The sequence below is a fragment of the Pan paniscus genome, chromosome 20 (genome assembly GCF_029289425.2).
Source record: "Pan paniscus chromosome 20, NHGRI_mPanPan1-v2.0_pri, whole genome shotgun sequence".
NCBI classification, from domain to species: Eukaryota; Metazoa; Chordata; class Mammalia; order Primates; family Hominidae; genus Pan; species Pan paniscus.
The window spans coordinates 17,389,339-17,449,302 of record NC_073269.2 but is presented as its reverse complement, the minus strand read 5'-3'; the positions used below and the strand labels follow the sequence as shown (position 1 = coordinate 17,449,302).

The 59,964-nt window shown below is 44.6% G+C and overlaps 1 protein-coding gene across 4 annotated transcripts; it reads left to right on the top strand.

Annotated features, from left to right (window-relative positions):
• Positions 1-5,925: 5,925 nt before the first annotated feature.
• On the top strand, positions 5,926-55,741 carry ZNF709 (zinc finger protein 709). Of its 4 annotated transcripts, XM_034945714.3 has the most exons (5): positions 24,801-34,760; positions 38,183-38,227; positions 51,454-51,580; positions 51,785-51,842; positions 52,571-55,741. In XM_034945714.3, exons 2-5 carry the CDS (start codon positions 38,210-38,212, stop codon positions 54,306-54,308), a joined length of 1,941 nt encoding a protein of 646 aa, XP_034801605.1. In that variant the 5' UTR covers positions 24,801-34,760; positions 38,183-38,209; the 3' UTR covers positions 54,309-55,741. The 4 variants fall into 4 exon arrangements, with proteins under 4 accessions (XP_034801603.1, XP_034801605.1, XP_008965900.2 ...); XM_034945712.3 differs by lacking the exons at positions 24,801-34,760; positions 38,183-38,227 and adding an exon at positions 5,926-6,282; XM_008967652.4 differs by lacking the exon at positions 38,183-38,227.
• Positions 55,742-59,964: the final 4,223 nt, after the last annotated feature.

Genomic DNA, 59,964 nt, shown 5'->3' with positions numbered 1-59,964 from the left:
CATTGTGTTGAGATATGTTCCTTCTATACCTAATTTGTTGTGAGTTTTTTTTGTTTTGTTTTGTTTTGCTTTGTTTTGTTTGAGACAGAGTCTCACTCTGTCGCCAGGCTGGAGTACAGTGGCATGATCTCAACTCACTGCATCCTCTGCTTTCTGGGTTCAAGTGATCCTCCTGCCTCAGCCTCCCGAGTTGCTGGGACTACAGGCATGTGCCACCATGCCCAGCTAATTTTTTGTATTTTTAGTAGAGATGGGGTTTCACCATGCTGGCCAGGATGGTCTCGATCTCTTGACCTCATGATCCCGCCTCGGCTTCCCACAGTGCTGGGATTACAGGCATAAGCCACTGCGCCCGGCCCTGTTGTGAGTTTTTATCATGAATATATGGAATGTTATCAAGTCATTTTCTGCATATATTGAAATGATATTTTTTTCTTGTTGATTCTGTTACTGTGATGTATCACGTTTATTGGTTTCCATATGTTGAACTATCCCTACACCCATGGGATACATCCCACTTGGTCAGGGTAGAATGGTCTGTTCAATGTGCTGTTGAATTCAGTTTGCATGTATTTTGTTGAGGATTTTTACATCTATATTAACCAGGGATGTTGGCCTGTACTTTTTAGTTGTGTTTGTTTGGTAGAATTCAGCAGTGAAGCCATCAGGTCCTGGGCTTTTCTTTGATGGGACACTTTTTATTACTGATTTAACCTCATTACTTCTTATTAGTCTGTTCAGATTTTCTATTTCTTCACGACTCAATTTTGATAGGTTGTACGTGCCCAGGAATTTATCTGTTTCTTCTAGGTTTTCCAATTCATTGGCGTGTAATTGTTCATAATAGTCTGTTTTATAATTCTTTGTATTTCTTTAGTATAAGTTGGAATGACCCTGTTTTTTTTTTGTTGTTGTTGTTGTTGTTTTGAGACAGTCTTGTTCTGTCGTCCAGGCTGGAGTGCAGTGGTGCGATCTCCGCTCACTGCAACCTCCCCATCCCGTGTTCAAGTGATTCTCCTGTCTCAGCTTCCTGAGTAGCTGGGATTACAGGCATGCGCCACCATGCCCAGCTAATTTTTTGTATTTTTAGTAGAGACGGGGTTTTACCATGTTGGCCAGGCTTGTCTCGAACTCCTGACCTCAAGTGATCCTCCTTCCTCAGCCTTCCAAAGTGCTGGGATTATAGGCGTGAGCCACCACACCCAGCCAACTCCTTTTTTTTCTTTTTCTTTTCTTTTTCTTTTTCTTTTTTTTTGAGATGAAGTCTCACTCTTGTCTCCCAGGCTGGAGCGCAATGGCACGATCTCAGCTCACTGTCACCTCTGCCTCCCCAGTTGAAGCGATTCTCCTGCCTCAGACTCCCGAGTAGCTGGGATTACAGGTGCCCGCCACCAAGCCTGGCTAATTTTTGTATTTTTAGTAGAGACGGGGTTCACCATGTTGGCCAGGCTGGTCTCGAACTCCTGACCTCAGGTGATCCACCCGCCTGGCCTCCCAAAGTGCTGGGATTATAGGTGTGAGCCACCATGCCCGGCCAACTCCTTTTTTTTCACATCTGAATTTCTTTTTGAATCTGCTATTTTTATCTAGTGAGTCAGGCTAGAGCTTTGTTGATTTTACCTTTTTAAAAAACTCTTCATTTTGTTGATCTTTCTTTTTTTTTTTTTTTTTTTTTTGAGACAGAGTCTCGCTCTGTCACCCAGGCGGGAGTGCAGTGGCGCGATCTCGGCTCACTGTAACCTCTGCCTCCCAGGTTGAAGTGACTCTCCTGCCTCAGCCTCCGGAGTAGCTGGGACTACAGGCACGTGCCACTATGCCTGGCTAATTTTTTTTTCATGTATTTTTAGTACAGATGGGATTTCAACGTGTTAGTCAAGATGGTCTCGATCTCCTGACCTCGTGATCCGCCTGCCTTGGCCTCCCAAAGTGCTGGGATTACAGGCGTGAGCCACCACGCCTGGCCTTGTGTTTTTTTTTCGTCTCTATTTCATTTATTACAGCAAATACTACTACCTCACCAGTGTGGTTGCCCAGATGATTTATGATGTTAATAAGCTATAGCAACTCAAAGATGACTTGTGCTAATCATGAGAATCACTCTGTATCCTCCCAACTATACCAATTGTAATAATTTAGGATCTTTAAAATGGAGAGCACCCTTTCAATGATTACGAGAGACATAAGATGGAAATAAGGATTTTATTACTTACAGGTCCTGGAGGATACACAGTATACACGGAGGCCACACACACAGAGGGACCACATGGAGAGAAAGGGAGAAATGGATGAACCCATGGGTCAGTACCTTTATTAGAGTCCAGGGTGTTACCGAAAGTTTCCCCTAGGGATACGGCCGGGCGAGGTGCCTCACGCATGTAATCCCAGCACTTTGGGAGGCCAAGGCCGGTGGATCACGAGGTCAGGAGATCAAGACCATCCTGGCTAACACGGTGAAACCCCGACTCTGTTAAAAATACAAAAAATTGGTCGGGCGTGGTGGCACGTGCTTATAGTCCCAGAGATTTGGGAGGCTGAGGTGAAGCTGGGAGGTGGAGGTTGCAGTGAGCCGAGAGCATGCCACTGCACTCCAGTCTGGGCGACAGAGCAAGACGCTGACTCAAAAACAAACCAAAAAAGACACAAAAGTTTCCCCTAGGGAATTTTAATTGATGGGTTTAAAGCAAGCAGGCACAAGTTCAAGGAGATCACAGTGTGACTGAGAGGTGGTTACTGTAGCACACCTACACAGTTCATATGAAGCGTGGGCGTCAGTGAGGCCAGTATGAACGTTATATCTAGCTGTCCTATAACGAGGTGGTCACTGGGTATCAGTTGTCTAAGGCAGATATATGGATTCACTACATTAAGGAACTGGGAGGAGGTGGAGAACTGGAAACAGTGTTAACAGTGAATAAACCCTGCTTCTCGTATGAGAAAGTTAAACTTGTATTTAAAATGGATGTCAAGGCAACATAAAATTATAAGAATTCACTACAAGTTTTGAGAATCAGTGAAATCCAACCATGGTTCACAGGGTTAATCGCTTTCTTAACAACCTATGAAAGTTAAATCAGCCAGGCACAGTGGCTCACGCCTGTAATCCCAGCACTTAGGGAGGCTGAATCAGGAGAACTGCTTGAGTTCAGGAGTTTGAGACCAGCCTGGGCAATATAGTGGGACCTCATCTCTACCAAAAATTTAAATATTAGCCAAACATGTTGGTGCACACCTGTAGTCCCAGCTACTCAAGAGGCTGGGGTGGGAGGATTGCTTGAGCCCAGGAGGTGGAGGTTGCAGTGAGCCAAGATTAAGCCACTGCACCCCAGCATGGGTGACAGACTAAGACCCTGTCTCAAAAACAAACAGAAATGGTAAATCATGTAAATAAAAGCAAACAACATGTTATTTTTATATCTATTAATTGCATATAGTCCTCCAGAAAACCGGTTTGAGTCATTTTCCAGAAAGGGAGTCAGTGGAGCTCCTTGTAGTGAGGGCACGTTAATATCTGTATACTCTCCCTGGGGTGTGGATGTTTTAGGGTTGTGCTGAGATCTCCAATGTTTACAGCAGGTTGGTGGTCAGCTTAAAATATTCTGTGTTGGCTGGGCGCGGTGGTTCACGCCTGTAATCCCAGCACATTGGGAGGCTGAGGCGGGTGGATCATTTGAGGTCAGGAGTTCGAGACCAGCCTGGCCAACATGGTGAAACCCTGTCTCTACTAAAAATGCAAAAAAATTAGCAAGGTTTGGTGAGGCATGCCTGTAATCTCAGCTACTCTGGAGGCTGACCAGGAGAATCGCTTGACGTGGGAGGTGGAGGTTGCAGTGAGCTGAGATCATGCCACTGCACTCCAGCCTGGGTGACTCCATCTCAAAAAAAAAGTGAGACTCCATCTCAAAAAAATAAATAAAATAAATATTCTGTGTCCTCAATGATCAGGTGGTGACACAGGTTTGGGGGAACAGAAGCAAATACAATGAATGAGGTTCCTACTCAAGATATCACAGTCTATCCTGGAAGACAAATGCAAATGATTATATCAGAGGATCTGAGAGAATCACAGGTGTATTCAACCTGAGTCCTCTTTGAAAGGGACAGTTATTTATACAATGCTTAATGTTTAGCTACAGAAATAATTGGGTGGGTCAATGGTGGTGGGGTGGGGTTGAGAGAGATTCAGATGGATAAACTGGACATGTACATCCCCAGCCACAGAGCACCTGGTGACAACCATGTACTGTGAAGGTCAGGTGGCCACTGAAACAGAGAGAAAAGGGAAGAGCTCACATTTGATTAGTTCTTTTCATAAGTGTTAATGTGAAAATAATAGTTCGCTAGCATCTTTGTTTTCTAAAAGGAATACTTATTTGCCAATTTTAAAATATATTTATTTAAATCTTTTTAGAGACAGAGTCTTATTCTGTTGCCCAGGCTGGAGTGCAGTGGCACAATCTTGGCTCGCTGCAGTGCTGACCTCTTAGGCTCAAGTGATCCTCCTGCCTCAGCCTCCTGAGTAGCTGGGACCATGGATGCGCATCACCATGCACTGCTAAGTTTTTAAATTTTTTTCTAGAGGTGAAAATCTATGCTGCCCAAGCTGGTCTTGAATTCCTGGGCTCAAGCGATCCTCCCACTGCAGCCTCCCAAAGTGCTGGGATTACAGGCACAAGCCATTACTTATGCCCACTCCAGTGTTTTAATCCATATAAAATATTTTAAGATTTTCTTCCTCTGATTTGTATGTAAACACAGGAGGAAACCTAGGACTTTGCTGGTTTCTTTTTCAAACAGTACGATTGAGAGTCTTTGTCTCATGTAGCTGATCAGTGCTGGTGAGAAGCAGGTGAAGAACCTGCAGTGGGCAGCAGCGCCTGCAGCCAGTGACTCCAACCTGAGGCCAGTCTGGAGCCTGCAAAGGGAGGGAAATGGAGCTCCTCATGTGGCTTTCTGGGCAGCCTGCTGTCTCCGTAGGTGGCCTCTGGTTGCTCAGAACAGCTACAGGAGTGCAGATTCTGAGAAGCAGAGCCCTGGAAAGCAAAAGATTCATGTGAAGACATGCTTGGGGTGTTCTGTCCTTTCTCAGGCTGTTAACTATTTTCTGGGCAATGTGTTTGTTTTGGCATACATAGGGTCATTGTGGTCCAACTGTAATTTGTATATATGAAGTAAATCTGGCATGGTCAGGCTCAGATAAAGACTCATTTTGGAGAAAGGATTTATGTAGCTGATAGTTTATGTAGGTTAGAATGTTAAACTGACTCCAGGTAAGAGTCTCCTGCAGGTGTAAATGAAGGTCTTGAAGGAGGCAGCTTTTCCACACTGTGTGGAGGGTACATAAGGGCATGTTGAGCTCCCAGAGTTAAATCCTTAGGTTTCCCTACCTCATCAGGAGGGTCTGATCAACCTGGGCATCCATTTCAGTAGTCAGAGTCTGACTCCCAAGATTAAGAATATGTTAAACCTGAATGCAGGTGTTCCTTGTGAACTGTGGGTGAAGCCTGCTTGCCTGAGCTAGTTCAAATGTTTGCTTTCCTTTTGATTCCTTTATGGAATAATGCTGCCATATAACTAGGCATTTAATAATTTTTCCATGCCTTTATTAATTTTATTCCCACGTTGGCATGGTTTTTGTTGTTGTTGTTGTTTTTTCTGGGCTGAAAATGAGTAGACTAAGAGATAAGGTGAGAAAATGGCTTGGCCATGGCACCAACTGCCCCATCCCAAATTCCTGATCTCTGGAGGACATCAGGCCCTCCCTGCTGTTCCAGTGTGGCCTGGTTTGGACTTGGCTTCCTTTTGCTTTGAGGGAAGGAGATGTCTCCATTGGACACTGAGTCTGGAATTCCTTCTGCTCATCTGTGACCTGAAAGAGGGAGAAAGGGCCCACCAAGTACAGGAAGAGGCCAGTAGTAGTAGCTCTGGAAAGCCTGTGGACAATTGTGTTGATGCCTCCAGCGGAGCCTGATTTGGTTGCCTGGAGGAAGCTGGGCCTGCTATTGGCTGCGGTTACAGCCTATCCCTGCAGCCACCTATTAGATGACTTCTATGACGCAGGGGGTGGAGCCCGAATCTACCCAATCAGGGGCGCTGGGGCGAGCTCTGAACAGTCCAATCGGGTGCGCCGCCAGGATGCCTGGGCAACGGTCAACAGGTAAGCGGGGCAGGTCCTTTCTGCAGAGGACGCCACAGGTGGCGCCGCTGCAGCCCCCGTCTGCTGTGACCAGCTCTGACCAAAGGAGGCGTAGGAAGGAAGCCAGGACACCTGGAAGCCGGGATACGGTGCGTGTACGGGGCTTGGAGTCCCTGGACTTGGAGGAGGGGCTGGTTGGAATCCAGCCGGATCCAGCTGTGGAGGGACCCGGGCCTCCCCGCGGCGACTTCGGGATCTGGGACTTGAGTCCTCCTGGCGCAGCTCGTCCCTCGGTCCTCTCTGCCGCGGGGTGGGTCTGGGCCGGCAGCCGGGACCCCGGGCGTCCTATCGCGTCCGCCCGTGGCGACCGCAGCCCCGCGTTTCTCCAGATTGTGCGGGGTCACGGGAGGGTCATGGGGGGAATCCCGCCTCGGTTGTGGGGTTAGTGTGGGAGGAGCTGTGGTCTGTGGGATCCTCAGTCCCTCATCTTTCCCGGGGATACTGGTTTCTCTACAGGTCTTCTAAATGTATGGGAAGCAGGGTCCCAAAGACACGACCTCGGCCCTCATACAGGGGCTGGGAATAAATTCCTCCCTGCATTTCCAAAGGCCAGCTTTCCTCCAGTTCACAACTTTATCAGGTTTTTGTCCGTCATTCTACATTTCCAGCAAACACAGTATTAGAATTGCTTGTTGGTTTTTCCCTACAAAGCAATGGATGTGGATGGCTTTTTTTTTTTTTTTTTTTTTTTTGAGACGGAGTCTCGCTCTGTCACCAGGCTGGAGTGCAGTGGTGCAATCTCAGCTCACTGCAACCTCCGCCTCCTGGGTTCAAGCGATTCTCCTGCCTCAGCTTCCCAAGCAGCTGGAATTACAGGCGCGCACCACCACGCCCAGCTAATTTTTTGTATTTTTAGTAGAGACGCGGTTTCATCATGTTGGCCGGGTTGGTGTCCATCTCTTCACCTCGTGATCTGCCCGCCTCGGCCTCACAAAGTGCTGGGATTACAGGCGTGAGCCACCACACCCAGCCAACTTTATCAGCTTTTTGTCCTTCATTCTACATTTCCAACAAACATAGTATTAGAATTGTTTATTCATTTTTCCCTACAAAGCAATGGATGGCTTTTTTTAAAGAGATTTGTTTTCTCTTTGTGGACTTTTCCTCTGAGAGGAAAGCAGAGAGTAAGCACCTGGCGCTCTACCATAAAAATACTTTGTGCCTCTCCTTTCATCTTCCCTAGGCACAGACACCTTATCAGAATGTCTTTGGGTTGAGGTTCCTTTTTGGAAACTTTACGCGGTGATGTGTCCTTAGCCCACCCTCTATCCTTCCCTGGTCTTAGATTTCAGAAGTGCCTGGGGCAGACCCAAGATGCCCTCAGCTGCCACGTGTCTTGCAGGATCTAGTGAATTATGAGCTCCTCGGTTATCTTCTCAGAGATAGGTTTGGGGCCTCTCAGGGGAGCAGCTGGATACCCTCGGCTGGAAAGAGTCTTCTGGTATCCCCCTCAAATAAATAGCCAACCCCTGGGGCACTCAGCTTTTCTTCGCCAACCACAGTTTCCATTCCTTTGGGGATACTGGGGGTCACCCAATCAGATGCTGGTATTGAGGGGTATTGATTCTTGCCTTCTGGATTCTCTCAGACTACAGAAGGGAGAAAAACTATACCGAAGGACAAGAAAAAACCCACGCAGTCATGGCAGTGCAAGAAAACTGAAAAGCGAAATGCCATTTTGGGTACACGGGGGTGTACAATGCATTGTCTTATCTTGGGATGGTGATCATTGAGCACTTCATTGAGGGTGAGGGGGTGTCCCATGTGACAGGATGACCTGACCTGACACTTGAGTCAGACATTTCTGTGTTCTAAGTCAGCACTACCTCTCCCTGGGTTCGTCACCTTGAAGAGGTTTGTTCAGCCAGCCGCGGTGGCTCACGCCTGTAATCCCAGCACTTTGGGAGGCTGAGGCGGGAGGATCACCTGAAGTCGGGAGTTTGAGACCAGCCTGACCAACATGGAGAAACCCCGTCTCTACTAAAAATAAAAAATTAGCCAGGTGTCCAGTGGCGCATGCCTGTAATCCCAGCTACTTGGGAGGCTGAGGCAGGAGAATCGCTTGAACCCAGGCAGTGGAGGTTGCAGTGAGCCAAGAACGCGCCATTGCACTCCAGCCTGGGCAACAAGAGTGAAACTCCATCTCAAAAAAAAAAAAAAAAAAAAAAGAATTAATCATTAGCTCACAGTCCCAGAGCTAATAAGTGGCAAATCCAGGATTTGATACCAGAATTTTTTGACTCTGGTAGAGATGGAGTTTCCTTCATGTTGGTCAGGCTGGTCTGGAACTCCCCATCCGCCTCGGCCTCTCAAAGTGCTGGGATTACAGGCGTGAGCCACTGCACCTGGCTGGGAGCTTATTAGTCTTTGTTCCCCAATACTTAGACTGGTACCTGGCACATAGTAGATACCCCCCAATAAAAGCTTGTCGAATAGAGAAAAAAAATGAGTACCCTTCAGTGGAGAGCAGAGGCCTTAGGCCAGTGACTCCAAGCTAAGGCCAATCTTGAGCCTGTAAGGGGAGGTCACCGAAGGCCCATTTAGTTCTTCCTGGCGAGACTATGCTGCAGGTTTCCTAGGGGATCCATAGGCAGATGCGGTTGGGGGTGGGATCTGTTGCCCTTTCTGTGGTTGTAGTTGTTATTGCCCTGGGGCTGTTTCTAGACACCCTCAAGTAAAATCCAGATTTAGGTAAGAAGTGACCTTATTTGAATGAATTAGTGTAGTGATAGGAGGAAAGCACCAAGTATAATATTTGAAAGCATCTCAAAGGTTAGGTAAAGTTTTCTTTCATAGGGAGGAGCAAGCTAGATTAGTAATAAAGTGAGAGAGAGAGAGAGGGCAGGATGGAGGGGAGCAAAATCAGATGCTAGATTAGAGAATATTTGATCCTGAGGTCAGCCTGTTCTTAGGAGGGGTCATAAAGGTGGGATTGGGTGCTTGCTCAGGCTACTGAAGGTGGGTCGAAGTTCAGGGGCCTGGAAGAAGGAAAGAGACTTAACCCAAGTGTGGGTTCACTGGTATTTTGTTTCAACTGATCAGTGAAGATAAAACTGTTCAGCTAATTGTTCATGAGGCAAAGAATGGGAATTTGGAGAGTGTGTGTCTGGCCTTAGACATAGGTAGACAGGGACATCATCTAAGTTGTAATGGGAAGGGTGTTATTTTGTAATAGCCTGCTTCTCTAGATCACAGAAGATGGTGGTAGTGGTGGGGTTTCCGTTACCTACAGAACTAAGGTAAAATTCAACATGGTCAGCAGTTTGGTTTTCCATCCGCAGAGTTGATTTAGTCAGAGTGTAATTTGTGCAAAATGAGAACATCTGTAAGAGTCAGACACCTTTGGGTTCTGTGTGCTAAAGAAAAGGTTTATGAATTTAAGAGTTTATTTGCGGCCGGGCGTGGTGGCTCATGCCTGTAATCCCAGCACTTTGGGAGGCCGAGGCAGGTGGATCACCTGAGGTCGGGAGTTTGAGACTAACCTGGCCAACATGATGAAACCCCATCTCTACTAAAAATACAAAAAATTAGCAGGGCATGGTGGCAGGCACCTGTAATCCCAGCTACTGGGGAGGCTGAGGCAGGAGAATCGCTTGAACCTGGGAGGCGGATGGAGGTTGCTGTGAGCCAAGATTGCACCATTGCAATCCAGCCTGGGCAACAATAGCAAAACTCTGTCTAAAAAAAAAAAAAAAAAGGCTGGGCGTGGTGGCTCACGCCTGTAATCCCAGCACTTTGGGAGGCTGAGGTGGGTGGATCACGAGGTCAGAGGTCAGGAGATCGAGACCATCCTGGCTAACATGGTGAAACCCAGTCTCTACTAAAAATACAAAAAATTAGCCAGTCGTGGTGGCGGGCGCCTGTGGTCGCAGCTACTAGGGAGGCTGAGGCAGGAGAATGGTGTGAACCTGGGAGGTGGAGCTTGCAGTGAGCCGAGATCGTGCCACTGCACTCCAGCCTGGGCAACAGAGCGAGACTCCATCTCAAAAAAAAAAAAAAAAAAAAAAAAGGTGGAAGCTGTAAGGAATGTGCACGCTCCTTGTAGGGAGTAAGCAAGAGATTGATCTTTGAGCTATAGTCTTTTTGGGGGCAAGGCATTACCCAATCAGGTATATCTCTTGGAGTTCTGAGCCACTTGGGCAGAGCAGCTTCACACTCATTTTCTTTACAGAATATTGCTGCCATAGAATTATAGTTTGCTGAAGCATTCAAGAATTTTATTCCATGATTTGAGTGTAAGAGTTTTATTGTCTTGGTTGACAATCTGGTTGGATTGAGTCATAAGGTCTGAAGAAGCAAAGAGAATTCTGGAAATAAAATACTTATGCTTAGTTTAAATAATAATATAGGCCAGGTGCAGTGGCTCACGCCTGTAGTCCCAGCACTTTGGGAGGCTGAGGCTGGTGGATCACGAGGTCAGGAGTTTGAGACCAGCCTGGCCAACATAGAGAAACCCCGTCTTTACTAAAAATACAGAAAATTAGCTGGGCGTGGTGGTGGGCACCTGTAATCCCAGCTACTCGGGAGTCTGAGACATGAGAATCGCTTGAACCTGGGAGGCGGAGGTTGCAGTGAGCTGAGATCGCACCACTGCACTCCAGCCTGGGTGACAGAGCAAGACTCCGTCTCAAAAAAAAAAAAAAGAAATTATAATATAAACACCCACGGACTCACCACCCAGCTAAATAGGCTGTTGGCAGCACTGGTATGTCACCCTGATCTCACCTCCCTTCTGCACCCAGAGGTGACCGTGATGGTGATTTTTTAATGTTGTTATTCTTTATAGATTTACTATCTATTTACCATAAAGTAGAGTTTTGGCTATTTTGAGTTTTCAGCAAGTTAATATTAGTATTACTATTACAATTAATGTTTTGCTGAAAGTTTTTTTTTGTGGTTTTTTTGCCTCAGTCTGTTGTACATACATTACTGTCTGAGGCTTCATTCTATTGCTTGTGGACTAATGTTGTTTCAAGTTTATTTTTTGATCCTGGTGACAATGTCATTCTTATTTATGTCTCCAAGTGCTAAATTATAAATTTTTTACATATTGGGAAAAAATTACTGAGTTGTATATTATGGATAAATTCATATTTAGTAGGAAATACTGATGGAGTATATCAATTAACCATTTGACCACTCATGCATGTGTGTTTATTCCTTGCAATTTGCCAATGCTTGGAATTATCTAACTTATTTATTTGTGCTCCTCGAGTGTTAAACACAGTCTCTGTGTAATTATATATTGCTTTTTACTGATTACCATTGCTGTCGAACATTTTTCCTATGTGGTCTTTTATCTTCCATGAAATGGTTTTCAGGCATTTTTTATGTTTAATTCATTTCCATGTTTATTGTATTCTTTCTTTACCTTTTTTTGTTATTTAGTTTTTATTTCATAATCATAAATTTAACTCTGCAATCCAGCTAGGCATGGAAGGGAATAAGGAAAACATGGAACCTAAAGGGAACTGTAGCAACAGCACAAAGATTCTAGGATACTGCAAGCAAATGGAGTGGAGGGGTTCTTTCCTGAGCTACCGAAGGAATGGTCTGGTGGGTGGTTAAGATAAAACACAAGCCAAACTTATTAGAGTTGTCCACAGTGAGCAATGGTGATCTTTTTGCTGGTCTTGCCATTCTTGGACCCAAAACACTCCACGGCCTCCACAATATTCATGCTTTTCACCTTGCCAAAGACCACATGCTTGCCATCCAACCACTAAGTCTGGGTAGTGGATGTTATTAGTGCTAAGAGAGCCCCTGTTAATGGCCAAGGGCTAGGATTTACTAGATGGTACGCATGGGTTTGCTGGGTCATTAAGTATTGTCTTGTAGATAGAGGCTCACTAGTAGTGTAAAAACATATGCTTGGATTAAAGCTATGACGAATTCAAAAATGGTTAATATAATCAAGATGTAAATCTGACTGAGGCTGTGGGTAGGTTGATTGATGTTAATACTGCGTGGCGCCTCCAATTAAATGAACAAGCAGAGGGCCAGCTGTAATACTGGCTGTTAGTCACACAGCTAAGGCTATTGGTTGAATGAAGAGGCTGGTGGTTTCTATAATTAGTAGTACGGGAATAAGTAAAATAGGTGTTTTCTGTGGTAGAAAATGGGCTAGGGATGCTTTTGTTTTGTGGTGCAAGCCAGTAATTACTGCTCCTGCTCATAGTGGAATAGCCATACCTAAGTTTATTGACAGTTGAGTAGTTGGTGTGAATGAGTGAGGTAAGAGCCCTAGTAAATTTGTTGAAACAAGAAGATCAGTGAAATTAGTATAAGGGAGCAGGTTCGGCTGGGCGTGGTGGCTTACACCTGTAATCCCAGCACTCTGGGAGGCTGAGGTGGGCAGATGCCTTGAGGTTGAGGCTGCAGTGAGCCATGGTGGTGCAACTGCACTCCAGCCTGGGTGACAGAGCAAGACTCTGTCTCAAAAAAAAAAAAAAAGGGGGGGGGTTGCCGGGCGCAGTGGCTCACACCTGTAATCCCAGCACTTTGGGTGGCTGAGGCAGGCGGATCACAAGGTCAGGAGTTTGAGACCAGCCTGACCAACATGGTGAAACCCTGTCTTTACTAAAAATACAAAAATTAGCCAGGTGTGGTGGTGCACACCTGTAATCCCAGGTACTCAGGAGGCTGAAGCAGGAGAACCTCTTGAACCCGGGAGGCAGAGGTTGCAATGAGCCAAGATCATGCCACTGCACTCCAGCCTGAGCGACAGAGTAAGACTCCATCTCAAAAAAACAAAAACAACAACAAAAAAGCAAGGGGATCAGGTTTGTCCTTTGATATTATGTATTATCATAATTTATTTTAGTATAAGTTGAATTATTAATAGTCACTAGTGTATAGAAATTAGCCAGTTTTTTTTTTCTTTTTTTTCTTTTTTTTTTTTGAGATGGAGTCTCACTCTGTCACCCAGGCTGGAATGCAGTGGCGCGATCTCGGCTCATTGCAACCTCCACCCCCCAGGTTCAAGCGATTCTCCTGCCTCAGCCTCCCGAGTAGCTGGGATTACAGGTACGCTGTAATTTTTGTATTTTTAGTAGAGATGGGGTTTCACCATCTTGGCCAGGCTGGTCTTGAACTCCTGACCTCATGATCCACCTGCCTCGGCCTCCCAAAGTGCTGGGATTACAGGCGTGAGCCACCGCGTCTGGGCAGAAATTAGCCAGTTGTTAATCAGATGGCTAGGTGATGGAAATATTTGGAAACAGGATAATTAGAATAACTGCAGGCAGGCTCGGCGTGGTGACTCATGCCTGTAATCCCAGCACTTTGGGAGGCCAAGGCAGGTGGATCACCTGAAGTCAGGAGTTCTAGACCAGCCTGGCCAACATGGTGAAATCCCGTCTTTACTAAAAAATACAGAAAATTAGCCGAGTGTGGTGGTGGGTGCCTGTAATCCCAGTTACTCGGGAGGCTGAGGCACCCGAAGGGCAGAGGTTGCAGTAAGCTGAGATTACGACATTGCACTCCAGCCTGGGCAACAAGAGCAAGACTCAGCCTCAAAAAAAAGAAAAAAAGAATAACTAGAGGCAATTCTACTATTGTTGGGGTAATGAAAGAGATGTTCATTTTATTTCTTAAGGGGTTTCATGTTTCTATATTTCAAAAGCTTTTAGTGTTGAGTTTGTTGTGTAGATGAATTTTGAAATTTTTAATTGAAATGGTGATAGGATTATGGATATGATAGTAATAAATCGTGTGGATGTGTCTAGTTGGGGCACTTCATTGTGGAAAGATCATAACTCAGTCTTTAACTTAAAAGGTTAGTACTGATTAGCTCTACAGTGATATTATAATATAGATGCTGACCAGTTTCGAAGTGTTTCAGGGGTACTAAACAAGTTCAAGAACAATGGGTATGAAGCTATGATTAGATCCACAGATTTCCGAGCACTGACTGTAGAAAGGCCTGATTGTGTAAATGTCAGGATTGCTTGGTTTAAACATCCTGGCATTGCATCTGTTTAGGCCTAATGATGGTAAGGTTCATGAATGTAGGATGTCTTTCGATGAAATTAATATTTGAATTGATGTTTCTACGGGGAAGGCTACTTGATTGTCAAATTCAAGTAGCTGCAGCTCTCCTGGTTTTAAGTCTGTTGTAGGAAATCTGTAGGAGTCAAAATTTAGGTCTTCATACTTTGTATATTCATAGCTTCAGTATCATCTATATATATACATATATTTTTTCAAGACAGAGTCTCACTCTGTTGCCCAGGCTGGAATGCAGTGGCACGATCTCGGCTCACTGCAAGCTCTGCCTCCCAGGTTCACGCCATTCTCCTGCCTCAGCCTCCCGAGTAGCTGGGACTACAGGCACCCACCACCACGCCTGGCTAATTTTTTGTATATTTAGTAGAGACGGGGTTTCACTGTGTTAGCCAGGATGGTCTCGATCTCCTGACCTCATGATCCGCCCGCCTCGGCCTCCCAAAGTGCTGGGATTACAGGCGTGAGCCACCGCACCCGGCCTTTTTGTTGTTGTTGGGACAGACTCTTACTCTGTCGCCCAGGCTAGAGTGCAATGGAACAATCTTGGCTCACTGCAACTTCCGCCTCCTGGGTTCAAGCGATTCTCCTGCCTCAGCCTCCCAAGTAGCTAGAATTACAGGCCCTGCCACTACGCCCGGCTAATTTTTTGTATTTTTAATAGAGATGGGGTTTCACCACGTTGGCCAGGCTGGTCTCGAACTCCCGACCTCAGGTGATCCGCACACCTTGGCCTCCCAAAGTGCTGGGATTACAGGCATGAGCCACCGCGCCTGGCCAGTATCATCTATAGTTTCTATGGTTAGGGAAAGGTTATTAATTTCATGTTGTATACAGAATATATAACGATGGAAGAGCAATTAAAGATAATAGGTAGAATAGTTCATACTGCCTCTACTTCTTGGGCATCTATAGCAGTAGATCCTACTGACAGGACATATGGAAATGTATTACAACATAATATGTATCATGTGGAATGATATCTAGCGATAGTATAATTCCAGTTAAACCTCCCACTGTGAATTGGAAAATGAAGCCTAGTGCTCAGAGTATGGCAGCGGATCATTTAATATTGCCTCCAGGTAGTGTTGTTAGTCAACTAAAGACCTTACTATCTGCAGGGATGGCAATAATTATGGTGGTAGATGTAGATCTGATCCTCCCACCTCAGCCTCCTGAGTAGCTGGGACTGTAGGTGTGTGCCACCATGCCTGGCTAATTTTTGTATTTTTTGTAGAGATGGGGTTTTGTCATGTTGGCCAGGCTGGTCATGAACTCCTGACCTCAAGTGATCTGCCCGCCTTGGCCTCCCAAAGTGCTGGGATTACAGGCGTGAGCCACTGTGCCCAGCCTAATTTAACCTAAATTTCTAGTTTATTGTTGAAAGTATTGGTGAGGGCCAGGCATAGTGGCTCATGCCTATAATCTCAGCACTTTGGGAGGCTGAGGCGGGCAGATCACTTGAGGTCAGGAGTTCGAGCTTAGCCCTGCCAACATGGTGAAACCCCATCTCTACTAAAAATACAAAAATTAGCCAGGCATGGTGGCACATGCCTGCAATCCCAGCTACTCGAGAGGCTGAGGAGGGAAGATCACTTGAATCTGGGAGGCAGAGGTTACAGTGAACCGAGGTCACACCCCTGCACTCCAGCCTGGGTAACTGAGCAAGACTTCATCTCAAAAAAGAAAAAAAACAAAAAAGAGAAAGTATTGGTGAGAGTAAGAGTGGTAGGAATAGGGTCCATACAGTAATGAGTGGTGATAAAAAGAGGGCTTGCTTTATAGTTTCTTCTTCTTCTTTTTTTTTTTTTTTTTTTTTTTTTTTTGTGTGACAGGGTCTCACTCTGTTTCCCAGGCTGGAGTGCAGTGGTGTGGCTTCCTGAGTAGCTGGGACTACAGGACCATTCCACCACACTTGGCTAATTTTTTAATTTTTTGTAGAGACGGGGTCTCTGTTGCCCAGACTGGTCTCAAACTCCCGGGCTCAAGCAGTCCTCCTGCTTCAGCCTCCTAAAGTGTTGGGATTAGAGGTGTGAGCCACCACACCTGGCCTTATATTTTCAAATTGTCATTTTATTTTTATGTTATTAGTTGTTGGGAATATCACTAGTGATGTGGAGTAAATTAGGCGTACGTAGAAACATTGATTAAATAGCGCTATGACAGCTCTATGTGTGGGGATAATAAGGCTATTTTGTTGTTAATTCTTGAATGATAACTCCTTTGGGTATAAATCCTGTAAGGGGGGTTAGTCCCAGTAGGGAAAAATGATAAGAATTGTGGAAGTAGTAGTGGTAACTTATTTCATATATAATGTAGTGATAATGTTATAGTACTTGTACTTAGATTAAATAATATAAATACTGTAATTGTTAGGGTTATGTAAATCAATAGATTTAGGATTGTGATAGAAGGGTTGTAGGCTAAAATTGTGATTATTCAGCCTATAGGAGCAACTGATGAGTAGGCCAAGATATTTCGGAGTTGTGTTTGGTTAAGTCGGCCTCAGCCCTCTTCGGGACGGATAGTGCTGCAATTGCCAGTAGCATATTTAGGTCTATTAAGGGTAGACTTGAAATATGATGGAGACTGGTGCTAGTTTTTGTTATGTAAGGAGGATTATTTATACCTGATGTTAATGAGATCCCTTGTGTTACTTCTGGGATTCAGAAATAGAACGGGGCACAGGGCGCAGTGGTTCACGCCTGTATTCCCAGCACTTTGGGATGCTGAGGCTGGCAGATCACTTGAGGTTAGGAATTCCAGACCAGCCTGGCCAACATGGTGAAACCCTGTCTCTACTAAAAATACAAAAATTAGCTGGACGTGGTGTCAGGCTCCTGTAATCCCAGCTACTTGGGAGGCAGAGACAGGAGAATCGCTTGAACCCGGAGGCAGAGGTTGCAGTGAGCCAAGATCGCTCCATGCCACTGCACTCCAGCCTGGGCAACAGAGGAAGATTCCATCTCAAAAAGAAAAAAAATGAAGTAGAAGGGGCTATTCCTAATTTTATCACAAGAGCTATGGTAACTGTTAGGAATGCTGCTTGGGTTAGTATTTTTGTGGTTTTCATTGTCCAGAGTACATTATATTGATAATAACAGCTATGATTAGAATTGTAGATGTGGTTGCTTGTGAAAGGAAGTATTGGTTCAATCTAAATACACAGATAGGTCCTGGCCAAGACATGCACTCAGGAGAGCTTTCAGGAGGGATTCAATCCCAAACTCCTGCTCCCAAATGCCAAGGAACTATCCAAACTGCCAACTCAAGTCAGCGGAATGTAGAACCCAGGCCCGGCAGGGCTCAACATGCAACACAGAGCAGCACACTCAGAGCACCAGCTCCCCCAGCCAGCAGCGCTCACCCCACATGCCAGCCACCACCTGGCAGAGCGAGTTAGTAATTCCAACAAGAGAACACAGACCAATAAGGTGATAAAGGTCCAGGCATCCTGTGCACGGCACCAATTGCCACGGTCACCCCAGAGGTGCAGTTCCAATGTTGACAGCGATGCCAGTGTGGTTATGGTGCACACATGCTGAGAGGGTATGAAAAGGTTTAATTACTAAGATGATTGAGGTCTCTGAGAAAAGCAGGCCAGGCCCCTCAAGCAGGCAAAATGGCTTGAGAGAGTAAGGAAAGGAGCCTGGACTGGGTGTTTACTGTGATTGGGGGTGGGGCAGTAGGAGAGTTCATTTCCCCTCGAGGGGAAAAGCTTCTTAGGTGGGACTCTCCAGCAAGGCCCAAGGAGGGAATGCCTCAGCTTTCTGAGCTTGTCCAGGTATTGTAAACAAAAAATAAAATCCAAAGCACCCTCCTGACTGAACAGACCCCTTCTTGGCCAAGGGAACCCCCTAACAAACCTAAACACTGAATTCCCAGGCCAGGCGCAGTGGCTCACACCTGTAATCCCAGCATTTTGGGACTGAGGATGGCTTGAGGCCAGGAGTTTGAGAACAGCCTGGGCAACACAGTGAGACCCCATCTCCACAAAGAAAGTAAAAATTAACTGGGCATGGTGGCATGCACCTGTAGTCCCAGCTACTCAGGAGGCTGAGGTAGGAGGATAGCTTGAGCCCAGGAGTTCAAGGCTGCAATAAGCTATAATATGACTGTGCCACTGCACTCCAGCCTGGTTAACAGAGTGAGACCCTGTCTTGAAAGAACAAAAACAATAAAAACTGAATTCCCAGCCATGGGAAGGGAGGTTGGACACACCCTGTTATAACCCCTCCCTTTTGGAGTTTAGGCACAACTGACCAGCATTAATGTTAAAATAGAGACCATAAAACTAACAAAACTCTTTATGACAATAAGATACCAAATTATAAATAAGACCTAAGGCCATGCTCTCCAAGGGTTAAGTCACAAACTCTAGGTCATTCCAACCCAGTGTATTGGTTAACAGATTTTCTTATCTTTTTTTTTTTTTTTTTTTTTTTGAGACAGGGTCTCTTGCTTTGTCACCCAGGCTGGAGTACAGTGACATAATCACTGCTCACCACAGCTTGGACCTCCCAGGCTCAAGTGATCCTCCCATGTAGCGGGGAATATAGGCATGTGCTGCCACACCCAGCTAATTGTTTTTACTTTTTTTGTTTTTTCTTTTGAGATGGAGTCTCACTCTGTCGCCCAGGCTAGAGTGCAGTGGTTCAGTCTTGGCTCACTGCAAGCTCCACCTCCCAGGTTTACGCCATTCTCCTGCCTCAGCCTCCTGAGTAGCTGAGACTACAGGCGCCCACCACCACGTCCAGCTAATTTTTTGTATTTTTAGTAGAGACGGGGTTTCACCGTGTTAGCCAGGATGGTCTCGATCTCCTGACCTCATGATCCGCCCACCTCGGCCTCCCAGCGTGCTGGGATTACAGGCGTGAGCTGCTGCGCCCGACCTCGTTTTTACTTTTTTTTTTTAGACGGAGTCTCGTTCTGTCACCCAGGCTGGAGTGCAGTGGCGCAATCTCAGCTCACTGCAACCTCCACCTCCCGGGCTCAAGGGATTCTTCTGCCTCAGCCTCCCAAATAGTTGGGACCACAGGCACACACACCACACCTAGCTAATTTTTGTATTTTTAGTAGAGACAGGGTTTCACCATGTTGGCCAGGATGGTCTTGAACTCCTGGCCTCAAGTAATCCACCTGCCTTGGGCTCCCAGAGTGTTGGGATTACAGGCATAAGCCACTGTCCCCAGCCTAATGCAATCTGTGTGCCACAGCCTCCCAAAGTGCTGGGATTATAGGCTCCTGAGCCCAGCTGTCTTCCTTAAACATTCCTTTCTTTTTTTTTTTTTTGAGACAAAGTTTCGCTCTTGTTGCCCAGGCTGGAGTGCAATGGCATGATCTCACCACAACCTCCGCCTCCTAGGTTCAAGTGATTCTCCTGCCTCAGCTTCCCGAGTAGCTGGGATTACAGGTGCCACCACTATGCTTGGCTAATTTTATATTTTTAGTAGAGACAGGGTTTCTCCATGTTGGTCAGGCTGGTCTTGAACTCCCGACCTCAGGTGATCCACCCGCCTCAGCCTCCCATAGTGCTGCGATTACAGGCATAAGCCACCGCGCCCGGCCCAAACATTCATTCTTTTCTAATGACTCCAAATGTTTAGACACAGCTTTACTCCTTTAGCCAACTGTAAATCAAAGAACCTCTGAATCTACCTATAACCTGTAAGCCCCTGCTTCAAGATATTCTACCTTTTCAGGTCAAATCAATGCCTACCTTCCATGTACTGATTTATGTCTGCCTGCAATTCCTGTCTTTCTAAAATGTATAAAACCAAACTGTAGCTGGGTGCTGTGGCTCGTGCCTGTAATCCCAGCACTTTGGAAGGCTGAGGCCAGCAGATCACTTGAGGCCAGGAGTTCAAGACCAGCCTGGCCAACAGGGCAAAACCCCATCTCTACTAAAAATACAAAAAATTTAGCCAGGCATGGTGACGCAGGCCTGTAATCCCAGCTACTTAGGAAGCTGAGGCACAACAATTGCTTGAACCTGGGAGGCTGAGGTTGCAGTGAGCTGAGATTGTGCCACTGCACTCCAGCCTGGGCGACAGAGCGAGACCCTGTCTCAAAAATACCAAATAACTGTAACCTGGCTGCCACTGGTGCACTTTCTCAGGACTTCTTGAGACTGTGTTTTCTGGGCCGTGGTCACTCATACTGACTCAGAATAAAGCCTTAAAATATTTGACAGTTTGGTGATTCCATTGACAGTGGGCAGCTGTTAGAAAGAAGAGGGGGGTTGACACTGAATCTGCCAACAGTCAAATACCAGAAAGGGTGGAGTCCAACTACTCATTACAAGAGCAAACATGGATAAGAAAAACATGCATTTGCAATTGCTTGTTTTTGTTGTTGTTGTTGTGTGAGACGGAGTTTCACTCTTGTTGCCCAGGCTGGAGTGCAATAGCGTAATCTCAGCTCACCACGACCTCAGTCTCCTGGGTTCTAGTGATTCTCCTGCCTCAGCCTCCCGAGTAGCTGGGACTACAGGCGCCCGCCTCCTGAGTAGCTGGGACTACAGGCACCTGCCACCACGCTCAGCTAATTTTGTATTTTTAGTAGAGACAAGGGTTCTCCATGTTGGTCAGGCTGGTCTCGAACTCCAGACCTCAAGTGATCCGCCTGCCTCGGGCTCCCAAAGTGCTGGGAATACAGGCGTGAGCCACCCCGCCTGGCCTGCAATTGCTTGTTTTAATAAAGAAACACTAATAGGATGCACAAGGAATTACCAAAAGTTTTTACGAAGGGCAGGGTGGCTGGAGCAAGAATCCTGGAATGAACCAGGATATGCTTGACAGTGAGTCTTATTTTAGATTTTCCTGTCTCATAGATTTTTTTTTTAACCTTCACAAGTATTATCTCTCTAAAATGAATGGAGGCCTGGTGCAGTGGCTCACACTTGTAATCCCAGCACTTTGGGAGGCCGAGCTAGGAGGATCACTTGAACTCAAGAGTTCAAGACCAGCCCGGGCAACCCTGCCGGTTGGTGAAACCCTGCCTCTACAAAAAATACAAAAATTAGCCAGGCATGGTGGTATGTGCCTGTAGTTCCAGCTACTCAGGAGGCTGAGTTGGGAGGATCACTTGAGCAGGGGAGGCTGAGGCTGCAGTGAGCTATGATCGATCGTGCCACTGTACTCCATCCTGGGTGACAGAGCAAGACCCTGTCTAAAAATATACATTAAAAAGGCCAGGCACGGTGGCTCACGCCTGTAATCCCAGCACTTTGGGAGGCCGAGGCAGGCAGATCACCTGAGGTCAGGAGTTCGAGACCAGCCTGACCAACATGGAGAAACCCCATCTCTACTAAAAATACAAAAAGATTAGCTGGGCATGGTGGCACATGCCTGTAATCCCAGCTACTCGGGAGGCTGAGGCAGGAGAATCACTTGAACCTGGGAGGTGGAGGTTGCTGTGAGCCAAGATTGTACCATTGCACTCCAGCCTGGGCAACAAGAGTAAAACTCCGTCTCAAAAAAAATAAAAAATAAAAAAACAAATAAAATGAACGAAGATATTTATCTGCACTATATTTTACTATTAAAGTCTAAATAATGTAGTTTTTTTAAAAATTTTAAGTTGTCTTCATTAAGATTTAATCCTTTATACACTTTTAAAAGTGTAAACTATACGAAATGTAAAATTTCAAATCTTAAGAGAATCTGCATCATAGCATGTCTGTCCACTGTATCTCACACTGAGGGGTATTTTCAGGAAAGAGTAGCATATTATAGACTGGGCGCGGTGGCTCACGCCTGTAATCCCAGCACTTTGGGAGGCCGAGGCGGGCGGATCACGAGGTCAGGAGATCGAGACCATCCTGGCTAACATGGTGAAACCCTAGCTCTACTAAAAATACAAAAAAATTAGCCAGGCGTGGTGATGGGCACCTGTAGTCCCAGCTACTCAGGAGGCTGAGGCAGGAGAATGGCGTGAACCCGGGAGGTGGAGCTTGCAGTGAGCCGAGATGGCGCCACTGCACTCCAGCCTGGGCAACAGCGCGAGACTCTGTCTCAAAAAAAGAGTAGCATATTATAATACATTAGGGTTTGGATATAACCATTAAATGTAGTAGAATTTTTCAAAGATTACACAAGCTTTGAGGAGTAGTTTTCCTCGTATCAATTAAAACAGGAATCCATTTGCCCTGGGAATAGTAGAGCCTTTGAAGTTTGAAAGTTTTCTAGGGATATGCACACACACAAACTAATGTAAAAATAAAAATGCACCTGAGAAGTTAAACATATCCATCTCACACCATGAGCTTCTTTTGCCTGAAAGGAATAAAAATTCTATTTGGTTCCAGGATTTGCTTCTCTTACATCATATTTCTCAATCAACTTAAATTTTCAAAGACCAACAAACTAAAAATCCTACAGACTCATACAGGGAATAAAATTACAAAATGTTAAAGGAAACTGGAGTTAAAGTGCTGCAATATTCAATAGAAAAAGGAATCCAAAGGAAAGAAACACAAACATTGAATCAGCGCAGATAAGCAGCCTGCTTCTCCGCAATTCAGAAGAAAAACCAACATCCAGAAGGTTAAACACATACCAAAGCTTGGAGTCCACACTCTCTCCCTGTTGGGGTATAGTCCCTAGAGTGGAACAGTCCCTGGTGACAGCAGGGACACCTGAGCAGCCACAGGAATGAACTCCGGGAGCAGAGAATGCCCCTTCCCACTCGTTCTCGTAAGTGACGAAACTGTCAGCTGGATTCAGATGAAGGTTCTGACACAAATGAACTCCCAAAGTCATTAACACCCATGTCCAGGAGACAGAACTTGTAACTTTCACAGACTTTTTCAATATGGAAAAATTACACCACGAGTGTACCCTAATGTGAAAGCAAAACTCAAACCTAATGTCTAAAAGTAGACCCAAGGAAACTACAATTACAACCTAGACAATTAAAACCCTCCCGGTTCCCCTAAAACCGCGTGCGGTTCCCAGCATTCCAGTGCTCTGTAGCTTCTCTCTGTATAAAGAGCTCCTTCCTTGGTGGGTGTGAGCAAGTAGGACACTTGCAGGGAAGGCTCCCCAGGAAGACCCATCTGGGCTTTCAATGACCTCCCTTTGCAGGCTCAAGAGTGGTCTTAGCTTGAAGTCACTAGTCTCTGGCTGCTGCTCCCCAGTCATGTGGCTTTCAGCCGCTATTGATGTTTATTTTTTTGAGACAGGGTCTCCCTCTGTCACCCAGGCTGTAGCGCAGTGGCGAGATCATAGCTCACCGCAGCCTCGACCTCCAGGGCTTGGGCTTAAGTGAGCCTCCCACCTCAGCCCCCTGAGTACCTGGGACTACAAGCACAGGCCATCATGCAGCTAATTTTTGTATTTTTAGTAGAGACGAAGGTTTCACCATGTTCGTCAGGCTGGTCTCGAACTCCTGACCTCAAATGATCCACCCACCTCGGCCTCCCAAAGTGCTGGGATTACAGGCGTGAGCCATCACGCCCGGCTGAAAGACGGGAACTTTCAAAGTTGCTTTTCTGGTAAACGTTAGAGCAGAGGGGACTTTCTTTATCATGTTGGCTAAAACTGGCCTGTTGGGGATTTGACCAGCATCTCTTTCTCTCCTGATAATTTGTAAGGTCAGATAAACAACTTAGTTTCAGCTTGGTAGCGAGGAACGTCCCCATGGGTAACTCATTTTGGTTTGGTCTGTTGGTCTAGTGCAGGAGCTCAGTCTAAACCAATGGCTTCCTACAAATTGTATTTAACAGGGCGAATAATAATAATATGAATTGGAGAGGGAAAGCTTCATTTGGAATGAAAGAAGGAATTGGCAAATTTAGGGATTTCCTGTCAGTCCTAGGAAGAGCTAGGCTGGAAAACGGGGTCGTGGATTTGAGATCCTGTTTTCACACGTTTGTAAAATTAAGGGGCAAACCGGTCCCCCTGGGGAAAAAGAAGAGACTGGGGACCCCACGGACCACCGCTCCTCCCACGCACGAACGCCACACTCGAGCCGGGATTCCTTCTCTCCTATGACCCTCCCGTGATCCCCACACAATCTTGGAAGACGCGGGGCTACGGGCATGGAGCTGCCCACAGAGGGCTCCGGGACCCGGGCCTCAGTAGCCGCGCGGGGACAGGACAGGACTCCCGGGATCCTGGCTGCCGGCCCAGCTTCACTCTGCGGCGGGAAGAGGCCGAGGGCCGAGCTGCGCCAGGGGGACTCGGGTCCACAGACCCAGGAGTGGCCGCGGGCAGGCCCGGTTCCCGCCACAGCCGGTTCCGGCCAGCAGCTCTTCAGGTCTCGGGATTCCAGGCCCCGCACAGTCACCATTTCCCGGCTTCCGCGGTGTCCCCACCCCCTAACTACGACTCCCTCTGCCAGTGCGGGTCCCAGAGCGACAGAGGCTGCCGCAGAGCCACGTAGCGACGTTCGAGGCAGGAGAGACACAAACCGGAACTCGCGCCACCGTATCCACGCGCCTTTGTACAGGGCGGTCCCACCCACCGCTCCGGCGGCGTCTCCAATTGGACAGTTTGTGAGGTTCCACCCCCTGTTGCCTGAGTCACATCTCAGACGGAGGTCAGGTAGCTGAGCGATCCAGCTTCCACTTTTGTCCCTGAAACTGTCCTGCCAGAGACATTTGCATTATACCAGAACTTTATATGCTAGATATAAAGGCCCTCAGACCGGACACTGGCGTTTACCTGAAGAAACTTCTGAACGGGGACATAGGTGTGCGCGCAGGGAATGCCAGACAAGAGTTTCCAGATAAAGCGAACCCCTTGATGACTGACTCTTTGAGGAGTAAATCCACAGCAAAAGGGCCCTGGAGGCAAGGCCATACTGGATCAGGAGAGTCAGATATTCTCCAGAGGACAGTGGCTTGGCATCATGCTGCCAGGACACCCAGAACTGTGACCCCGTAGGTTCACAGAGACCAGGCAATGTTTACATTTTTAATTTTAAGTTTTGTTGTGGGTACATAGTAGGTGTATATATTTATGGGTTACATGAGATATTTTGATGTAAGCATGCAATGCTTAATAATCACATCATGGTAAATGGGGAATCCATCAACTCAAGCATTTATCCTTTGTGTTACAAAAAAGCCGATTACACTCTTTTAGTTATTTAAAAATGTGCAACCAAATTATTTTTTACTATAATCACCCTATTATGCTAGCAAATACTAGGTCTCATTCATTCTATTTTTTGTGGCCATTAACCATCTTCACTTCCCCTTCCCCCAACCCCCGCACTACCCTTTCCAGCCTCTGGTAACCATCCTTCTACTCTCTATCTCCATGAGGTCAATTGTTTTAATTTTTTGCTCCCAAAAATAAGTGAGAACATGTGAAGTTTGTCTTTCTGTGCCTGGCTTATTTCGCTTAACATAATGACCTCTAATTCCATCCAAATTGTTGCAAATGACAGGATCTCATTCTTTTTTATGGCTGAATAGTACTCCATTGTGTATTTGGAACTTTTTTTTTTTTAATCCATTCATCTGTTGAGGGACAGTTAGGTTGCTTCCAAATCTTGGGGATTGTGAATAATGCTGCAATAAACATAGGAGTGCAGATATCTCTCTTCAATACATGGATTTCCTTTCTTTGGGGTATTTACCTAAAAGTGGGGTTGCTGGATCAAATGGCAGCTCTATTTTTATTTTTTTTGTGTGTGGAACCTCCAAACTGTTCTCTATAGTGGTTGTACTAATTTACGTTCCCACCAACAGTGTACAAAGGTTCCCTTTTCTCCACATCCTCTCCAGCATTTGTTACTGCCTGACTTTTGGATAAAAGCCATTTTAACAGGGGTGAGATGATATCTCATTGTATAATAGTTTTGATTTGCATTTCTCTGATGATCAATGATGTTGGCCTTTTCATATAACGGTTTGCCATTTGCATGCCTTCTTTTGAGAAATGTCTTTTCAGATTTTTTGCCTATTTTTAATCCGATTATTAGATTTTTTTTTTTTTTTTTTTTTTTTTTTGAGACGGAGTCTCGCGCTGTCGCCCGGGCTGGAGTGCAGTGGTGTGATCTCGGCTCACTGCAAGCTCTGCCTCCTGGGTTCACGCCATTCTCCTGCCTCAGCCTCCTGAGTAGCTGGGACTACAGGCACCCGCCACCACGCCCAGCTAATTTTTTTTGTTTTTTTTTGTATTTTTAGAAGAGACGGGGTTTCACCGTGTTAGCCAGGATGGTCTCGATCCCCTGACCTCGTGATCCACCTGTCTTGGCCTCCCAAAATGCTTGGGATTACAGGCGTAAGCCACTGCGCCCGGCCTATTAGATTTTTTCTATAGTTTTTTTGGAGCTCCTTATATATTCTGGGGTTTTTTTTATTTTGTTTTTGTTTTTGTTTTTGTTTTTTTGAGATGGAGTTTTGGTCTTGTTGACCAGACTGGAGTGCAATGGTGCGATCTCAGCTCACCGCAACCTCCGCCTCGCGGGTTCAAGCAATTCTCCTGCTTCAGCCTCTCCAGTAGCTGGAATTGCAGGCATGTGCCATCATGCCCTGCTAATTTTGTATTTTTAGTAGAGACGGGGTTTCTCCATGTTGGTCAGGCTGGTCTCAAACTCCTGACCACGTGATCCGCCCGCCTCGGCCTACCAAAGTGCTGGGATTACAGGCGTGAGCCACTGCGCCCAGTCTATATTCTGGTTATTAATTCCTTGTCAGATGGGTAGTCTGCAAATATTTTCTCCCATTCTGTAGCTTGTCTTTTCACTTTGTTGTACAGAAGCTCTTTACTTAATGTGACCCCTTTATCTATTTTTGCTTTGGTTGCCTGTGCTTGTAGGGTATTACTCAAGAAATCTTTGCCCACTCCAATGTTCTGGAGAATTTCCCTATATTTTCTTTTAGTAGTTTCATAGTTTAAGGTCTTAGATTTGAGTCTTTAACTGATTTTGATTTTATTTTTGTATATGGTGAGAGAGAAAGGTCTGTTTCATTATTTTGCATATGGTTATCCAGTTTTCCCAGTCTCTTTATTGAAGAGACTGTCCTTTTCCCAATGTATGTTCTTGGCACCTTTGTCAAAAATGAGTTCACCATAGATGTATGGATTTATCTCTGGCGTCTCTATTCAGTTCCACTGATCTTTGTGTCTGTTTTTATTCCACTACCATGCCATTATGGTTACTGTAGCTCTAAAGTTAGATAGTATGATTTATAGTCATATTTAAATAATTTAAAATCAGGTAGTATGATTCCTCCAGTTTTGTACTTTTTGCTTAGGATAGCTTTGGCTATTCTGGGTCTTCTTTGGTTCCATATACATCTTAGGATGTTTTTTTCTATTTGTGTGAAGAGTGTCATTGGTATTTTGATTGGGATTGCATTAAATCTCTAGATTTCTTTGGTTAGTATGGACATTTTAACAATAGTGATTCTAGGCCGGGCGCGGTGACTCACGCCTGTAATCCCAGCACTTTGGGAGGCCGAAGCGGGCGGATCACGAGGTCAGGAGATCGAGACCATCCTGGCTAACACGGTGAAACCCCATCTCTACTAAAAATACAAAAAATTAGCCGGGCGAGGTGGCGGGCGCCTGTGGTCCCAGCTACTTGGGAGGCTGAGGCAGGAGAATGGCGTGAACCCCGGGGGGCGGAGCCTGCAGTGAGCCGAGATGGCGCCACTGCACTCCAGCCTGGGTGACAGAGCAAGACTCCGTCTCAAAAAAAAAAAAAAAAAAAAAAAAAAAAAGTGATTCTTCCAATGCATGAACATGAGTATCTTTTCATTTTTTTGTCCTCTTCAATTTCTTGCATCAATGTCTTATAGTTTTCATTGTAGGTATTGTTCACTTCTTTGGGTAAGTTAATTCCTAGGTATTTAATTGTAGCTATTATAAATGGGATTACTTTATTGACTTCTTTTTTAGATTGTTTGCTGTTGGCATATAGAAATGCTACTGATTTTTGTATGTTGATTTTGTATCCTGGAACTTTACTGAATTGGGTTATCATTTCTAATAGTTTTTCAGTGGAGTCTTTTTTTTTTTTTTTTTTTTTTTTTTTTGAGACAGAGTCTCACTCTGTCGCCCAGGCTGAAGTGCAGTGGTACGATCTCAGCTCACTGCAACCTCGCCTCCTGGGTTCAAGCGATTCTTCTGCCTCAGCCTCCTGAGTAGCTGGGAGTACAGGTGCACGCCACCATGACCAGCTAATTTTTGTATTTTTAGTAGAGACAGGGTTTCACCATATTGGCCAGGCTGGTCTCAAACTCCTGACCTTGTGATCCACCTGCCTCGGCCTCCCAAAGTGCTGGTTGGTGGAGTCTTTAGTTTTTTCCAGATATAGGATTATAATATTTGCAAATTCAACAACACATTAAAAATGTAATGCATCGTGACCAAGTGGGATTTATCCCAGGGGTGCAGGGTTGGTTCAACATATTGATAGTGTTCTATGAAGCACAAAAGCTATTTACTTTTATGAGGCCCAAATTATGTGTGTGTGTGTGTATATATATGTGTGTGTGTGTATTCTATTGCACACACACATCAATTTTTGCTTTTGCTGTCATATGTAAGAATTCTTTTTTCCTTTTGTTTTTTGAATAGAGACGAGGGTCTCACTATGTGGCCCAGGCTGGTCTCAAACTCCTGACCTCAAGTGATCTTCCCACTTTGGCCTCCCAAAGTACTGGGATTACAGGCATGAGCCACCATACTTGGCTGCATATGTAATGATTCTTTTTTTTTTTTTTTTGAGATGGAGTCTCACTCTGTCATCCGGGCTAGAGTGAAGTGGCATGATCTCAGTTCACTGCAACCTCCACCCCCCCCGGGTTCAAGTGTTTCTCCTGCCTCAGCCTCCTGAGTAGCTGGGATTACAGGCATGCACCACTATGCCAGGCTAATTTTTTGTATTTTTAGTACAGATGGGGTTTCACCACATTGGCCAGACTGGTCTCAAACTCCTGACCACAGGCTATCCGGCCCCCTCGGCCTCTCAGAGTGCTGGGAATACAAGCGTGAGACACTGCACCCGGCCTGCATATGTAAGAATTCTTTGCCAGATCCAAGATTATCAATATTTCCCACCTTTTTTTCCTAGGATTATTATAATTTCACCTCTTATGTTTTGATCTGTGATCTATTTCGGTGAATTACCATATATTGGGTGATGTAGGGGTCCAACTTCATTCTTTTGCATGTGGCTATCCAGTTGTCTCAGCACCAATTTATGAAAATAATAGTCTTTGCATATTCTTGGCAGCATTTTGAAAGTCATTTGAGTATATATATATATATATATATATATATGAGTTTATTTCTGGGATTTCAATTCTATTCCATTGATCTCATCTATTTGACATTATAATTTTGCATTTACTGGAGACTGAATGACACAAATTGTAATCAGAAAACCATGGAGTTCTTCCCAGTTTGGAGAAAGGTAACAGTCATCTGCATAGTGCAAACCATCTCAGGTTTTTCTGATGAACAGGGTGATATCTAGCCAAATCCACAGTGATTTCCCAGCTGACAAATCCAAAAGAACTATGGAAGTTTAGAGGGCAATTATCCAAGTTAGAATTGCAGCAAGCTACAGACAGAGGGTATTATTTTGATTTTCATCCCAATTTAGTTAAAAATAAGGTATATGGCCGGGGGCGGTGGCTCACGCCTATAATCCTAGCACTTTGGGAGGCCGAGGCTGGTGATTGCCTGAGCTCAGGAGTTCGAGACCAGCCTGGGCAACATGGTGAAACCCCGTCTCTACTAAAATACAAAAGAAATTAGCTGGATGTGGCGGTGTGCACCTGTAGTCCCAGCTGCTCGTGAGGCTGAGGCAGGAGAATTGCTTGAACCCAGGAGACGGAGGTTGCAGTGAGCCGAGTTTGCCACTGCACTCCAGCCTAGGTGACAGAGTGAGACTCTGTCTCTACCAAAAAAAAAAAAGTATATTTGACATTTTCAATCTTTAATGCTTTTTTAAACAAGAGAAATAGCTGGGTAATTTTTGTTTCAATGATCCACAAAGACCCAAAAGCCCATGAAACTGTCCACAGGTATCATTTCCATATGGTAGACCTCCAGCACACGTTAGGGAAGATGGAAAAAAAAAAAAAGTTAACAGCTTTGTGTTTTACTAGAGAGCAATTAAAACCTAATTTTTGTCCAACATTTCAATGACATATATGCATCTCACTATATGTCATTGGAAATTAATGTGATATAATCATTAGTATTTCATTTGACTAGCCCCATCCAACCATACATCCTATCTTATGAATGAAAAATTTGAAGTATAGGGAGCACAAGGTCTTGCCTACATTCCTATAGCCCACAGTGCTAATGGAATCTCTCCGTCTTTTTTTTTTTTTTTAGATGGAATCTCACTCTGTCACCCAGGCTGGAGTGTAGTGGCGTGATCTCGGCTCACTGCAACCTCCGCTTCCCAGGTTCAAGCGGTTCTCCTGCCTCAGCCTCCCGAGTAGCTGGGATTACAGGTGCACACAACTGTGCCCAGTTAATTTTTGTATTTTTGGTAGAGACAGGGTTTCACCATGTTGGCCAGGCTGGTCTTAAACTCCTGACCTCATGATCTACCCACCTCGGCCTCCCAAAGTGCTGGGATTACAGGCGTGAGCCATCGCGCCCAGCCCCGTAATCTCTCAGTTTTGAAGTTTGAATGTGTGCCACCACCTGTACTGGGCACTGTCAAAAACAGAAAACTTGGCAGGGCACTGTGGTTCACGCCCGTAATCCTAGCACTTTGAGAGGCTGAAGCGGGCGGATCACCTGAGGTCGGGAGTTTGACACCAGGTTCACCAACATGGAGAAACCCCGTTTCTACTAAAAATACAAAATTAGCCGGGTGTGATGGTGCATGCCTGTAATCCCAGCTACTCGGGAGGCTGAAGCCGGAGAATTGCTTGAACCCAGGAGGCGGAGGTTGTGGTGAGCTGAGATGGCGCCACTGCACTCCAGCTGGGGCAACAAGAGTGAAATTCTGTCTCAAAAAAAAAAAAAAAAAAAAAAAAAAAACTCAGAACACTGCAGGTACTGTATCAATGTTTACAAATAAGTCGTCAAATTTGAAAACAGGACTAATAAGACTACTTTGTGTTCCATTTATATGACATTCTGAAAAAGGCAAAGGTATAAAGTTGTAAAAGAGAATAGTGGTTAAGAGTGGAGGAGTGGGCCAGGCGTGGTGGCTCACGCCTGTAATCCCAGCACTTTGGGAGGCCAAGGGGGTGCGGATCACAAGGTCAGGAGATCGAGACCATCCTGGCTAACACGGTGAAACCCCAGCTCTGCTAAAAATACAAAAAAAATTAGCCGGGCGTGGTGACAGGCGCCTGTAGTCCCAGCTACTCGGGAGGCTGAGGCAGGAGAATGGCGTGAACCTATGATCAGGAGTTCGAGACCAGCCTGGCCAACATGGTGAAACCCGGTCTCTACTAAAAATACAAAAATTAGCTGGAGTGGTGACGGGCATCTGTAGTCCCCAGCTACTCAGGAGGCTGAGGCAGGAGAATCGCTTGAACTCAGGAGGCGGAGTTTGCAGTGAGCTGAGATTTTGCCACTGCAGTCCAGCCTGGGTGACAGGGTGAGAGTCTGTTTCAAAAAAGAAGTGAAAATCAATTGGGAAGAGATCTAAGAATTAAATCAAGATATAGTGTAGACTGTAGGCCTACTGTTTTTCAGGAGATAACTGGAGAATAAGATTTTTCGGGCCAGGCGTGGCGGCCCAGGCCTGTAATCCCAGCACTTTGGGAGGCCGAGGCAGGCGGATCACCTGAGGTCAGGAGTTCAAGTCCAGCCTGGCCAACATGGTGAAACCCTGTCTCTATAAAGAATACAAAAAAATTAGCTGGGCATGGTGGCAGGTGCCTGTAATCCCAGCTACTTGGGAAGCTGAGCCAGGAGAATCACTTGTACCTGGGAGGCGGAGGTTGCAGTGAGCCGAGACTGTGCCACTGCACTCCAGCCTAGGCAACAAGAGTGAAACTCCATCTCAAAAAAAAAAAAAAAAAAAAAAGATTTTTTGGGGGAGGGAGGGGGATCTGCAGGTGTCATATCAAAATAGAAATTATTTCTTTAAGCTGGGCATGCTAGTGCACACCTGTAGTCCCACTTACTTGGGAGGCTGAAGCAGTCCAGCCTGGGTAACATAACAAGATTACATCTTAAAAAAACAAAAACAGAAAACAGAAAAATGAACAGAGCCTGAGAAATATGCAGGACACTATTTAGTTGACCAATATGTGTGTAATAGAATTTCCCAAAGGAGAGGAGAAGAGTCTGGCAGCTCTTCAAAGATTAAAGATAGAATTACCATGTAACCCATCGATTCCATTCCTAAGTGTATTCCCAAGAGAAATGAAATCCTATGTCTACAGAAAAACTTGTACATGGATGTTTATAGCAACCTTATTAATAACAACTAAAAGGTGGATACAAACCAAATGCCTATTAATGGATGAATGGATAAACAAAATGGGCTATATTGGTACAATGAAATATTGTTTTACTGTAAACAACAAATGAAGTATTGATACAAACTTCAATGTAAATGTCCCTTGAAACAGTTATGCTAAGTGAATGAAGTTAATCTCACAAAGAACACATAGTATATGATTCCATTCCAAGTCTACAATGGGAAAGCTATATAGCAACTGAAAGTAAATTAATGGTTGCTTAGGACAGAGGCTTGGAGGAGGAAGATGGAAAGATAGGACAGTGACAGCCAAAGGCTACAGGGGTTTCCTTTTTTTTTCCTTCCTTCCTTCCTTCCTTCCCTCCTTCCTTCCTTCCCTCCCTCCCTCCCTCCCTCCCTCCCTCCCTTCCTTCCTTCCTTGTGACAGGGTCTCACTCTGTCACCCAGGCTGGAATGCAGGATCACAGTTGACTGTAGCCTTGACCTCCTGGGTTCAAACAATCCTCGAGCCTCAGCCTCCCCAGTAGCTGGGACTACAGGTGTGCACCACCATGCCCTAATTTTTAAAAAATTTTCTTAGAGATGGGGGAAGGGGGGCCTCACTATGTTGCCCAGGCTGATCTCAAACTCCTGGGCTCAAGCAGCCCTCCCACCTAAGTTTCCTAAAGTGCTGGAACTACAGGTGTGAGCCATCATGCCCTGCCCATTAGTAGGTTTGATCCAATATCTTAAGTATATTGAGTTTCCTAGTACATGCCAAATTTACATAATCTTTTGTGGTTTTTTAAATAATCTCAGTCAAAATGGAATTAATTGCCTTATCGATATCATAGCCATTTACATTTCAAAGTTCTCTAGGGGCTGGGTGCAGTGGCTCATGCCTGTAATCCTAACACTTTGGGAGGCTAAGGCCAGCAGATCACTTGAGCCCAAGAGTTCAAGATCAGCCTGGGTAAGATAGTGAGATCCTGTTTCTACAAAATAAAAATAAAAAGAAAGAAAGAAATTAGTCAAGCATGGTGGCACGTGCCTGAGGTTCCAGCTACTCAGGTGGCTGAGGTGGGAGGATTGCTTGAGCCCAGAAGGTCGAGGCTGCAGGGGGCTCTGATTGCACCACTGCATTCCAGCCTGAGGGACAAAGAAGGGCCCTGTCTCAAAAACAAAAACCACAAACCAAACAAACATAAAGGATCCACAAAAGTTCTCTAGGGACATAGTCAAAAACTGGTCCGAAATAAATATCCTTCCAGTGTTCAGTTTTACTGAACACATCTCATGGCTTTGGGTTTAACTGAAAATAATTCCTCACTGGGCACGGTGGTTCATGCCTGTAATCCCAACACTTTGGGAAGCCAAGGAGGATCACCTGAGCCCAGGAGTTCGAGACTAGCCTGTGCAACATAGTGAGACCACCCCACCACCGCCATCTCTACCGGAAAAAAAAAAAAGGAACTCCTTCTCTCAGACTAGGGCTTTGGGGTCCAAACTTCCCACTAGAGCAAAGTGTGGGGGGAGGGAAGGGATGGGTGACGGCCTAAACCCTGTCAGTTGTCAAAGATTAAAACGTAGTCACTCTTTGTTAGGTATGATGAGGTCACTCTGTCACTCTAAGTGTCTGTATTTGTAAACAAGAGTCAGAAATCCATGAATGGCCTCGCAGCCTTATGCTAAGTCTGGGAGCGTCTGACCCTTCCGTTCTAGTCTGGCATGGCCCGGGCGCCCTTTTTCGCTGTGGACAAAGAGCCTTTATCTGGAAACTGAGCCTGGAATTTCCTGCGCTGTGCACGCTTGTGTCTCCGCGCTCAGAAGGAGCTGCAGGAAGACACCAGTGCCCGACCCCGGGTACGTTAACAAATTCTGCTTAGACGCAAATATCCGTGGCAGGGGAACAGATTCCTGACCCCGGACGAATGCAGGTTGCTTAGAGACGCGACTTCCCCACTAGCTGTCACTCAGGCAACGAAGGCGGGTCCAAGAGTGCAATGTCCAATCAGGGGCGCCGCCGGGAAGGCGGGCGGAGGGGCGCTGCGCAAACGGCGAGGGCGTGGCTACCAGCCGCGGCGCTCCGCTTTGGGGTCTCCTCACCCCAGAAGGGCCTCAGGTGGAGGAAGGGCCACAGGTGGAGGTAGGACCTGTGCTGGCCGCGGGAGAGGTAAACAGGACACCAGGACATCCCAGAGTCTGGGAAATGGTAAGTGTGCGGGGCTGGGGTTCTTGAGATGGGAGAGAGGGGCGGGTTGAAACCGGCCGGATCTGGCTGTGGTGGGACCCAGGCCTCCCCGCCGTTGTCTCCCGGGTCTGTGGACCCGAGTCCTCCTGGCGCAGCTCGGCCCTCGGTCTCTTTGGCCGCAGGATGGGGCTGGGCCGGCAGCCGGGACCCCGGGCGTCTTGTCAAGTCCCTGCGCGGCGACTGCGGCCCCAGTCCCGGAGCCCTCTCTGGGCAGCTCCGAGCCCGCAGCCTCGCGTCTCCCCAGATTGTGCTGGGGCACGGGAGGGTCATGGGGGGAATCCCGTCTCGGTCGTGGGGTTCGTGCGTGGGAGGAGCAGTGTTGTGTGGGGTCCTCAGTCCCTCTGTTCTTCCCAAGGGAGGCCTCGTTTCTCAAGGTTTCCAAGTGTATGGGAAGCCAGATCTCAAACCCACGACCGTGTCCTCCAGCCTGGCTCTTCCCAGAGCTGGGATTAAATCCCTAAATTTCTAGATCTCTTTCAAATGCCAGTGTCTTCTCTCCAGTTCACAACGTCGTTATTTCAACCAGACGCAGTATTTTAATTATCCTTTTTGTACAGAGGAATGGATGGTTTTTAAAAAAGATTTAACATATGCTTTTGGGTATTTATATGAGAGGAAAACAGGAGAAGGACTTGAAGCTACCTCGTGTAAAATGCTTGTGCCTCTCTTGCCAGTATCTCTCCTGGGACCTGACATCCTATGGGAACTCCTTTGGGTTGAGTCTCCTTTTTGGAAACTTTTCTGGGAGACCTGTCCTTTCCAGCGCAGCACTTCCTCTCCCTGGGCTTATCACCTTGAAAAGATTTACTCACTTAATTGATTCTCAAAAAATGTAAAATATACGTAATTAGGAGACCTACAGCCTAGCCAACATGGCGAAACCCCGTCTCTACTAAAAATACAAAAAAATTAGCCGGGCGTGGTGGTGCACGTCTGTAATCACGGCTACTCAGGAGGCTGAGGCAGGAGAATCACTTGAACCCGGGAGGCAGAGGTTGCAGTTGAGATGAGATTGCGCCACTGCACTACAGCCTCGGCGACAGAGTGAGACTCTGTCTCAAAAAAATAAAAAAATAAAATAAAATAAACCTTTAGAGTGGATGTAAAATATTTCCAAAGAGGCAAGAAAGAGATGGGTTTCAGAAAATAATAAAATATCAAGCTAGGAGCGTTGGCTCACGCCTGTAATCTCAGCACTTTGGGAGGCTGAGTCAGGAGGATCGCTTGAGCTCAGGAGTTCAAGACCAGCCTAGGTGACATAGAGAGACCTCATCTCTACTAGAAATAAAAAAAAAAAAATTAGCTGGGCGTAATGGCCTGCACTTGTAGTCCCAGCTACTTGGGAGGCCGAGGCGGGAGGATTGCTTGAGCCCGGGAAGTTGAGGCTGCTTTGAGCCTTGATCATGCCACTGCACTCCAGGCTGAGCAAGGTCTCACACCTTGTCTCAAAAACAGAAAATAATAATAATGAAATATCCCAGTATGATATTGCATTTATTAAAAAATTTTGTTTCTCTTTTTTTCTTCTGAGAATGTATAGCAAGTTCCTCAGGTCTGTTCTTTCCTTTTCGGTGATTTCAAATGGAATTCCATTCTGGGCTCAGGTTATCCACCTGCCTCAGCCTCCCCTTTGATTTCTTCAAACACAGGGTTTGTCTCATGTAAATATCAGTAGTGGTCCAGGTCACTTGACTGGAGAGCAAAGAGGACTCAGGTCAGTGACTCCAAGCTCTAAGACCAACCCTTGGGTCTGCCAAGGGATGTAATCGAAGGCCCAGTTGTTTCTTCCTAGGGAGCCTCCCCTGCAGGTGTCCTACCTGCTCATACCTACTGTGGAAGGAGCCCTTTGTACTGAGAGAAGCTGCTGAGCACTGGAAAGCTGGGGATCTGAATGCACGTTGGGGGATTGGCTGAATCCAGTGATGCCCTTCCTGAGGGCATAATTGTGGTTTCCTTGGGCCTATTTTTAGACATTAGGTTTGAGTTTTGCATCTGTTGTGTAGGTGCACCCAGTGTAATTTTTCTATAGTGAGAAAGTCTGTAAAGGCCAGGAGATCTCTCTCCTGGACACAGGATGAATGAACTGGGGAGTTCATTTGGGTCAGAACCTTAATCTCTGTCCAGTTGAGAGTTTCCTCACTTACGACAATTGAAGGGGCGATTTCCCTGTCACCAGGGGTGAGGGAATGTGTGGAGCTCGCTGAGTTCATTCCTTTGGCTCCTCAGGTGCCCCTGCCCTCTGTCACCAGGGACTATCTCACTCTAAGGGTTGTTGCCCAACAGCAAGAATGTGGGCCCCAAGCTTGTGTATGTGTTTAGCTTTCTGAGTGTGGGTTTTCCTTCTGAATTGTGGAGAAGCAGTCTGCTAGTCTGAGCTGACTTGAGAGAGAGAGGGAGAGAGAGAGGGAGAGGGAGCGTGTGTGTGTGTGTGTGTGTGTGTGTGTGTATGTGTATTTTAGAGGTGGGTTCTCACTTTGTTGGCCAGGCTGGTCTCAAACTGCTGGCCTCAAACAGTCCTCCCACCTTGGCCTCTCAAAGTGCTGGGATTACAGATGTGGCTTGGCTTTCCTTTCCCTTTCCTTTCCTTCTTCCTTTCCTTTCCTTCTTCCTTTCCTTCCTCCTTTCTTTCTTTCCCCTTCCTTCCTTCCCTTTTTTTTTTTTTAAGTCAATGTCTCACTCTGTCACCCAGACTAGAGTGCAGTGGTGTGATCATAGCTAACTGTAACCTCGAACACCTTTCTTGGCTCAAATGATCCTCCCACCTCAGCTTCCGAAGTACCTAGGACTACAGGTGTGCACTGTCACACCTGAATTTGTAAATTTTTTGTAGATCCTCACTGTGTCCAGGCTGGTGTTTTTTTTTCCCTTTGGATTCCTTTATTTGCTGACTATTACAGCAGCTGGATTCTAGTTTCTGTTAACACTTTTTAATGTTATTCCATATGTGAGTGTGTTAAATTTTGTTTCTTGGGTTTGAAAATGTAAGTCGATTGAAAGGTATGATGCAACTAAGGCAAGAAAATTCTGAAACCAGGCCGGGTGTGGTGGCTCACGCCTGTAATTTCAGCGCTTTGGGAGGCCAAGGCAGAAGGATCACTTGAGGTCAGAAGTTCGAGACCAGCCTGGCCAACTTGGTGAAACCCTGTCTCTACTAAAAATATAAAAATTAACCAGACATGTAATTTTTGGTGGGTGCCTGTAATCCCAGCTACTCGGGAGGCTGAGGCAGGAGAATCGCTTGAACCCCGGGTTGCGGGGGAGGTTGCAGTGAACCGAGATTGTGCACTGCACTCCAGCCTGGGCAACAGAGCAGGACTCCATCTCAAAACAAAAAAAAAAAGAAAGAAAACTCTGGAACCAAACAGAATATTTGTTTCTTTTAGGCAAGAGAACCTCAAGATAAGAGATGAATGTATTTACATTCTCAGGTACATTTTTCATTTTTAGATCGGTTTTTGTATGTGCATGTCATAGAGTACTTGGAAATTTAAAAGAGGCCAGGCATCGTGGCTCATGCCTGTAATCCCAGCACTTTGGGAGGCTGAGGCAGGTGGATTGCTTGAGCCCAGGAGTTTGAGAACAGCGTGGGCAACATGGCGAAACCTTGTCTTTACAAAAAAAAAAAAAAAAATTAGCCAAGTGTGGTAATTTTAGCTGGGTGTAGTCCCAGCTACTCAGGAGGCTGAGATGGGAGGATCCCTTGAGCCTGGGAGGCAGAGGTGGCAGTGAGCCAAAATTGAGTCAGTGTGCTTCATTCATCCTGGGCGACAGATTAAAACCCTGTCTCAAGAAACAAAAACAAAAACAAAAAAACCTCAAAGTCCATATGATTCCTATTGCAAATGAATTTCCACTGGAACTGAAAGGAAAATGCAATTGAACTTTTTTTTTTTTTTTTTGAGACGGAGTCTTGCTCTGTCGCCCAGGCTAGAGTGCAGTGGCGCGATCTCGGCTCACGGCAAGCTCTGCCTCCCAGGTTCACGCCATTCTCCTGCCTCAGCCTCCTGAGGAGCTGGGACTACAGGCGCTCGCCACCACGCCCGGATAATTTTTTGTATTTTTAGTAGAGACGGGGTTTCACCATGTTAGCGAGGATGGTCTTGATCTCCTGACCTCATGATCCACCCGCCTCGGCCTCCCAAAGTGCTGGGATTACAGGCGTGAGCCACTGCACCTGGCCTGAACTTCTTTATTTGGTAGAATAACTACTCAAAGCTTATATATATATTTGAAAATCCTAACATACTTAAGATAAAACGCTAATGCATTATAATATGCTACTCCTTCCCAATAGCACCTCCCAGTGTGAGATGGTAGGACACATAATAATGCACCTTGTCATTATAGTTAGAAAGAGATTTGAAAGTTTTTCACTTTTGTAATTGTCAGTGCTTAAAGTATTAAGTTTTTTGTTTTTTTTTTTTAAACAGGGTCTCGCTCTGTTGTCCTAGTTAGAGTACAGTGGCACAATCATAACTCACTACAGCCCTGAACTCCTTTCACCTCTGCCTCCCAAGTAACTAGAATTACAGACATGAGCCACCATGCCCACCTAATTATATATATATATTCTTTTTTGTAGAGACAGGGTCTCACTCTCTTGACCAGATTGGTCTTGAACTCCTGGCTTCAAGCAATCCTCTCAACTTGGCTTACCAAAATTCCCTAGTATGAGCCACCACACCCAGCTGGATTCAGTCTTTTTTTTTGAGACGGAGTCTCACTCTGTCGCCAGGCTGGGGTGCAGCGGCACAATCTCAGCTCACTGCAGTCTCCTACTCCCAGGTTCAAGCAATTCCCCTGCCTCAGCCTCGCGAGTAGCTGGGACTACAGGCGTGCACCACCACGCCCGGCTAATTTTTTTGTATTTTAGTAGAGACGAGGTTTCACCATGTTGGCCAGGATGGTCTCGATTTCCTGATCTCGCGATCCACCTGCCTTGGTCTCCCAAAGTGCTAGGATTACAGGCGTGAGCCATCGCACCCGGCCTGGATTAAGTCTTAGAATTGTTTCATACGTAGAAAATTTTAAATCAAAATTTAAAAAGCAAAAGTAAGTTGATTAAAAATGAAGATTATTAAGTAGTAAAATATGGCTTATTTAAATTTAGCTGTTTATTTTAAAGAAATCATGCATGTGGAAGTTAGAAAAAAATCCACAATAGTTGAGTCTAACTTGAAAAGACTCACTGCCAGCATATTCTGGTCCACTCCAGCCAGGGCACTTGCTCTAGCCACCCCCCAAATACCCACTTTTGATAATTTTTTATTTTTTTTTGAGATGGGGTCTTGTTCTGTTGCCCAGGCTGGAGTACAATGACATGATGGTAGCTCATTGCAGCCTCAACCTCCTGGGCTCAAGTGATCTTCCCACCTCAGCCTCTTCAGTAGCTGGGACTACAGGTGTGTGCTGCCACTCCCAGCTAATTTTTAAATTTTTTGTAGTGATGGAGTCTTACTATGTTGCTCAGGCTAGTCTTGAACTCCTGGGCTCAGGCAATCCTCCTGCCTCAGCCTGTCAAAGCCCTGGTGTTATAGGTATAAACCACTGTGCCTGGCCTTTTAATAATTTCTTAAGCATACTGTCAGTGTTTCTTTTTATAAAAATAAGCAATTGCAAATGCATGTTTTTCATACTCATGTTGGTTCTGTAATGAGTAGTTGGACTCTGCGTGTTTTGATTTTGGCTGTGCACATCATAAGCGTCACCCTTCTCTCTTCTCCTCGTGCTGCACACCTGGGCAAGCTGAAAAAGTCTGGGAGCAGGAAATTCAAACCACAGAAGCTCCTGCCCTTGAGCAGGTACTCTCTTGTAGCCCCACCCCCAAACTACAATAAAAACCCGGGCCAGGAGGCTTTCTTTGCTCTCTGAAGCTATGTCACACCTGCTTGAGCAGCCTGCCCTGCTTTCCCCAAGACCTCAATGATCACAGTAGTGAGTCTTTTCATACCTTTTGGTGTCTGTTCTCCACGCTGTTATTAGTGTCAGCATTGGAACCACACAGGAATTGTTACCATGAGCATGGTGTTCAGACATTGACTGTCACCCCATGGGTCTGTCTTCTCTTGCACTGAATTGCTACCTGCTCTGTTGCCTGATGGCCAGCATGCACTTTCAGCTGCTGCTTTCTGGGAAGCTACTACTTTGAGTTGTGCTACTCTGTGCTGCATGTTGAGCCCTGCCAAGTCTGGGTTCTATGTTTAGCCAACTGGAGTTGGCAGTTTTGATAATTCCTTGGCTTTTATGAAGAGGAATATGAGATTTGATACTCCTTAAAGTGGTCCTGGGTAGTGTTTCTTGGCCTGGACTTATCTGTGTGTTTTAGAGTGAAGCTGTGACTGCTGCTGACCTGGCATACAAGGTGCTCATGGGAAAGACTACCTGCCAGAGCAGTCATTTTTGAAAAAGAGACAAAAGAGAGGGGGAAAGGCAGCTGTTAGATGGTGGGCCGAGTCCACACTCCTAATAGCACAGGGCTCCCAAGGACCCTTAAGTGTTGCTGCTGTTGCTCTATTGCAGCAAGGATGCTGACCCTCAGGATTATAGGGCACACTCATGGTTCCTCTGCAGCATTGCAAAGGGTTCATTCAAAGCCAGCTTAAGGCCCAGGTGCTTAAACTTTATAAAGCAACCATGAGGGACAGGCCCCTAAGCCTGATAATAGTGATTTGTGGCTCTCTGGAGGGAAAAGAACACCCCTCCCCTGTAGAGAGGATTTTGCTGTCAAAATATATCCAGGGACAAAAACAAAAACAAAACAAACATGTTAGGAAGGAAAGGAACAAAAGAAAAAAATGCTGAAAAAGAGGTCCACAATTTGACCCAATTGGAAATTCCAAATAGACTAAAGGAATTTAGACGACAAAAAAGATAAAAGAGCCTCTATATCATAGGTTCTGTATTAATTTTAACATCTTATGTAATGTATTAATTAACACACTATAGGATTAGCCAATACAAGGGCTCAAATTATGGTTATACCTGGGAGACCCACTAAAATTTAAGCAAGGTATCCCCTGATAATCTTAAGGGAGTTATTGAATATAAAATAGAAGACAAATAAGTATGTCTCATCTTAGCCATCATAACTGTGCCTAAATTCCCCATGTTCATGGCACCCAGTGTCCTAAAATACGCCAGAATGAACAGGTAAACTCTAAACCAGGGAGTCATAAGTGAAATTTAAATTAAATCTTTGGCACTTACAAACTGGCTTGACAGAATGAGACCCTGTGGAACTTACTCCCCAGTTAAATTAGTTACGATGGCTCAATATAAATTGAACAGGGCCTTGAAGGGTTGAAAAGTATTATGTAAAACCTGTTTAGTGAGGAAGTGATTATTCCCCGTGCTTCTCGTTTTAAAAGTACAGTTTGGCCTTTCTTAAACTTGGAGAGAATGAATGGCAACCCGCAATGGATTACCACAACCTTAATGCTGTGGTCCCACCCATTAAGCCCCTATACCAATATCAAACATGGAAATTACTGACACCATCCAGCTGATCTCACAGATTTCACCATCTCACAGGCTAATTATATACCTTTACCTAGTTTCCCAAGGGAACCTCAACAGCCTTGCCATTGCACAGTCTTTGCAGGCAAAATCTGAACTGCATCCACCTTTCTCTAGAACACAGGTATGACATTACATTAATGACAGCCTTGTCTGAGGACATTGTTTTGGCATTCATTCAGGACACATAAATACTGAAAAAAAAATAGAGCTTACAAAAAGTCCATTGCCCCATATATAAAATAAGAGACCTTTATGTTTTGGTTAAGTTCCTAAAAACCATTTGGTAAAAGGAGGGCCGCTCCATCCGTGACACTACTATGAAATAGCTATTGTCCCTCTGACTACCCACAGCATCTTCTAGGTTCTTTTGATGTTCTGGAGGCAACATATTCCTTGTTTATAAATTTTACTTAACCATTTTATGCTGTTAATTGCAAATTGGCCCACCTTAAATGGGTCCCTCTACCGCAAAAGGCTCTGGAGTCTTTTTCATTCTCTTAACACAGAGCTTTCATAGAGAAGGAGCTTTTTCATTTTAATGAAGTCAAACTTACTGATTTATTTTGTATGGATTTTGCTTATATCTAAAAATTTATCACCAAACCCAGGGTCACCTAGATTTTCTTCTTCATTAACTTTTAGGTATCCTATAACTTTACTTTTTTTTTTTTGAGGCAAGTTCTCCCTCTTGCCCAGGCCAGAGTGCGGTAGTGCAATCTTGGCTCACTGCAGCCTCAACCTCCTGGGCTCAAGCACTCCTCCCACTTCAGCCTCCTGAGTAGGTGGGACTACAAGCGTGCACCACCACACCTGGCTAATTTTTGTATTTTTAGTAGAAACAGGGTTTTGTCACTTTGGACAGGCTGGTGTCCAACTCCCGACCTCAGGTGATCTGCCTGCCTCAGCCTCCCAAAGTGCTGGGATTACAGGTGTTAGCCACTGTGCCTGGCCAGGATTTACATCTTTTTAATATTCAGTGTCCATTTTACAAGTTATGGTAGCTATAGTCACTTTAAATACTTTCATCTTTTAGCTTTTATACTAGAGTTGAAAGTGATGTTTGTACCACCATTATGTATTAGAATATTCTGGATTTGACTATACTTTTGCCTTTACCCATGAGTTTTATACTTTCATATCTTTTTGTGTTGCTAATTAGCTTAACACTTTGAATGTATTGTCCCACTCTCTTGACATCCAAGGTTTCTGCTAAGACATATATTTATAGTCTTACAGGTGTTGGTGAGGATTTAGAGAAAAGGGAACCTTGGTATACTGTTGGTAGAAGTTTAAATTTAAATTGATACAGGCATTATGGATAATAGCATAGATGTTTATCAGAAAATTAGAAAAGGAATTGCTATATGATCCAGCACTCTGCTTCTCCATATTTATCTAAAGGAATTGAAATCAACATCTTGAAGAGATATGTGCACTCCCATGTTCATTGCATCATTGTTCACAACAGCCAAGATATGTAAACAACCTAAATATGTGTCAACAGATGAATGTGTGATGTATACATAAAATAAAATATGATTTAGCCTTTAAAAAAAGGAAATCCTGCCATTGACAACACCATGGATGGACATAGGGGACATTATGCTCAGTGAAATAAGCCAAACAGAAAGGCACATTCTTTGTAGTCTCACTTATATATGTAATCTAAAATAATCAAACTCATAGAAGCATAGAGTAGAATGGTAATTTGCAGGGGAAGGGGGAAATGGGGAGATGAAGCTGAAGAATACAAAGCTTCAGTTATGCAGATAAATGAGCTTTGAAGATCTACTATATGGCATAGTACCTATAGCTAACAACACAATGATTTTATAGTTAAACATTCCTTTTAAAAATGTTTAAAAATTTGTATTCATGTTTAAGATGGGATCGTGCCCCATTATCCAGGCTGGAGTGCAATGGCACAATCGTGGCTCACTGCAGCCTCAAACTCCTGGGCTCAAGCAATCCTCCTGTCCCAGCCTCTTAAGTACCTGGGACTACAGGCAAATGCCACCACACCCACCTAAGATTTTTACATTTTTTTCTAGAGATGTGATCTCACTATGTTGCCTAGGCTGGTCATGAATTCCTGGCATCAAGTGATCCTCCCACCTTGGCCTCCCAAAGTGCTGGGGTTATAGGTGTGAGCCACTGTGCCTAGTCTTAAAATTTCTAAAATAGATATTATGTTGTATTCTTAACACATAGACACACAAATAGTAATAATAATGAAGGGGGAAAGAAACTTTTGTGATCAATATGTCTATGTCCTTATGATACTGAGGGCTTCATAGGTGTATACTTATCCCCAAACTCATTGAGTTGTATACATTAAATATGTACAACTTTTTCATGTCAATCATTGCCTCAATAAGTGATTTAAAAATATAAATTTATAGGTGAGCTTTGGTCAGTCATTAATTAGTCTATTGATGTTCTCTTCTGGCTTATCTCCATCCTGCTTCATAGATGGCCACAGTCTTGATTATTTGATTATTCTTTATACCTTTATCTTCCATTTCACTATGTGATGTTCTTTTAGTTGAGCCTTATTTGAACTTTAAATACATGAGTATTAGTGGAATTAACAATGAAAAGGTTTTTGAGTGGTTTTGCCTCTGTGTTTCACATGATAGTGACAGGCTGGGGGAATCCAGTTTTATCATCCAATCCATTGATGGTGGTGTTTGGGCTTTTTCCAGTTCATTTTTTGCTCTTGTGAAAAATACTGATCCTATTGTTTTGGTATCTGTGTCTAAGTACAAATACACAATAACTTCTCTGGATGTTGGAGAAAAATCACTGTGCTATAGATTATGGTCAAGTTCAAATTTACAGGAAATAGCAATGGAGTGTATCAGTTGATCTTTCTTCCATTCATGCATAACTATTTGTTTATTGGCAGTGGTCATCAATACTTGGGAGTAGCTAATTGACTGATTTTTGGCCTTCTAATATGTAAGAAATTGGATCTATTTGGTATTTCATTTGGCTGTATCAAGGAAGGAGCGAGATATACCTTTTCCTTTTTTTTTTTTTTGAGACAGAGTCTCACTCTGTCACCCAGGCTGGAGTGCAGTGGCGCGATCTTGGCTCACTGCAACCTCCGCCTCCCATGCTCAAGCAATCCTCGTGTCTCGGCTACCTGAGTAGCCAGGATTACAGGCCCGTGCCACCACACCTGGCTAATTTTTGTATTTTTTGTAGAGACAGAGTTTCGCCATGTTGGCCAGGCTGGTCTCAAACTTCTAACCTCAAGTGATCTGCTCGCCTCGACCTTCCAAAGTTCTGGGATTACAGGTGTGAGCCACCGTGCCCAGCCAGACCTTTTTTCATATATATGGTGTGTCATCCTCTCTTAAATATATTTTCATTATTTTTCCTTTTTTTTTTTTTTTTTTTGAGATGGAGTCTCGCTCTGTCGCCGAGGCTGGAGTGCAGTGGCACGATCTGGGCTCGCTGCAACCTCCACCTCCCGGGTTCAAGTAGTTCTCCTGCCTCAGCCTCCCAAGTAGCTGGGATTACAGGTGCCCACCACCACGCCTGGTTAATTTTTGTATTTTTAGTAGAGATGGGATTTCACCATGTTGGCCAGACTGGTCTTGAACTCCTGACCTTAGGTGATCCACCCGCCTTGGCCTCCCAGAGTGTTGGGATTACAGATGTGAGCCACCGTGCCCGGCCTGTGTTCCCATTTTTAAATCATGTGTTCACTTTTTATTTATTTGGCTATTTTATTACTTATTTATTGACAGAGTCTTGCCCTGTTACCCAGGCTGGTGTGATAGCTTACTGCAGCCTCTAACTCCTGGGTTCATATGATCCTCCTGCCTCAGCTTCCTGAGTAGCTAGGACTACAAGTGTGAGCCATCATGCCTGACTGTTCATTTATTTTTACTCTGCATACTAGTTCATTTATATTGCATGTATGTCACATATTTTTTTCCTGCTTTGTGATTTGTCTTTTAACTTTCTTGATTTTAGTATATTTGAACTTTTCAGTCTCATCCTTTATGGCTTACTCTTACATGAGAAAATTCCCCCTACTCTTGCATTTAAAAAAGTTTGCCTGTGACTTTTGAAACAGTTTTAATTATATTATTCACATTTAAATCTACATTAAATTGATTATTGTCTATGGAAAAGAGCTGATGCAATGCTTTTTCCAGTTAGACAACAGTGTGTCCCTTCTGCATGTATTGAAGTGTTAGTGATCTCTTCCACTACCCTACAATGCTTGCTCTATCATTAATCAATTTTCCTTATAAATGCCAGTCCATTGAAGACACTTTTCCCCTCCCTTGTTCTATTTAGCTCTCTGTGTGTCATGCTGTTTGGAGTGTTAATAGTTTGAAAATCCTTGATACATACTAGGCAAGTATTTATGTTGCTCTTCAAAAGACTTTACCCATTGTTTGACATTTATTGTTCCTCTTAGGTTTGGAAAAGTAGTTTTTCTTGACTATTTTAGGGATTTGTAGAATTTTATAAGTCTATTTTAAGAATTTTATAAGTCTATTTTAGGGATTTGTAGAATTTTATAAAGATATCATTTGGGAGCGGTGGCATCTTGTTGACACTGAGTTTGTTCTAAGAACATGTACCAACTTTCACCTTAATTTAATTCTGCTTTGACATTACCCAATAACATTTTTAAAATTAGGATTATTAAATATCCTTTATTAGCCTTATTTAGTCATAGTTGGTGTGGAGGAAAGCAGATGCAACCAAGCCTTTAAATGTTCTTTCCTGATGTAATCACATGGAATGGGCTCAATTCCCCAAGCAACAAGTTGTGATATGATATATTGTCTGCTAGGGAAGCTCATTAGAGACCCAGTGCTCACAGTGCTTTTGGGGGGCGGATCAAGTAGGCATCCTCTGCCTGGCATGTGAAAAAGTCCAGACTCTAAGAAGGAAAAAAGGAGTTCAATATATACTGTATTGATTCCATAAACCATTTAGGCACGCTAAGCCACTCTTTTTTTTTTTTTTTGAGGTGGAGTCTCGCTCTGTCGCCCAGGCTGGAGTGCAGTGGCATGATCTTGGTTCACTGCAAGCTCCGCCTCCCGGGTTCACGCCATTCTCCTGCCTCAGCCTCCCGAGTAGCTGGGACTAAGGCTCCCGACATCACACTCAGCTAATTTTTTGTATTTTTAGTACAGACGGGGTTTCACTGTGTTAGCCAGGATGGTCTCGATCTCCTGACCTTGTGATCCACCCACCTCAGCCTCCCAAAGTGCTGGGATTACAGCGTGAGCCACTGCACCCAGCCACACACTAAGCCACTCTTTATCACTTAGGTTGGCGGGGTCCCTCCCAAATTCTCACTTCCCAGATATCAGTGAAGCACAACAAATGTTTGGAGACCACAGAATCATATGTGAACTTTTTATGAATTGAATATATACCCTCAGGCATTTAAAGATAAGTAGTCTTAGGTTAACATTTTACTAATGTTAACAGTCTTCTGCACACTAGGTAGTAGGAATTTCTTTGAACAAGTGCCATAGAACCACTGTACAAGGAACAGTTAGAACTTACCTGATCAGCTCATTTTACTCCTTTGACCCAACAACAAGAAAGGTGTGGATATTTCTGTTACTTTACCAAATAGGTAAATTCTAGTATCAGGATTGCTGTTTGGGAGCATTTTTTCTGTCCTTTGCATATGGACATCAGTAGGTTAATGATCTTTTTCAAAGGCCAAGATTTAGGGGAATTATGCCACTGAGGGATTCCTATGCTTTGGTGTCGGGATCTCATGCCACCACGTACCTCACGGGAGCCTAAAATGAGAGACGTTGGGAGGATGGCCAGCCTCTAGAGTAGCTGTTTGCGAATCACTTCTTTCTGAAATTGGAGAAAGGGAATTTCATATCCTTTTGGAGGACAGCACTGCTGAACCCTTTGAATTTTGTAATCATGGGCAAATTCAGTATGAAACCATTGTGGATTTGGGTGAACTCCCTTGCAAATTGAAACTGTTAACCTGTTACTCAAATTCGTTAAGTCTCAGGGTACACTGTTAGGTTTCTGAGGGAAAGAGCTGTTCTGGCATCTTATCATCTCCATCCTATGTGTGCTAACAGTGGTCGCAGCCCTGAGGCTCATGAGTGTGGGGATTTTTTGAAGACTTAATTTTTTTTTTTTTGAGACAGAGTCTTGCTCTGTCACCCAGGCTGGAGTGCAGTGGTGCGATCTCGGCTCACTGCAAGCTCTGCCTCCCAGGTTCACACCATTCTCCTGCCTCAGCCTCCCGAGTAGCTGGGTCTACAGGCGCCCACCACCACGCCCAGCTAATTTTTTTGTATTTTTAGTAGAGACAGGGTTTCACCATGTTAGCCAGGATGGTCTCTATCTCCTGACCTCGTGATCCACCCTTCTCAGCCTCCCAAAGTGCTGGGATTACAGGCATGAGCAACCGCGCCTGGTGAAGATTTAATTTTTATGATCTAAGTTGCCATGCCTTTTTCCTCCTGCCTGTGCTCTAACATCCCAGTAACCTCCTGCCTCCATCAAATGGGACAGGGAGAAAAAAGAAACACTGGGTCTGTGATAAATATTACACAAACAAGTTAAAATTAGTATTTCACTAAAAGAATATTTTCACTCCACCAGTTGGATCTGACTAATTCTAATGGTCTGCAGTACTTCGGTACAACATGGCCAGCAGGATGTTGTTGCAAGTTGCACGGGCCCTCTGGCTTTTCAGTGTAATCATGGGAATAGAAGAAAAAATGTACAGTTCTTCAGTATATACTTATTCATTAAAATCTCGTGGCTGGGCGCGGTGGCTCACGCCTGTAATCCCAAGCACTTTGGGAGGCCGAGGTGGGCGGATCACGAGGTCAGGAGATCGAGACCATCCTGGCTAACATAGTGAAACCCCGTCTCTACTAAATATACAAAAAATTAGCCGGGCATAGTGGCGGGCGCCAGTAGTCCTAGCTACTCAGGAGGCTGAGGCAGGAGAATGGCGTGAACCCGGGAGGCGGAGCTTGCAGTGAGCCGAGATCGCGCCACTGCACTCTAGCCTGGGCGACAGAGCAAGACTCTGTCTCAAAAAAAAAAAAAAAAATCTCGTACAGATTTGACCCTGTGTTTCATGGGATGCTGAGTGATATAGTACATGATAAAGCAGGAGATAAAAAATATTTTTCTTACAAGGAATTGTTGGTCTTAAACTGGAAATATTTGCTTCAATCGTATAGCATTTCTTTTTTTTTTTTTTTATTGATCATTCTTGGGTGTTTCTCGCAGAGGGGGATTTGGCAGGGTCATAGGACAATAGTGGAGGGAAGGTCAGCAGATAAACAAGTGAACAAAGGTCTCTGGTTTTCCTAGGCAGAGGACCCTGCGGCCTTCCGCAGTGTTTGTGTCCCTGGGTACTTGAGATTAGGGAGTGGTGATGACTCTTAACGAACATGCTGCCTTCAAGCATCTGTTTACCAAAGCACATCTTGCACCGCCCTTAATCCATTTAACCCTGAGTGGACACAGCACATGTTTCAGAGAGCACAGGGTTGGGGGTAAGGTCATAGATCAACAGGATCCCAAGGCAGAAGAATTTTTCTTAGTACAGAACAAAATGAAAAGTCTCCCATGTCTACTTCTTTCTACACAGACACAGCAACCATCCGATTTCTCAATCTTTTCCCCACCTTTCCCCCTTTTCTATTCCACAAAACCGCCATTGTCATTATGGCCTGTTCTCAATGAGCTGTTGGGTACACCTCCCAGACGGGGTGGTGGCCGGGCAGAGGGGCTCCTCACTTCCCAGAAGGGGCGGCCAGGCAGAGGCGCCCCCCACCTCCCGGACGGGGTGGCTGGCCGGGCGGGGGCTGACCCCCCACCTCCCTCCCGGACGGGGCAGCTGGCCGAGCGGGGGCTGACCCCCCACCACCCTCCCGGACGGGGCAGCTGGCCGGGCGGGGGCTGACCCCCCACCTCCCTCCCGGACGGGGTGGCTGGCCGGGCGGGGGCTGACCCCCCACCTCCCTCCCGGACGGGGCGGCTGACCGGGTGGGGGCTGACCCCCATCTCCCTCCCGGACGGGGTGGCTGCCGGGCGGAGATGCTCCTCACTTCCCAGACGGGGTGGCTGCCGGGCGGAGGGGCTCCTCACTTCTCAGACGGGGTCACGGCCGGGCAGAGGCGCTCCTCACCTCCCAGATGGGGTCGCGGCCAGGCAGAGGCGCTCCTCACATCCCAGGCGGGGTGGCGGGGCAGAGGCGCTCCCCACCTCTCAGACGATGGGCCGCCGGGCAGAGACGCTCCTCACTTCCTAGATGTGATGGCGGCTGGGAAGAGGCGCTCCTCACTTCCCAGACTGGGCAGCCAGGCAGAGGGGCTCCTCACATCCCAGACGATGGGCGGCCAGGCAGAGACGCTCCTCACTTCCCAGACGGGGTGGCAGCCGGGCAGAGGCTGCAATCTCGGCACTTTGGGAGGCCAAGGCAGGCTGCTGGGAGGTGGAGGTTGTAGCGAGCCGAGATCACGCCACTGCACTCCAGCCTGGGCACCATTGAGCACTGAGTGAACGAGACTCTGTCTGCAATCACGGCACCTCGGGAGGCCGAGGCTGGCAGATCACTCGCGGTTAGGAGCTGGAGACCAGCCTGGCCAACACAGCGAAACCCTGTCTCCACCAAAAAAATACGAAAACCAGTCAGGCGTGGCGGCGCGTGCGCCTGCAATCGCAGGCACTCGGCAGGCTGAGGCAGGAGAATCAGGCAGGGAGGTTGCAGTGTGCCGAGATGGCAGCAGTACAGTCCAGCTTCGGCTCAGCATCAGAGGGAGACCGTGGAAAGAGGGGGAGAGGGAGACCGTGGGGAGAGGGAGAGGGAGAGGGAGAGTATCGTATAGCATTTCTCTAAGATGCTGTGTATCCTGTCATTGGAGAGCATAAGACTTGAAGTGATCATAGTAAAAATGTAGAAATAATTTCCAAGTATTCATGGTGGTGTTAAATTTATGAAGAAGTAAGTGTGGACGAAGATTTGAGTTCTGATGACAAAGTTACAGGATAAATGGAGAAAAAGGAATTATATATGAACTTTTAATGAACTGAGTATATATCCCCAGTGCTGTCAGTCTCACCCATCCTCCCCTATACATGTGGGATGTTTCAGGACTCAGTGGTCTTTGAGGATGTGGCTGTGAACTTCACCCAGGAGGAGTGGGCTTTGCTGGGTCCCTCTCAGAAGAAACTCTACAGAGATGTGATGCAAGAAACCTTTGTTAACTTGGCCTCTATAGGTAAGAATGAAATTATTCCGTCACTTAGTCAATTAGAGAACAAGTGTTTCTTGCTCATCAGCAAGGTTCCAAGGTTTAGAATGTTGAAAGGGAATACTTTGGTAAATAAATCAGACAGGATAACAGCTCATCCTAGATTTAGAATCTAATAATTGTTCTGTAATTTTGAATAGGTTTAATGATTTTTCTGGGCCTGCATTTTAGGGGAAAACTGGGAGGAGAAGAACATTGAAGATCACAAAAATCAGGGGAGAAAGCTAAGGTGAGTTGTACTTACAAAAGAAAATACTGTCTTATGAGAGAATCTTAGCATGCCATTAGGTTTAAAAAATGAATAATTGAAACAAATAAGCCCCATTTCATATTTATTTATTTTTTGAAAATTTTTGCCAAGAAAGTTTTCTTAAAAATGGTACAGATGTTCAGTATTTGAAAAATATTTCACCTGGAAACAATATTAAGAAACTCTATATTACTAATTTTGGCCAGGCATGGTGGCTCATGCCTGTAATCCTAGCACTTTGGGAGGCCAAGGTGGGCAGATCACCTGAGGTGTGGAGGTTGAGGCCAGCCTGGCCAACATGGCAAAACCCTGCCTCTACTAAAAATGCAAAAATTAGCCAGGTGTGGTGGTGGGTACCTGTAATCCCAGCTACTCATGAAGCTGAGGCAGGAGAACTGCTTGAACCCAGGAGACGGAGGTTGCAGTGAGCCAAGATTGTGCCACTGCACTGCAGCCTGGGCAACAGAGTAAGACTCTGTCTCAAAAAAAAAAAAAAAAAGAAAGAAACTCTATGTTATGAATTTTATTGTTTTGATAATAGCTCTGGTCAAGTACTCTTCCTGAGCATTCATGACATACACTTTCCCTGAAAATGGCAAAAGTGTAATTCTACTACCTACTAATGATTGTGAAATAATCAATAATTATAAAATTATTAATTTTAAAAAGCCACTAATTGTGCGTTTTTTTTTTTTTTTTTCTCACAGAAGTCATATGGTAGAGAGGCTCTGTGAAAGGAAAGAAGGTAGTCAGTTTGGAGAAACCATCAGTCAGACTCCAAATCCTAAACCAAACAAGAAAACTTTTACTAGAGTAAAACCATATGAATGTAGTGTGTGTGGAAAGGACTATATGTGTCATTCATCTCTTAATAGGCACATGAGATCTCATACTGAACATAGATCATATGAGTATCACAAATATGGAGAGAAATCATATGAATGTAAGGAATGTGGGAAAAGATTCAGCTTTCGAAGTTCATTTCGAATACATGAAAGAACTCACACTGGAGAGAAACCCTATAAATGTAAACAGTGTGGTAAGGCTTTCAGTTGGCCCAGTTCCTTTCAAATACATGAAAGAACTCATACTGGAGAGAAACCTTATGAATGTAAGGAATGTGGGAAGGCCTTCATTTATCACACAACCTTTCGAGGACACATGAGAATGCACACAGGGGAGAAACCCTATAAATGTAAAGAATGCGGGAAAACGTTCAGTCATCCCAGTTCTTTTCGAAATCATGAAAGAACTCACTCTGGAGAGAAACCCTATGAATGTAAACAATGTGGAAAAGCTTTCAGATATTACCAAACTTTTCAAATACATGAAAGGACTCACACTGGGGAAAAACCCTATCAGTGTAAGCAATGTGGTAAAGCTCTTAGTTGTCCCACATCCTTTCGAAGTCATGAAAGGATTCACACTGGAGAAAAACCCTATAAATGTAAAAAATGTGGCAAAGCCTTCAGTTTTCCTAGTTCCTTTAGAAAACATGAAAGAATTCATACAGGAGAGAAACCCTATGATTGTAAGGAATGTGGGAAAGCATTCATTTCTCTTCCAAGCTATCGAAGACATATGATAATGCACACTGGAAATGGACCTTATAAATGCAAGGAATGTGGGAAAGCCTTTGATTGTCCTAGTTCTTTTCAAATCCATGAACGAACTCACACTGGAGAGAAACCCTATGAATGTAAACAGTGTGGTAAAGCCTTCAGTTGTTCCAGTTCCTTTCGAATGCATGAAAGAACTCACACTGGAGAGAAACCCCATGAATGTAAACAATGTGGTAAAGCCTTCAGTTGTTCCAGTTCTGTTCGAATACATGAAAGGACTCACACTGGAGAGAAACCCTATGAATGTAAACAGTGTGGTAAAGCCTTCAGTTGTTCCAGTTCCTTTCGAATGCATGAAAGAATTCACACTGGAGAGAAACCCTATGAATGTAAACAGTGTGGTAAAGCCTTTAGTTTTTCTAGTTCCTTTCGGATGCATGAAAGGACTCACACTGGAGAGAAACCCTATGAATGTAAACAATGTGGTAAAGCCTTCAGTTGTTCCAGTTCCTTTCGAATGCATGAAAGGACTCACACTGGGGAGAAACCCTATGAATGTAAACAGTGTGGTAAGGCGTTTAGTTGTTCCAGTTCCATTCGAATACATGAAAGGACTCACACTGGAGAGAAACCTTATGAGTGTAAACAATGTGGTAAGGCCTTCAGTTGTTCTAGTTCTGTTCGAATGCATGAAAGGACTCACACTGGAGTGAAACCCTATGAATGTAAACAATGTGACAAAGCCTTCAGTTGCTCACGTTCCTTTCGAATCCATGAACGAACTCACACTGGAGAGAAACCCTATGCATGTCAACAATGTGGTAAAGCCTTCAAGTGTTCCCGTTCCTTTCGAATACATGAAAGAGTTCATAGTGGAGAGTAACCCTATGTATATAAGCAATATGGCAAAGTTTTCAGTTGTCCTATTTCCTTTTTTTTTTTTTTTTTTGAGTTGAATTCTCACTCTGTTGCCCTGGCTGGAGTGCAGTAGAGTGATCTCAGCTCACTGCAACCTCTGTCTCCTGGGTTCAAGCGATTCTCCTGCCTCAGCTTCCTGAGTAGCTGGGACAACAGGTGTGAACCACCATGCCCACTTAATTTTTGTATTTTTAGTAGAGATGGGGTTTCGCCATGTTGGCCAGGCTGGTCTCGAACTCCTGACCTCAGACGATCCACCTGCCTTGGCCTCCCAAAGTGTTGGATTACAGGTGTGAGCCACCACACCCGGCTCCCATTTCCTTTTGAAGACATGAAATTATTCATATTTCAGAGAAACCCTATGACTATAAGACATGGGAATACCTTCAGTTATTTACGTGTGAATATGAGGAAGCATTCATACTGGACAGGAAACCCTGCGAATGTAGGCAGTGTGGGAAAACCTTCAATGGTCATATGACCTTTTAAGGACCATGAGAAGGCATATGAAGTGTAAAGAATTTTCATATGCCCTATAAATGTAAAGAATTTATAACCTTAAAAATGTAAAGAATGTGGAAAACCCTATAAATGTAAAAAATGTGGAAAAACCTTTATTTGCCTTAGTTTACTTGGAAACCATGAACAAACTCACACTGGAAAGCGACTTCTTAAATATAGACATTGTGAGAAAGCCTTCAGTTGGCCCACATACTAATATGTGAGAATGCAGACTGGATAGAAATCCTATAAAAGTGAGATATAGCAATGTTTTCCATTTTAACAAATGCTCATGTGATACTCCCTTATGTGTGAAACTTCAATCTCATGTTGAAACTCCCACTAGGGAGGTACTGTATAAATGTAGATAATATGGGAAAGCCTGATGCAAATTAATTCATGTATATTGTTCTAGAAAATTCACAACATGTCAGAAATGTGATAAAACATATTATCAGTTACTGATTCTTAAAATGGATCTCTGAATTATGGATTTCTATTACTTTCACAAAAGAACACTGAGATAATTCTGTAAGCTCTTATACAGTTGTACACAAGTTGAATTGATAGTATTTTTTCATTAAATCAGTTTCTGAAATTTTGTCTTTCCATATTGAAGTCTGTTAGATTCATGAGTGAATTGAAGTGTATTTATAATAAGCTAGCAGTTTTGATTTTTATATATTTTTTAGTTGTGCTGTAATGGGCCATCAAAAAATGACAATTTGGTAATTTTTAGGATTTCCTACTGGCCTTATGTGGCAGGTACTAGATATCATTATATGTATTTCATCTTTCTGACCAAAAGAGGCTTTTTTAGAGGAAGACAGAGTACCCTTTTTTCTATTTTTTATGCTAAAAAATAATCATAATAAATTTTTGAGTCTGCAAAGTTTATCATACAGTATACTCTCTCATTGGAATTATTATTTTCATCTTCTGTTTGCTGTTTGTAATTCCTTCTGGCTGTGATTTGAATAATAGACTTTGCATTAATAAGGAGATCTGAGATAGAACCATATAACCTATAGCTGGAAATGGCTGTCCTGGATTGTGTTAACATGGGTTATGTTGTGACCTATGTTTTCTATAATCTAACCTTTTATGGCTCCACGGTATAATTCACCAATAGCCTACTTGCAGGAGATATGGAAGGCAGAAGTGAAGAAAGCATTAGTCAGGTTTTATAGCCACCATATGTGGAGACAGATGGATGCATAGGAGCTTCAGGGACACCTGCTTCCACCACATTGTCCTGATCCTTTGCTCTGCCAATTGAGAGTATTCTTAGAACCACCACTAACTGCTTGACTGCCATATTTTCCTTCCTTCCTTCCTTCTTTCTTTCCCTTTCCCTTTCTTTTCTTTCTTTACTTTCTTTTTCCGAGATGGAGTCTTGCTCTGTCGCCCAGGCTGGAGTGCAGTGGTACGATCTTGGCTCACTGCAACCTCTGCCTTCTGGGTTCAAGCAATTGTCCTGCCCCAGCCTCCCAAGTAGCTGGGATTATAGGTGCCCACCATCAAGCCCAGCTAAATTTTTTTTGTATTTTTAGTAGAGACAGGGTTTCATCATTGTTGGCCAGGCTGGTCTCAAACTCCTGACCTCATGATCTGCCCACCTTGGCCTTCCAAAGTGCTGAGATTACAGGCGTGAGCCACTGTGCATGGCCCCAGCTGCCATATTTTCAAAGATGTAGTTTTCCACAAATTGTCTTCAAAAGTTCTACTCAAAGATGCACTGCAGTTGGATTTTCCTAGAAACTCTAATGTGTCCACCAGGCAACCATTTAGACTCTTAAGGTTGGGAATATTCTCTGATGCTCTGACTCACCTCATCTCTAGGTTGAATTTATCCAAGGTATTATTTATGTAATAAACACCATGTTTTATTAACAGTACCAGTGACTATGTGTTTCTGATTCCACCGTGACAACTACAGTGGTGCAGTCAAAAAGAACTACATGGGTGTTTGCTTCTCCACTGCATTGTGCAGTGAATGCACTTACCCAGTCCTACAGTGTAAGAATAAGCACCTTCCTAATATCAAGCAGATTGTCGGTGTTTCCTATTACAGTTGAATGTCATCTCTCAGTACATTTGCAATTTTGTTTCATTATATGTGATTAAAAACCATGTGTATGTTTTTGTTGAACAAAAGCTTCTGTAGATGTTTCTTAGAAATATTTTATTAACTTTTCAAATAACTTGTATGCTATCAGTTGTCTATTTAATTTTCTGCAAGGATATATTAAAATATTCCATTGCAATTATAGATTTTCAGATTAAGTTTTTTTATTATACTTTAATTTCTAGGGTACATGTGCACAACATGCAGGTTTATTACATAGGTATACACGTGCCATGTTGGTGTGCTGGACCCATTAACTCGTCTTTTACATTAGGTATATCTCCTAATGCTATCCCTCCCCCCTCCCCCCACCCCATAACAGGCCTGTGTGTGATGTTCCCCTTCCTGTGTCCAAGTGTTCTCATTGTTCAATTCCCACCTGTGAGTGAGAACATGTGGTGTTTGGTTTTTTGTCCTTGTGATACTTTGCTGAGAATGGTGGTTTCCAGCTTCATCCATGTCCCTACAAAGGACATGAACTCATCCTTTTTTATGGCCGCATAGTATTCCATGATGTATAGGTGCCACATTTTCTTAATCCAGTGATTTTCAGATTAAGTTTTTAAGTTTATTGAGTTAATCCTCATATATTCTGAGTCAATATTATGTGCATACAAGATCAAGTATTTTCCTTAGGAATTTTTTATTTTTTATTCTTAATATAGTTACGATTTTTTCCCAGAAAATTTCGCATGCATTCATAATACCAAAAACTTAAATCATGGTTGTTTCAGTGCCTTTTTTTCAAAGATCACCAGGATCACACCTGTAGTCAAGAGAAGAGTGTTAAGAATTGTAGGAATAAGAATGATCATAAACCATAAATGACTCTGGGGAGTATCAGTAAGAGGGTGCTCGGCTGGGTGCAGTGGCTCATGCCTGTAATCCCAGTACTTTGGGAGGCCAAGGTGGGCAGATCACAAGGTCAGGAGTTCGAGACCAGCCTGGCCAACATGGTGAAACCCCATCTCTACTAAAAAATATATAAAAAATAGCCGGGCATGGTGGCGTGCACCTGTAATCCCAGCTACTCAAAAGGCTGAGGCAGGAGAATTGCTTGAACCCCAGGAGGTGGAGGTTGCAGTGAGCCGAGATCACGCCACTGTGCTCCAGCCTGGGCGACAGAGCAAGACTCCTTCTCAAAACAACTTCTTTTTGGATTTGGATTTGTTGGGTGACTTGATTGCTAATCACCAAACTGAGACACTCCTGTGTGTGTTGCCTGCTGTGAGGTGAACTTAATTGTGTCACTGGTAATCATAATTCTTATCTAGAGGCAGGAAGAATGAAGTGGAGCTAAACCTAATTCCTAAGAAACCACTCACTTGGATTAGTGAGTAGAGGGCAATTTTGGTCATTTTAATGGCTTCAACTCTGTTCTCTTTTACCATTTTTAGAGACATGGTTATTGTTTTTGTCTTGATCCATCATGATTGCTGAGTAGCTTTGTCTGATGAAGGAAATGTGACATTTTTCTCTTCAACAGGATAAGACTTGGCCTTATCTGAGTGTGAGGTCAGATCCTAGTCCTGTGGAACTGCTCTTAACCTTTCTTATTATCTAAACATGGAAATATTTCTTATGGTGTATTGGACAATGTTTTCCACAAAATATCTCAGTCAAAATATGTAAGTTCACTGAGTCTTTAGCAAACTATATAATACTTTTTTTTCTCTTTTGTGCACTAGCAGAGTCCTGTAAGTGTAGATAAGTTTTCAGAGACCACAAACCTAGCAAGGTGCAAAGACAGAATCACTGTTCAAATCAAGCCATCTTGCTCTTGATGCTGAGTTTTTTAACCTTTCTCATAGGCCTGGCACTGTAGTATCAAAGCATACACAATTCAGCACAAATAATCAAGACATTGTAGGCTATGGATATAGAAACATGAAACAAGTTCTTGCCTTCCTGTTGCTTACAGATTTGGGAAAAGAGAGATGGTTAATAAAAGGTGAGGGTTTGGTTTTTAGAAAGCAATTAAGATCTTTGAAGGAAATGAAATAACAACCAACCTGTGAGATTAATAGGGAAGCTATGGTTGTGTTGGATACCTTAGCTTTGGAGGGTAGGGACCTCCAATATTGTCATTGATCATTTATTTCCATTATCTAACATATCTTTTTTTTTTTTTTTTGAGACAGGGTCTTTCTCTGTCATCAGGCTGGAGTGCAGTGGTGCGATCTTGGCTCACTGCAACCTCCGCCTCCTAGGTTCAAGCCATTCTCCTGCCTCAGCCTCCGGAGTAGCTGGGATTACAGGTGCCCACCATCACGCCCAGCTAATTTTTTTTTTTTTTTGTATTTTTAGTAGAGACGAGGTTTCACCATGTTGGCCAGGATGGTCTTGATCTTCTGACCTCATGATCCACCCACCTCGGCCTCCCAAAGTGCTGGGATTACAGGCGTGAACCACCGCGCCTGGCCTTTTTTTTTTTTAGACGGAGTCTCACTCTGTTGCCAGGCTGGAGTGCAGTGGCGCGATTTTGGCTCACTGCAACCCCCTCCTCCCAGGTTCAAGTGATTCTGCTGCCTCAGCCTCCTGAGTAGCTGGGACTACATGTGTGTGCCACCACACCCAGCTAATTTTTGTATTTTTAGTAGAGACGGGGTTTCACCATGTTGGCCAGGATGGTCTCAATCTCTTGACCTCGTGATCCACCCGCCTCAGCCTTCCAGAGTGCTGGGATTACAGGCATGAGCCACTGAGCCTGGCCTATCTAACATACCTTATTAAAACACTGAGGAACTGCTCAGGTTTGATGTATACTGGGGAACAATACAGTCCTACATCCCTGAGATGAACAGTAATGATTCCCCATAAACAAAGGTGTAGATATGGTTCATCTTTATTTTTATAATGGATAAAATTTTTGAGACATGTTAAGCGTGATCATGAATTTGGACATGAGTATTTAGGATTTGAGATTTCCTATTGATTTGGGCCACAGGTGTTGATGATGTTTACATTTTTGTTTAATGTCATTTTAAAGATT

Bases quoted from the DNA above. Each gene is read 5' to 3' on its own strand.
- ZNF709 (XM_034945712.3), top strand. From the start codon at position 6,040: ATGACTTCTATGACGCAGGGGGTGGAGCCCGAATCTACCCAATCAGGG. The intron at 6,283-51,453 runs GTGCGTGTACGG...GGGATGTTTCAG, and splicing joins CACCTGGAAGCCGGGATACG to GACTCAGTGGTCTTTGAGGA. The intron at 51,843-52,570 runs GTGAGTTGTACT...TTTTTCTCACAG, and splicing joins AATCAGGGGAGAAAGCTAAG to AAGTCATATGGTAGAGAGGC.